Source organism: Pinus tabuliformis, chromosome 3_2 (assembly GCF_031772625.1).
Source record: "Pinus tabuliformis cultivar Carrire ecotype Pingquan chromosome 3_2, CPIR1, whole genome shotgun sequence".
In the NCBI taxonomy this organism is placed as follows: domain Eukaryota; kingdom Viridiplantae; phylum Streptophyta; class Pinopsida; order Pinales; family Pinaceae; genus Pinus; species Pinus tabuliformis.
This window is the reverse complement of record NC_142302.1, coordinates 1,177,034,602-1,177,106,690: the sequence shown is the minus strand read 5'-3', so window position 1 is coordinate 1,177,106,690 and position 72,089 is coordinate 1,177,034,602. Positions and strand designations below refer to the sequence as shown.

General features: G+C 39.4%; 2 protein-coding genes across 3 annotated transcripts; one reads left to right on the top strand and one right to left on the bottom strand.

Annotated features, from left to right (window-relative positions):
• Positions 1-20,172: 20,172 nt before the first annotated feature.
• LOC149184920 (putative methyltransferase At1g29790) lies at positions 20,173-27,878 on the bottom strand. Its single transcript, XM_089417746.1, has 3 exons — positions 26,647-27,878; positions 21,927-22,130; positions 20,173-21,032 (listed from the first exon to the last, which is right to left on the bottom strand). The coding sequence occupies exons 1-3, from the start codon at positions 27,306-27,308 to the stop codon at positions 20,477-20,479; spliced, it is 1,422 nt and encodes a 473-aa protein (XP_089273872.1). The 5' UTR covers positions 27,309-27,878; the 3' UTR covers positions 20,173-20,476.
• A 2,004-nt stretch (positions 27,879-29,882) lies between these two features.
• LOC149184919 (uncharacterized) lies at positions 29,883-30,679 on the top strand. Of its 2 annotated transcripts, none has more exons than XM_089419011.1 (3): positions 29,883-30,266; positions 30,376-30,448; positions 30,546-30,679. In XM_089419011.1, the coding sequence occupies exons 1-3, from the start codon at positions 30,006-30,008 to the stop codon at positions 30,569-30,571; spliced, it is 360 nt and encodes a 119-aa protein (XP_089275137.1). In that variant the 5' UTR covers positions 29,883-30,005; the 3' UTR covers positions 30,572-30,679. The 2 variants fall into 2 exon arrangements, with proteins under 2 accessions (XP_089275137.1, XP_089275138.1); XM_089419012.1 differs by having other exon boundaries at positions 29,886-30,266; positions 30,388-30,448.
• The last annotated feature ends 41,410 nt before the right edge of the window (positions 30,680-72,089 follow it).

Below are 72,089 nucleotides of genomic sequence, written 5' to 3'. Positions count from 1 at the left end.
GGAGCCAACAGGTTTGCCTCCTAAGAGGGAGATTCAGCATGAAATCCATTTGCATCCAGATTGTCCTCTTCCAAACATAGGCATGTACCGCATGTCTATTATGGAGAATGCTGAAATAAAGAAGCAAATCAAGGACTTGTTGGACAAAGGTTTCATAAGGCCAAGTACTTCGCCATGTGGGTCACCGATTGTATTGATTCCAAAGAAAGATGGCACTTGGCGTATGTGTGTTGATTTCAGGGCCTTGAACAAGATAACGGTAAAGAATCGTTACCCACTCCCAAGGATAGATGATTTGCTAGATCAGCTGAAAGATGCTCGATATTTCACTAAGCTAGACTTGCGCAGTGGATATCATCAAGTAAGAATTGAAGAAAGTGACATTTGGAAGACAACCTTTAAAACCAAACAAGGACTCTTTGAGTGGCTTGTGATGCCGTTTGGTTTGTGCAATGCACCTACAACTTTCATGCGGGTAATGGATGATGTCTTGCGTCCTTTTCTTGATGATTTCGTTATTGTCTACTTAGATGACATCTTAATTTTCAGCAAGTCTAGAGAAGATCATGTCATGCATGTTAAGAAAGTACTTGATGTTTTGAAGAAGAATCAGTTATTTCTTAAAATGTCAAAGTGTGAATTTGGAAAGACTTCTTTGGTTTATTTGGGACACATAGTAGGAGGAGGTGCTCTGAGAATTGATCCTGCTAAGATTGAGGCTATTGTGAAGTGGCCTACTCCCAAATCCATAACAGAGGTAAGAAGTTTTTTGGGTGCAGCTCAATATTGGAGGAAGTTTATCTCTAACTTCTCTTCTATAGCAGCTCCTATGCATGCAGTGACAAGTGTGAAGCATGCTTTCCAATGGGGAGGCAAGCAGCAAAAAGCTTTCGAATCTTTGAAAGAGAAGATTAGTTCAGCTCCAGTCCTTGCATTACCGGATTTGAGACAGCCATTTGAGATACAAACTGATGCTAGTGATTATGCTATGGGTGCAGTTCTTCTACAGCATGGTAAGCCTATTGCTTTTCATTCTGAAACTTTTAATGGTGTTGTTGTAAATTATCCTACATATGATAAGGAGTTGTATGCGTTGGTACAAAGCGTCAAAAAGTGGAAACACTACTTGATGGGCAAAGAAACTGTTATACATACCGACCATCAGCCCTTACAATACTTGCAATCACAAAGTAAGTTACAACAGTCACGACACTTCAGATGGATGGGCTTCTTGCAACAGTTCCATTTGGTAATAAGGTATAAGAAAGGTACTTTGAATAAGGTTGCTGATATGATTTCAAGGCCTATTATTGGTGCTGTTACTTTACTTAAGAATGCTTCCATTGTACATGATAGTTACATAGAACAATATGCATCTGATGATGACTTTAAAGATGTGTATGCTAACTTGAGTAAAGGGAATCATATAGAGGAAAATGATTATCACATGCATAACAATTTGCTGTTTCATTTGGGCAAGTTGTGTATACCACAGGGGGAGAGGATAAATGTCATAAGAGAAGCTCATTCTTCTCTTATTGCTGGCCATTTTGGTGTGAGCAAAACAGTTGTACATATACAGAGGTATTGCTATTGGCCTCGCATGGTAGATTCTGTTGCAAGGTTCATAAGAGGTTGTTCATTATGTGCTACAAGCAAGCCTAGCAATAGGAAGCTTGGTTTGTATACTCCTTTGCCGGTACCTTCTAGACCATGGGAGAGCATCTCTATGGATTTTGTAGGAGGTTTGCCAAAATCTAGAAAGCAGCATGATTATTTATATGTAGTAGTTGATCGTTTCAGCAAAATGTGTATACTTATGCCTTGTAAGAAAACTATAACTGCTGAACAAACTGCTGAATTATTTTTTCATCATGTATGGATTCACTTTGGTTTGCCTACTTCCATTATTAGTGACAGGGATTCCAGATTTGTGGGGAATTTTTGGTCCAACCTATGGGAGATGATGGACACAAAGTTGAAGAAAAGTACTGCTTTCCATCCGCAAACAGATGGACAAACCGAAGTTGTGAACAGAACCATTGTGCACCTCTTGAGAGGTTATTGCAGCAAGCATCCCAAGCTTTGGGATGAACATTTGCACTACATACAGCATGCTTACAACCGTGCCAAGCACTCTTCCACAAACACCTCACCGTTTGAAGCTTGTTTTGGTTACTTGCCAAAATCACCTCTTGATTTCATTCTTGAGAAAGATGTTGCCATTGAGGGACATAGTGATATTGACAAAGCTCGGTCATTCATTGAAAAAATTCAGCAAATACATCAGCAAATTCAAGAACAGCTTGAGAAGAGTCAAGGCAAGTACAAGGAAAGACACGACAAGCATAGAGTCGATCACAAGTTTCAAGAAGGGGATGAGGTATGGCTGTACATTAGTAAGGAAAGGATGCAAGGAGAAGGTAAAAAGTTGAAGCCTATTCATTATGGTCCATTCAAAATCCTCAAGAAGGTTGGAAATAATGCTTTTCAATTAGATTTGCCTTCCTACATGCAAATGTATTCTGTTGTCAATGTGGAGAACTTACGTTTGTATGAACCTCCTTTGATTGCTGATCATGAAAGTGCTGTTCAGCTTCCATCTATAGAAGATTTCTCGCCAGAATTCTTAGATGAGCTGAAAGAAGATACAATCCTTGACAGAAGGACACGCACTTCAAGGAGGGGCAGTGTAGATTATGTTCGGGTTGGTTTCAAAGGCAACAAACCGAACAAGGCAAAGTGGATGGAGGTGGACAGAGTGAGGGAGCTGTACCCTCACCTCTTTAACAGATAGCTGAAGGCTTTTGGGGTCCAAAAGCTTCCCAATGGGGAGGCGTGATCAGGTGCTCATGTCCTAAGTGTCGTAAAAATGCTCAAAATTTAAAGTGCTCAAAACTGGTTCAAAGCTAAACGACTGGAAAGTGCTCGTCCTCCCGATTTCGGCGCTGCAAACGGTTCGAAAAACGGTCGCCGTATGAGGAAGATATGGCAAAAAGAATAATTGGCTCAATAACATTAGAAATTTGAATTTAAAAAAAAAAAATTAAAAAAAGAATATTCCGTAGAATATTCATTGGAATATTCCCTTTTCAACAACCAATCAGAAGCTTCCACGTGGCAGGCCTGGAGGCCGCCACGTGGCCCCCAGATGACGTCAGCAGTATATGGGATTGCGTTTCAAAATTTTTGGGTCAGATTGTGAATCGAACCCGCGACCCCTGCTGTACCAGTTCAAAGGTTTACCAACGCGCCACCAAGGGCTGATCTGATCCATGGGCGGAGAAAATCCTTTTAAATTTTTAAATTGCAGTGGCGGGAAAGCAAAGGGGGCCAGCCCCGCCCTCCATATGACCAGCACCGGGGAACCAGGAGCTTAAGCACTAACCGCCAGCCCAAACGGTCAGCACGCAATCCGAGGCAAGCATTTAATTTGACTGCAGTTCAGTTGGCGGCGGAATTGGCGGAGCGCCAAATTTGGCGGTCCCGCCATATTTGGCGGGCCTAACTGGCCGTAACTAAAGTTAACTGGGGTTTTGTTAGGCCAAACTGGCAGTTAGGAGTAAATGGTCATAACTTTGGCTAGGAAAGTCGGTTTTGGACGAATTTTTTTTTGATTTTGGGTATTTTCGACCTTCTGAAGCCATTGGTGCAGGTCTTACAGCCATCAGAGGTCATTTGCATACGTTTTGGAGCCGTGAAAGTTCTAGGAGCCACTAGGGGCCAGTATTGGGAAGACTGTACAGGGTTGCAGGAATCCATTGGAGGTGATCCAATAGTCAATCCTGAAGGATTCAAGTGTTCTGAATCCATTTCTACCATCTATTTCTCCTGTAGATGCTTCTATTCAGCTGTATTTTCAATTTGAGCATTTAATAAAAACAAGGACAAGCCCGGTTGGGAGCTTTGGACCCAGCAGACGTAGCCCTGGAGGGGGTGAACTGCTTTATCAACTTCTTTTGCATATGTGGTTGATTTATTTTGCAGAACAAATTCATTTTAATGTGTTAAACAGTGAAAGGAAATAACTCTGCTATGCTTAAATGGGTCATGAACCGCTGAAAATTTCATGTGTTTTCTTTCTGCAAGACATGGAAATCTTTTAAACATGTTTAATTCTGAATTGAATACCTTGCAAACAAATTTCAAGTAGTTTCAAATTCAGATCATGAGATGGCTCCTGTCCTCCTCAAGCGTTGGAACCCCCTATTCGACCCGTAGCGAGAGCAGATTAGGGCGGGGCCTCTGTGGGTTCGTTTGCCTGGGCTTCCTCTGCAGTACTGGTGTGAGGAGGTTTTCATCAGGATTGGAAATGCCCTTGGTACTTACCTGGATCACGATAGAACTTTTGTTCAATCAAAAAATCGAACCCTAGCCCGCATCCTAGTTCACCTGGATACGCGAGAAGGTTTGGAAGAAAAGATCACTCTGCAATGGGGGAAATACACCCGAGTACAGATTCTGGATTATGAAGGCGTTCCTTTTAGGTGTAGAAGATGCCACAAAGTCGGGCACATCTATAAGGAATGTCCACTTATTAAAAAACTAGAAGATCCACCAAGAGCACCTCCTACATCTACGGGGCTTGTTGCCTCTACACATAATCACACACCAATTTCGGCTCCACAGGCATCGGTCAGCAAAAGCCCTCCAAGGACGGACGAAGAAAAGTATCGAACGCTATCACCTCCAATTACGAGAGCTCATGCAGCAGCAGAGGCCGCAAAAATCTCGGGTATTTCTCTGACCTCTTGCCCTTCCTATTTTGCTTTTTGCACATCTCATATTTCATCTACCATACATGCTTCGATGGCTCACTGCACCATGACTTCGCCTCTCCCCACTATTGCTACCATTGCCCCATCCTTACCCACATCATCATCTACCTCCACCTCCCCTACCTCTAGCGGGAGGATAACATCCCACAACTACAACCTTCGCTCCTGCTCACACTCTGATGGCCTCCCGACTCTCCCCATAGGTTTGGGCCTCGCTCAACTTGGATCGATCATCTTAACAACTCGTGGGAGGAAATCAAACCTCTCAAAATCCATTCAGAGGGTTGGGGCAGAGGTTGCCTCTGGAAGACAATCCACTATGGAAGGGGTTCTTAGAGCACTGTATACCCCGGGCCGGGTTCCCCCATGAAATGCCTATCATTCAATTGTAGAGGCATGGCTAGTGCCTCCAAGAAACTAGCCTTGCGCCGTCTGTTTGAGGTTGAGCCTACTGATATCATCATGTTGCAAGAGACCCTAGGAGAGGCCGACATTATTACCAGCACTTTAGCCTCTCTACTTCCTGGATGGCAATTTTCTGCCATTGATGTTTCAGGCCGTTCGGGGGGCTTAGCCATTGGGCACAATCCTCGCTCCATCAAGGTTATAACATCCTGGGGAGGACCCAGTTTCATTGGGATGGATTTTTTCTCGGCGGAGCTCAGCCTTAACCTGAGGGTCATCAATATATACAGACCTTGCCATCAGAGAGAAACCTTCTGGCAACATCTGCTAAATCTCTCAATTGTATCCCCTGATCACATTATTATTGGGGGTGATCTCAATTTCTCCTTGGGATTCGGGGAATCATGGGGGTCACATGCACAAGTGGATCCTATTACTGGTTTCATGACGAATATCTTGGAATAGCACAGCCTGGTGGATATTCCCATGAACAAGCCACTACCTACCTGGCGAAATAGAAGGGTGGGGGAAGCTGCATTAGCCAGGAGGTTAGATCGATTCTTGATAAAGGTTCCACTATTGAATCGGTTGCACCACCTTAGACAATGGGTGGGTTCTGGGGGTATCTCGGACCACTCCCCCATTTACCTTGAAATAAAGGGTCCCCACCCCAAACCAAAAGCTCCTTTCAAATTTAATCATGTATGGCTACAAGATCCCAGATTCATTAATTTGATCACAAATTTTTGGAAAGCAAACCCTATTGATCGACATGGATCCTTTACTAAGGGTTTTTTCCACAACCTGACATAGCTCAAACACCTTTCCATCAATTGGGCCAAAGAGAAAAACTTGAGGGAGGATCACACCTTAGCATAAATTGAGTCTGAGCTAAACGCTATGCTTGATGATCACAATCTGGGATTTACTACTACTGTGGAAAAATCCCATCTGATTGAGCTAGAAAATCAAAAGGCTAGGATTATAAAGGAGAGAGAGGAATCTTGGCGTCTCAGAAGTAGGGCTATTTGGTTAAAAGCGGGAGACAACAATACTAGATTTTTTCAGAACTATGCAAAAGGCAGGAAAGTCACAAACACTATATGGAATTTGCCCCTTCCTGATGGAGGAGTAGCTGATACCTTCAACAAAATCTCCCATCTTGGATCCACTCACTTCAAGCATCTCTTTCAAAACCCACCGGGGTCAAATCTTGCTGATATTATCAATGTTGCTGGACATTTCCCTCGATTTGTAACCGAAGAAGAGGCAGAAGAGCTCAACTCACCTGTTACTTCTGGAGAACTGGAGGGGACTTTAAAATGGTTCAAAAAAGACAAAAGCCCTGGCCCGGATGGATGGTCAATTGAATTTTATCTTGCTTTCTACGAACTATTGGGGAATGACCTGTTAAAAGTTGTGGAAGAATGTAGAACATCTGGATCCATCTACAATGCTGTCAATACTACTTTCATTGCCCTAATTCCAAAATCTGATTCCCCCTCCTCTTTCAATGACTTTAGGCCTATCTCCTTATGCAACTGTTTGTACAAGATCATCTCTAAAATCATTGCGAACCGGATTCATCCCATCCTTTCTCGCCATATTGCTCTTGAACAATTTGCATTTCTTGAGCAGCGACAGATCCACGAAGCCATTGGCACGGCTCATGAGGCCATTCATTCGATATGGACCAAACACCTGAAAGGAATCATTCTTAAGATCGACCTGGAAAAAGCTTTTGATCGGGTCAGTTGGCTCTATATCAAGATGCTCCTTATCCACCTTGGGTTCCCTCATGCTTTCGTCACCTGGATTATGGCATGTATATCTACACCTACTTTTAGTGTTCTTATCAATGGATCCGCCTCCAATTTCTTCCATGCTGAACGAGGCCTCAGACAGGGCTGTCCACTCTCTCCCTTACTCTTTTTGATTGTCATGGATGGGCTGAGCAGATTACTGGCCAAAGCCAAAAGAGATGGCAATCTATGTGGTCTCAAGATAAATGATTTTTGTTATCTTACCCATCTCCTATTTGTGGACGATGTACTCATTTTCCTTGATGGCAGCATTCGTGACTCACTTACTTTCTCAAAGATCCTCTCTCTATTCTCAAAAGCTACAGGCATGTTGGCTAATCATGGGAAATCCACCATAACCTTAGCCCACACTTCCATTCAGGAGTCACGGTTGGCACAACAACACTTCCCTTACTGCACTATCCCTCTAGATCGTGGATTCAAATATCTGGGATTTTGGATAAAGCCCCTCAATCAAAAGATAGCAGACTGGGTCTGGCTAGTCATCAAGCTGGAAAAAAAGCTATCATTATGGAGCCACAGATACTTATCCAGAGCAGGCAGATTGGTGCTCATCAAATCTGTTCTTGAGGCTACTCCTGTTTTCTGGATGGCTTTAGCTTGGATCCCCAGGAATATACTGACTCGTCTTCAACAACTTTGTAGCAGATACCTATGGAATGGCCAACAAGATAAAAAGATTTTTGCATGGGTCAGCTGGAACAAGATTGCTTTGCCAAAAAAATGGGGTGGATGGGGACTCAAAGACCTAGCTCTATTTGCACAAGCCCTGGCTGCAAAAATGGGCTGGATCCTATTGACTGGGCAGAATTTATGGACTAATGTCACATACTACAAGTACATTTGGCCACACCAAATTATGGATTGGATCTGTTTGCCTAGCTGGCCAAGAACTGGTATATCATCTGTCTGGAAGGCTTTACTTCACTCTTTGCCCAGCATCAGGAACAACCTTGTGTGGAGAGTTAATGACAGTTCAAAAGCTCGTATAGGACTGGACCCCTGGACTGGAGGTGGTGGAAGACACAGGCTACCAAGAGATCTCATCCAACACCTAAACTCTCATGAGATAAAGGTCTTGGCTCACATTGCGGATCAGACAAATACTACTATATTCTCACAAGGATGGAAATCTGCCCTACAACTTGATATTCCCCCTCATTGGCACCAGGAATGGCTAGAGTACATAAATGCTCTGAGTGAATCTCACATCAGGATAAAGGAAGGACCCGATGAACTCGTTTGGGGCTTAGCAGAAAATGGCATTTATACGCCTAAGGCCGGCTATCTTCACCTCATATCACACAAACAGCTGGAGCAGACAGTACTGTGGTGGAAAAATATTTGGTAGCTCGTTTCGCCTCCGAGAACTAGACTATTCTTTTGGTGTGTTCTCAGGAACAAAGTCCCCACGGGGGATACACTATCACACCACTCCTTCCATGGCCCACACTGGTGTGTACTCTGCAAAAACTCCACTGAATCAACCGAGCACTTATTCCTTCACTGCGAAACTCTGATCAATCTCTGGCTAAATGTCACCTCCTCGCTGCAATTAACAGGGAAATGGGAGGGTGAAAATTTATGTCGAGCCTGGGAAACCTGGTGTAATCAGCATCATGGCACAAAACTTATATGCCTTCCCTTATTTACTGGCATATTTGGCTGGCCCGGAACTGAATCATATTTGATAACAGGGTGGCTAGCTGGCCGCACATAACAGCTCAGATTATATCAGCATTCCACAAGCTGCCCAAGCCCAACAGACCTCGGCCTTGTAGGCCATCTGCACCTGCACCTATTGATAAAACCACTCCTTGGGCCTTTTTTGATGGTGCTGCACAGCACCATGGATGTGGCGGTGGCTTCATATTATATCTTACTGAACAACACTACTATAAAGTTAAAATGGGACTTGGAGATGGAACTAATAATTATGCAGAACTGATTACACTCCGTCATTTGCTACATTTTTCATTGAGGCATAACTGCATGGATCTAAACATATATGGCGACTCAAAAATTATCGTAAACTGGTTCAATAATATTACTGTCTGTCACTCACACACACTCAGTAATATTTTGGATGAAGTTACTCTGTTCAAAGCACAGTTTAATTCTATCTCATGCCAACATATTTACAGGGAACATAACTGCTGTGCTGACGGGCTTTCCAAGGAGGCCACGATACTTCCCCGAGGAGAGTGGATAATACAGGAGCTAAGAGGATCGGATGCATTCCAGTACTACCACAGGCCATACAATGATCAAAATTACCACAGGGCTGATAGCCCAAATGCTTGAGTTTTTATACTTTCTGAACTCATTTTTGATATTTTTTGTCTCAGAACTACCTATATGTATATATTTATATGACTGTTTATATCATCATGATAATATAAAGACATCACCCTGCGTGGTGTATGTAAATATCGATAGCTGATATGTTTATAGTTTATTCTACATAATATCTCTAGACAGTGACTGAGCACCCTGCGTGGTGATGGATGATATATGTACCTATTTTGAAAATCAATGAACCTTTTTGAACATGGCCACAGAGATGGCAAAGGGACAAACACAACATATGCTGAAAAGCATCTACAACAAGTAATTTTTCAATCATAAATGAAAGATTACGATTTTTCCAGTGGAAAAAAACTATTATTAGTGTAGATTTAATTTAAATAAATTCACACATAGATTGTCAATTGGGTTTATTTTAGTTGGTTGGCAGGAATGATTGTTATCCTCCTGATCCAGGATGTTTTCGCTTATAGATATATATAAAAGAATTGCATATAAAACTGCAACCTAACATATAAATGTGCACATTTGAAAAGAAGAAGAAAACACATAAAAAGGCACAAAAGAGAACACCAAGGCTTGATAATGGAGTTCGTCCAATTTGGACTATGTCTTCGGGCCTAGCTCAACAATGGGGAGGCCTTTCTTATTAAATGGCATGAATAAATAGAATTACATTCATCAATCTGTCCATAAAGAGGCTTATACCTCCAATCTGCTTGATGGCTATGAAATGAATGCCTGAGATGGAGTGGTGTGCAGCACCAAAGCTTCCCGCAGCAATAGAAGAGGGCTGGATTCGTGTAACTGTTCAAAATAGCTCAATAGATGCTCTCGGCCTCTGTGAAACAGCGTGCTGCCACCATAAAAATTCCCTCCTCACTACTCTTCCATCCACTGTGTTTTATAATGGGTTCTTTGGACATAACCCCATTCAACTCGGCGCTGTCTGGTTAATAATGGAGGTTGGTAGAGTGGCGGGTGCAACTGTCGCTCAAAATGGTATTTTTATTGTTGAACAAAAAAGCTTTAAAATCCTGAAAACACTGCAAATCCACCCAAAAACCATATGCCCGAACCTCAAATATTATTAAATCGGGCTTATAGTCTGTATCGGGTCTGCGCCGAAGTCGCAGATCGACATATCGCTATGTCCCTGTCCTGGTCCTCGAGAATGACTGACCGCTGATCGCCGATATTGGCGTCGGCTGATCGCGTCGGCACCTCGCACATATATCGCCCCGACAGTCTGTTGGAGGTTCCGCCGATCGGTGTATCGCCGATTCGACTGCCTGATCACCGATATAGCTTATACATATATATATGACCGCTGATAGTGATTGCCTCCGATCTACCTATCCTATCTAATCACAGATCGACGATTAGGGGTTCCATGGTCCAATGCTTAGGTCTTTCCTCATGCGACCTCCGATTGTGATTTGCCTTTAAGGCTTTAAGACCCATTTCTAAAGGAAATTCCTCTTTTCCTTAAGGATTGAAGAGCCCTTGTTTTTGCAATAACTTCATCATCCGAACTCGGATTGAAGTACTATTTGCGCTTTTGGAATTAGGAAGACGAGATCTAAATTATGATCTTGAGTTGACTTCATTCCGATCATTTTGATTTCTAAGTTTCCATGCCATTATATCTGAAGATCCACCTAGATCAATCCTCCCCATTGAGGAGCTTTTGGACCGCCAAAAGCTTTTCATTAGTCAATTGGCAAGTGAGGGTACTGTGCCCTCACTTTCTCTTTCTCCAGCCATCTGGCCTTGCTGGGATGCATTCCCTTGAATCCAACTCGAAGGTACTCTACATCTCCTCGTCGTGAAGTCTTGGTTCTTCTGTCGAGGATGATGTCTTCGAGAAACTCATCGAGATATTCAGGTGCAAAATCGTCGACGGTAGGAACTGTGCCCACCTCATCAGTGTCCATGATTAAAGGAGGTTCATACAGCTTTAGATTCTCCACATTCACTATTGAGTACATCTGCATATATACCGGCAAGTCAAGACGAAAGGCATTGTTCCCAATCTTCTCCAATATGGTGAATGGTCCATACCGGATTGGCCGCAACTTCTTTCCTTCTCCCTTCATCTTGTCTTTGCTGATGTGGAACCACACCTTGTCGCCCACTTGGAATTGATGGTCGACCCGGTGTTTATCATGTCGAGCCTTGTAATGGGCTTGACTCTTTTCCAACTATTCTTGCACTGCTTGGTGAATCATTTGGATTCACTAAATGAACTGTTGAGCTTTGCCTTTATCATTACGTCCACTGGAGCCATCCTCCCTTCCAAAGACCATGTCTTAAGGGTCCTTTGGCAGGTAACCAAAGCATGTCTCGAATGGTGAACACTGTGTCGATGAATGCACTGCTCGGTTATAGGAATGCTGTATATAGGGGAGATGTTCATCCCACAACTTGGGATGCTTCCCACAATAGCCTTGTAATAGATGTACCACGGTACGGTTAACAACCTCTGTCTGCCCGTCGGTTTGCGGGTGAAATTCCGTGCTCCTTTTCTGTTTGGTGTCCATCATCTTCCACAAACTGGTTCAGAACTCTCCAAGGAAGCGAGAGTCCCTATCTGACACAATTGATGTGGGTAATCCAAAGTGGACCCAAACATACTGAAAGAAAAGAGAAGCAGTCTGCTTTGCAGTAATCTGCTTTTTACAAGGCATAAAAATACACATTTTGCTAAACCGGTCAACGACGACATACAAATAGTCGTGACCCTTCCTAGACAAAGGTAGACCTCCTACAAAGTCCATTGACACACTTTCCCATGGACGACTCGGAATAGGGAGTGGTGTGTAGAGCCCAAGTTTTCTATTAGAGGGCTTTGAAACAGAACACATCACACAACCCTTTACATAGCGAGTCACAATGTTTTTCATATGAGGCCAAAAACAGAATCTTTGTACATGACTTAAAGTCTTCTTGACACCAAAGTGTCTGGACACAAGAGAGGTGTGGGCCTGTCGAATTACATGCACTCTTTCTCCTGTGGGAATACACAATTTACCAAGGTGATACAACAATTTCCCCTGCAAGTGATAGTTGTCCACCTGTGAACCATGGGTTAGTTTTGCATAAACCTCCTTAAATTTATCATTGTTAGCATATTGTTCAGCAAAACTTTCAAAAGACAATGAAGCATTATGCAAAATAACAGAAGCAGAAATAGGAGGGTGAGATAGCATATCGACCACTTTATTGCTAGTGCCCTTCTTATGTCAATGAGTACTTGGCACTGACTACTTGGCACCAAGCATAGTTTTATAGCTGCACAAACCATAGCTTCTAGCTACACTGACTATATCCAGCCCAGTCGAGATAGCAAACCAAGCCAAGTTGAATAGTAGTGCAGCAGCCGCAGTTGATTAGCTAATCTGATTTGTAAATAACCAAGCATTTGAGTATCCAAGTTGAGTATCTAAGTATCCAATCCCAACCAAGTAGCCCCCAGTCTGATCAGCCCAGTCTAATAAGCCCAACTGTGCAGTCCAGCCCCCCCCCCCCCCCAGGTAGGAGATTCAAATGTTCCGATAGCGTTAAGTGAGTTAGAGGTCGAGGTAGAATGTTGGAGGGTGGAGAACGGGTACGACAGATTATCCCTCACTGGATGGGTAATTAGATATATTCAAGTAGAAAATCAAGCTAAGCATCGAATCAACACTGAGATAAACACCTGAATCGAGTGGGTCAGAACCTGTCAATCACAGGGAAACTATTTGAAAGGGTATAGTGCAATTAAGAGAAAATAGATTTCGTGCTTCGAAATTCTTTGTCCTCGCAAAGCGAGCAATTTGATTAGGAAAGAATGTCAATTTGAAGAAAGCCCATCCACTTGAAATGACGAGTTTGTTGCAACTTGGTTTGTGACTAAAGGTACTGCAAGGGCGGATGATCTGTATGGATAATGGTCTCCTTTCCGATCAGGTAGTGTTTCTACCTTTTCACACTCTGCACCAAGGCATAAAGCTCCTTGTCATAGGTGGGATAGTTTATCACAGCTTGAGAAAACTTCTCAAAATGGTAACAAATTGGCTTCTTTTGCTGCATCAGTATAGCTCCCATGGCATAACCGCTGGCATCGGTTTCGATCTCAAATGGCTGTTGGAGATCGGGTAAGGCTAAGACTGGCGCGATGCTAATTTTTTCCTTCAATGTTTCGAAGGACTTCTGTTGTCTTCCTCCCCATTGGAAGACCTGTTTCACACTCGTCAATGTGTGCAAAGGTGTTGCAATAATAGATAAATTAGCAATAAATCTCCTCCAATACTGAACTGCACCTAGAAAGCTATGGACCTCAGTTACGCTAGTAGGCTTAGGCCAATTTATAATTGCTTCAACTTTAGCGGGATCAATTTTTAACTGACCATGACCAACAATATGACCTAGGTAACCCAAAGAGGTTTTCCCGAACACACACTTTGACAATTTTACAAAGAGGTTTTCTTTATTCAATACATCAAGCACTTTCTTTACATGACTCACATGTTCAAACCAACTCTTGCTAAAAACTAATATATCATCTAAATATACAAGAACAAACTCATCAATGAAAGGCTAAAATATATGATTCATAACCTGCATAAAGGTGGCTGGAGCGTTGCAAAGCCCGAATGGCATTACCATCCATTCGAACAACCCCTGCTTGGTTTTGAAAGCGATTTTCCACATGTCCTGCTCCGCAATTCGGACCTGGTGATAGCCACTGCGCAGATCCAATTTTGTGAAATATACAACACTTTTTAATTGATCCAATAAATCATCTATGCGTGGGAGGGGATAGCAATTTTTTACTGATATTTTGTTGAGTGCGCGGTAGTCCACACACATCCTCCAGTTGCCATCCTTCTTTGGCACTAGAACAATCGGCGACCCGCATGGAGAGGAGCTTGGCCTGATCATGCCTTGGTCCAACAATTCCTGCACTTGACGCTTGATCTCCTCCATTTCGATTGCTGACATTCTGTACATGCCAATATTCGGCAGAGGGGTGTCATGCAATAGGTGGATCTTGTGTTGGATCTCCCTCTGTGGAGGTAGTCCCCGCGGCTCTTGAAACAATGCATTATAATCAACAATTAACTCCATCAATTCTTGTTTATGCTTACCATCATAGCCTTGGAACGCGTTTGCGAATTCGGCCTCCTTTTCCCTGACGACCATAAGCATGCATGCCTTGCTAGAGTTCACCAGTCGTTTCATCTACCTAGCGCTTACGAGACTGGCGTTAATTTTGTTTTGATGAGCCCACACTATGTACTCTATCCCATCCTTAGTGATGTGTTATTTATTTTCATGGTGGAAAAATACAACTTTTCTGTCATACAGGTAGGGGCTCCCTAATACCATGCCACAGATGTCCAACGGTATAACATCCATCTCTACTTCATCTACCAGCTTAGAAGCAATCACAAATTTTACCTTGCACTACTGGGTTACATTCAATTTAGCTTTATCATGTATCCATTCTAGCAGGTAAGGCTTTAGGTGCGGTTTTGTTTCTAAGCCTAGCTTCTTTACCAGAGATTCTGCAATTAAATTTGCTTGGGACCCTGTATCAAACAGAGTTTCTACTTTGGTATGGTTTACTACTACTCTGATATGAAATAATTCAATCCTTTTTCTATCATTTGAAATGGACTCATCTATAGAACTGGTGCTTCCCTGTGATTTAGAATCAACAGGAGGTGTAAAGGTACCTTTTGTTCCCACTGCTATGACTAGCGCTTCATCTCCTGAATCTAATCCAAGGTCTTGCTGTGCTGCTGCCACTGTTTTCTACTTCCCTTTTCCTCCATACTTCTTTGGGCATTTCTCTGGGTGCTGCTTCCAATAGTGATCATCATCATGGCCTTCTTTCTTGCAATGATTGCAATAAGGCCGCTCTCCTTCTTTGGCTACTGCTATTTTCTTCTCCTTTCCTTTCCATTTCACTTTGGACTTGCCATTGGAGGTTTGAACGGTGGCTTTTTGGATTGGTCCTCTCTTTCATTCTTGCCCCTGTTTTCAATATAAATTGCTTTCACACTAGATGCGTCAATAGTGGTTGGTTCAAACAACAATAATGAATGCCGAATATAACTATGCAGTGAGCCAATATACTTAGTTACAACTTCAGGCATATCTAGTGCAATACCCAAATTCAGTGCTTGCTTCCTAAATTCTTCTGTAAAACTCTGAACATCCTACCCTTTACCTTGCCTTAAATATTGCCAATTCATTAAAACTTTCTGTTTGTATCCTAAGGGATAAAATTGTTCTCTTAACGCAGAACTAAAATCAGAGCATGAGGAAAAGAGCTTATCCACATTTTTACTGCTCTGCAATTTACTCTCCCACCAAACAAGAGTTCTTATGCCCAGTCGTAGAGAGGCCAACTGGATTTTCACTTCATCCTCTACGATTTGCTGAATCCTACAATAAACCTCAATCTGCCTGATCCAATTGTTAAGCTTTTCTGCGTTACTTTCACCATTAAACACATGAAGATAAAATTTAACATCTAATTTAAAAAAAGGTTTCTTCGATGCATCCTTTGGATTTCTTCGATTATGGTGGTGTGGGGAAGAAGAACCTTCACCAACAGAAGGAGAAGAAGGGGGTTCTTCTCCATCATTCCCATGTGTTGAACCTAATCATTTTGGATTCCTCTCTTCAGCTTTTTCTAGTCTATAACCAATTGACTGATATTCTCTGCCATTAAATAGAAAGTCTTTCTGAAATTGCGCTCCTCTTCAATACGAGCTTTCTCTTCAACCATGTCTCTTCTTCGAGGTGCACGCCTAGCCTCTGGATCGAAAGGTTCTAGATTCCCTTTGCCTCTTTGAAGCCTACCTCTTGTTAGCATACAAATATGCAATTCACATCTAAAAATCCCTACTCTGATACCACTTGATCTAGGATGTTTTCGCTTATAGATGTATAGAAAAGAATTGCATATAAAATTGTAGCGTAACATATAAATGTGCACATTTGAAAAGAAGAAGAAAAAACATAAAAAGGCACAAAAGAGAACACCAAGGCTTGATAACGGAGTTCGTCCAATTTGGACTACGTCTCCGGGCCCAACTTAACAATGGGGAGGCCTTTCTTATTAAATAGCATGAATAAACAATATTACATTCATCAATCTGTCCATAAAGAGGCTTATACCTCCAATCTGCCTGATGGCTATGAAATGAATGCTTGAGATGGAGTGGTGTGCAGCACCAAAGCTTCCCGCAACAATGGAAGAGGGCTGGAGTCATGTAACTGTTCAAAACAGCTCAAAAGATGCTCTTAGCCTCTGCGAAACAGTGTGCTGCCACCATAAAAACGCCCTCCTCACTGTTCTTCCATCAACTGTGTTTTATAATGGGTTCTTTGGACATAACCCCATTCAAATCGGGGTTGTCTAGTTAATAATGGAGGTTGGTAGAGTGGTGGGTGCAACCGCCGCTCAAAATGGTCTTTTTATTGTTGAATGACAAAGCTTCAAAATCCCAAAAACACTGCAAATCCGCCCAAAAACCATATGCCCGGACCTCAAATATTATTAAATCGGGCTTATAGTCTGTATCAGGTCCACGTCGAAGTCGCAGATCGGCATATCGTTATGTCCCTGTCCTGGTCCTTAGGAATGACCGGCTGCCGATTGCCGATCGCCGATATCAGCGTTGGCACCCTACACATATATCGCCTCGGCAGTCTGTTGGAGGTTTCGCCGATCGGTGTATTGCCGATCCGACTGCCCGATCGTCGATATAGCTTATACATATATATATAACCGCCGATGGCGATTGCCTCCGATCCGCTGATCCGATCTGATCAGAGATCGGCGATCGGGGGTTCCATGGTCCAATGCTTAAGTCCACCCTCATGCGACCTCTGATTGCGATTTTCCTTTAAGGCTTTAAGACCCATTTCTAAAGGAAATTCCTCTTTTCCTTAAGGATTGAAGAGCCCTTCTTTTTGCAATAACTTCATCATCCGAACTCGGATTGAAGTATCGCTTGTGCCGTTGGAATCAGGAAGACGAGATCTACATTCCAGTCTTGAGTTAACTTCATTCCAATCATTTTGATTTCTGAGTTTCCATGCCATTATCTCTGAAGATCCACCTGGATCACCTCCCCACTTATGTTCAATTTCAATTATACATGTATTGATCACATGGGGAAAATAACTCCAACAAAAATTGATTTAGGGGTTCAGTTATCTTATGTGGTTGGGAGGAATGGCTGTTATCCTCCCCACTTATGTTCAATTTCAGTTATACATGTATTGATTACATGGGGAAAAGAACTCCAACAAAAAATGATTTTAGGGGTTCAATTATACATGTATTTCGACCTATTACATTTTTGTCATCCTACCCTATGGTAAGGTTGATGATTATCATGATGTGAGTATGTGAAATATGCATCGAAAGAGTTAGGATTTTTGTGTAAACTAGATTCACCAACACTTGTTAAAATGACCAGAATTTATTAACACATTAGTAGTTTGTGAAAACTTATAGATCCACCCTCTCAAAAAATTATATATCTCAATTTTTTATATTTAATATATTTGGTAGGTATGTGAATTTACATATATAACATCAATTTTAAGAATTTCAAATAAAGTAGTCTAAATATGCAACAAATAGGTCTTTTTTTACGCACTCAAAATAGCAAGAGGGTAAACCAATACATTTAACTTTAGATCTTGTAAGAAGCATTTTGGTTTGATGGAATTATGGACATCGAATGTTTAGATCATAATTTGATCATAGTAGGGTATTTGTAATTTGATCATAGTAGGGTATTTGAGGGCGTTGAATCCATTTGTGCACTAAAAATAACAATTTTATTAATAAAAAATTTCAATTATGGTAAAGATGGGCTACTTCAATGATGACAAATTGGGAAAGGTAAAAAACATAAAACATTTTGCCTTCTTAATTTTCAAACTATATATCAAACCTGTTAATTTTGATAAGTATGACTTAATATCAATATTCAATGCACCCAATAAATCATCTAAATTTAATATATTGTTAAGCATATATATGCACGTGGTGTTAATATCTCAAGACCAAAAATAATATGGAGGGAGTGGAAGCCTAACCCATTATGGACCATCAACAGGTTATTCCAGATGGCTTGAATTTCCTTGAATAATGGGGATCAGTGAGTTTGCATTTGTAGATAGTGGCCATTGATAACTATTCCTATTGTTGATTTGACCACTAGGTTGTGATATACTTTCCCATTGTTTAAAAAATATATATGGTGTTAATAAATTTCCTTATCTCTATCCACATTTTAAAACGTTTGCCTCACATTATGTGAAAATCAAAATAAAATATGTGTCTCTCTTTATTAGTCCATGCATCGCCAGGGTCTATAACACTCACCTCATGGTCAAAGTCTATTGACTCTCCATAATTTTTCCGATTTTTTGCAATTGTAACCAAAGTTTCGGGAAAATGTTGAATATTCCTATTTTTTTTAAATTCAAAAATAATTTTCTTATTTCTAATTGTCCATTGGCTAAGAGAGCCTTGACGTGACATAATTCCTCTAGAGGAGGGCCTTTTATTTTCAGTATTTGTTAGTGTCTAACAAATCATTTAAAAAAAATAATTGTTGATTTTGTAAGTGGCCATTTCGTCATGAGAGCTCTGACACTATTATGCTTGATACTGCTACTACCTTTTCCAATGATGCCAAAACTAATGGGGTTTCAAGCCCCTTATGTTGGGGGAGGGGAGGGGGGTGGTGAGGAGGCTCCATAACATTGATACATTATGCAGTGTGAAGGTTGGGGGGCGGGGGGGGACTCCTCCACACCTCCTAATGCTGGGATAATACTAGTTGTGTCAATATGCCTACTCAATTTCCCCATAAGACCCAACTCAGGCCTAAAGGCGCTTCCTACAACCCCAACTTAGGGAAATTAATCCCCTTTTAATATCTATTTAAAATCAAGTGGGAGGAGTTGCAAGGGTATAGTCTAGGCCCTTTTTATAAACCACCAGATTTAATCTCTATTTATATATATAAGTGGGACCCCACTCTTATTAGCTCACGACTCTCTAAACTTTCCTCCCACTTCGCTTAATATGACTAACCTTGTGACCTGGTCTTGTATTTTAACTGTGGCACACAACTCTTAATCTGCCTGGAACACATCACTTCTTTTCTTGGCCTCATCGACCCTTGTATTGTTACAATATATCAATTTGCAAATCTCTTCACTAAACTTATAAGAAAAGTTGAGTTAAAAAAATAATATATTTAAAGTAATAAGTAATATGATTATTAGATAGCATGTTTGAGCAATAATTTTTATATTAATATTCTATGTACACATTACTTAAATCAATGTATAATATATGTTGGTGTGTTCACTATTAATATTTAATATTTTTTGTTATGATTAGTTTGATTCATTATAGATTTGAATACTGAATTTCAAGATTTATATCCTAATCAATTAAACTATCTTTTTATAATATATGTTGGTGTGTTCACCATTAATATTTAATATTTTTTGTTAGAATTAGTTTGATTCATTATAGATTTGAATACTGAATTTCATAATTTATATCCTAATCAATTAAACTATCTTTTAAAATAATCTTATTAATGTAATGGTATTTATTCTAAATTTATGCAATTTGTAATGTTTAGTATTTTTCAATACATAGATTATATTCTACAAAATTTTAATGAAAAAACTTAAAACATAAAATATTACTCTAGTGTAGCAAAATCCATTATCGTCTGAATATATATATATATATGAGCAAAGCTGCAACGGTAAATCATGAAAGTCATTCTATTTACTTTTTAAACCTGCAAACAACCTAGGCTTAAATATTACTTCATTACATTAGCGTTAGCAAAACGTAAAAAATAAATCTGATCCATGTTTCAGCCAGCACTTCCAACGACTGGAATCATTTCTAACTGAGGATTATTATGAATCTGTGATTCATGATTCATATGCTCTGCAGATCCCTTCCATTCTTTTACACCATTTTTCAGAATTTTTTCCCTGCTCTGTTCTCTTCTCCTCCTCCTATTCTGCAAACTAATAATCAGCCTTTATTACATCTGAAGTGTAATCAATTTAGGAAAGCTTGAAACATGGGCTTAATGAAAACAAAAATTAAAGACGTCTGCTCGTCCTGGGAGAGAGCGGTTTTTCCAATAGGGCCGAAATATACATTTCCTTGAATTGGATCCCTCTGTCCAACTTACGCCCAATAGACCACTTGAGCTTGTTAAATCCAATCCTTTCCAGCAAGGGCACATACAGTTCCCCGAGCTGAGGCTCCAGACAGAAGAAATGGTCGAGCCAGAACAGTCCACCAGGGCGGAGGACCCTGTAGATATCGAACAGTACAAATTCCAGCATCGTGATCGGTATCCAGTTGCTGAGGACGTGCATTGAATGAACGAGGTCGAGCGTGCTGTCAAAGAAGGGCAGGCGCTGAGAAATTGTGACGAACATGGGCACCACGCCCCTAGAGGCTATGAAATTGTTGAAGGGCCCGTCAAAATTCATGGAAGTGGTCACTATCGTCACATTTCTCTCGCGCATTCTCACCGCGAAGGTTGCTGTCCCTCCGCCGATGTCCAGGCCGATGCGAATAGTTCCTTTCTTCATCCCCAACACTTCGTCTATGGCGAAGTTCAAATCGTTGCTGGTAGCATTCAGCCATCTGAACAATCAAAAACTCACAGGTAAACATAGATATATTTAAATTGGAAACCCTAGAAAGCTTCCCATGGTTAAGCCCCTTCTCACAGGCAACCAAAACAGTGTAGAAAGGGTGATTTTTTTTTTTCTTCTTTTTCTGAAATTGAAATTATAATGATAATTAACATTAATCAACTGAGTTTGATCTAGAATATTTTTGAAATCTGTAACTATGATTATTGTTAAGTGGAACTTAATTTTATTGTAGATTTTAAAAATTGGAAACCCTAGAAAGTTTCGTATGGTTAAGCCACTTCTCACAGGCAACCTTTTTTAAAACAGTATAGAAAAGGTGATTTTTTTTCTTGTTTTCTTTTGAAATTGAAATTATAATGATAATTAATTTTAATCAACTGAGTTTGATCGGTTGTTTTTGTCTGGAATATTCTTGAAATCTGCAACTATGATTATTATTAAGTCGAATTTAATTTTATTATAGATTTTAAAAATATTGTATAATTTTAAAACTTTATTGTTGATTTCAAAAATATTGTATAATTCTAGAATAAGAATAAAATCATTTATTTAACTCTTATAGAAAGGGTGATTTTTTTCTTTTTTCTTTTTTCTTCTGAAATTGAAATTATAATGATAATTAACTTTAATCAACTGAGTTTCATCGGTTGTTTTTGTCTGAAATATTTTTGAAATCTGCAACTATGATTATTATTAAGTGGAACTTAATTCTATTGTAGATTTTAAAAATATTGTATAATTTTAAAACCTTAGTGTTGATTTCAAAAATATTGTATAATTCTGGAATAAGAATAAAATCATTTATTTAACCTAGCTCTTATTCATCAAATTCTGAAATCTATTTGATTAAATTCATAATTAATCATTAACTCAAACTTACCTGTACTTCTCACGGAACTGCAGATCGAAACAATCTTTACAGTCCACAATGAGATCCTTTCTATTCTTGCGATCTATGAGACAGCCATAACTCTTGCAGTTGTATGGAGTCCACAAAATGCTGGTGTCTGGAGGTGTAGTCCACATGCTCTCTGGGAATGGGTGTGGCTCCTGGTAGCCTTCAGGGATGGGTTTTCTACAACGCCTGCAATCAGAACTTTTCTCTGTTAATATTCTTTTAACCAAAAAATGTTCCAAAGTTTGTTGTAAATGAACATATTTGGCTTTGCAGAGACCCAACTCAACCAGGATCAGATCTGGATTTGTTCTGTTAATTTCAAGCTGTCTCTTTAACTATAATTATAAACTTAATTAGGTTGAAAGAAGTGAAAGTACTTTATAAGAGGGTTAGGGAGATCTTTCAATTACATCTATTCAATAAAAGTTAAAAAACATTAAAATTTTAATTTAAAAAACATCATTAAGATTTGTATTTGTTTTTAACCACTTTGAACATTTAATGACATCTATTCAATCTGCGAGTTAAAAAACATTAAAATTCTAATTAAAAAAACATCATTAAGATTCGTATTTGTTTTTAATCACTTTGAACATTTAATGACACTAAAAGGAAAATGTAATAATATAATCTTCTTAGTTTGAATCTCCACTTTATATATGAAAAGAAAAATGTAATAATATAATCTTCTAGTTTGAATCTCCACTTTATATATGAAAAGAAAATGTAAAGGTTTGGATGATTAGAGTATACGATCATTCTGGTTATTAATGATTACTTCATCTGATATTGATAGCTTGCAAACCACCCTAAGCAAGATTAGTCAAGATTATAAGCAAAGTAGATGGGATTATCACCATGAATCCCAACTTCGGACTACCATGGATAAGCTCTACATCATTGTTAAACATATGCATATCTCTTCAATTTCAATACTTCAACCAAACCAGATTAAAAAATGGGGAATTGAATGAATTAATTGGAGATAAGAATGATTTTCCAGTCTTGCAGCTGGATTGCTGCAGGGGACAGTAAATTTTTAATTTTACTGCAGTATGCAAATTTTGTTGCAGGAAATTCTTTTTATAGGGAGACAATCAGGAAAAAAGGAATCGGAAGGAAATTTTAAAAAGGTCTTAGAGAGCTATAGGCCTAAAGAAATAAGGCATTGACATTTCAAATCACTCTTGGTCTTTTTGATGGGTAAGGTTGAATTTTATCCTGTCAGGGGATACCACAGAGTTTCAATAAATTTTTGGTGGCCCTTTTATGAAGCAGTTTGTAAGAATGTATATATCCTGTCTATATCAGAGAAAAAAAAAGTCAGTGAGTAAGAAAACACTGTAAAAGGTCTGCTCCCACCTCAAACTGTTTGGCAGTCTAAGGACAGAGGTCTGTTTGAAGTTACTCTGGCTGTGATGAGGAAGCAGTTTAACGACAAAAATCCGGTTGAAGTCTTCTATTAATCGAAATCCTTGTTTCTGTTGAAAAATATGTTTGGCCATTCTAGACTTCATAACAATAACGAAAGCAGAGGTTAGTTGAATTTAGTTTGACAGTCGCATTATTTGTGTTTTTCTCCTTGAGAATCTCTAAACAACATGCTCCAAGAGCTTGATGTGTGATCACATTCAGAGAAACAAAATGAGAGTCACAGTTAAAATAAAATAAAATTAAGGTTAGATAGCTGCTTCAGGCAGAATAAAAAATTCTTGGTATGACATTGAAGCGCAAACAAAGAAGTGTCATCAATTTGTGACTTGACAATAACTGAACACATTATCTAACAGTCTCTACTGGAAAATGCAAAATATAAACTGTATATCACACCCTTGTGTTATGAAAGTGATTATGCGAAGGGATCAAGTGAGCCCAATTACGATAACTGGAGTCATTCTAGAAGCAAGGCGGGTAAGGGACCCAGGTAGGTACTAATGGAAGTGAGTAAGCCACTGTACCCAATTGAGCAAAGCAGGCCAGCCAAGCGATCCACTATGAATGGATCCACCCAGATAGAGAAATCACCAGAAATGTTTATAATAAAGGCTATTTCAAGCTTTTGCTGAAGTTTCGCAGTAATAAAAGTGCCCAATCCTTAAATCTCACTAATATGGCCTATCATCCCCTTAGATGTGACCATTCCAGCCTAACAAAGGCCCTTTAGTTCCTTGCACTAGGAAGCGCAAGCCCCTCCGGACCTTCTTTTCACCCTTTTATTGGGTAATAAGTAACCCCTGTGATGGCAGGAATACTATCTCAGATGGAGGATTCACTTTATATATATATGTAATAACGCTTGAAAGGCTCTTCTTATTAGGCTGGTGAAACCTTATTTTAAAGAAACAAGGCGCTATAAGGCTCTTTTTTTGAGGCAACAACCTAGCCCCTTCAATTTAGGCAGGCTAACTGGACTACTGCATAAAGGTAATGAGGCCTTTTACAAAGCTACCTCTTAAGGGAAAACCACCACCCTCACCATTCAAAGGAAACGAGGCGCTTTAAGAACCTTTCCGCCTAGATTTAGGCAAACTAAGGCTGATTTAGTAACTGACTTACTCGCTTTTATGTGCCCTGTTCAAGCAAATAAAGATTAAAACACAAAATTAAACGAAGGGACTTGAGAAATTTATCTACCACTACTGAACTTTGAGATTACAGTAAATCATAAGAGCAAATAAGATCGAAACACTCATTTAAACGAAAAGCTTTGAGAAATTTATCGACTACTACTGAGAATTTGACATTACTGTAAAACTTATCTACTACTGAGAATTTGACATTACTGTAAAACTTATCTACAACTGAGCTTCTGAGATTACTGTTAATCACACCTGTGTATGTTTTGCGATATAAAATGACAAGCACATATTAAGACTTTCACGTCTTCTGTTCAAGCATATACGATGGAAACATTCACCTTAGCCAAAGGATTATAAAAATCTTCATAATATTCTATGGGTGAACATTGAAATAAAGGATTGCTATATCCTCTGTTCAAGCCAATAAAATTGAAACACTGAATTAAACCACCGGACTTGAAAAATCTTCCTAATCCACTCCTAACCAGCTTTGAGATGAGAGTCCAAATAAAAAAAGACTGGGATATTTGGTTATCATATCCATTTTTTTCCCATTACCATCCAAATTTCAAATAGTTTGGAATTTTGAATGTGTTACAAACTTGTACTTTTTTTCCTTTCAATTTCTATAAATAAGTTTTTTCCCCTTTCAATTTCTATAAATAAGTAGGATTAGCATTTTGGTCATATTAATTCATATTTATTTATAGTTTTTTTTTATAAATAATGTTTTCACTTCACTATAAAATATTTTAACAAAATATTTTGTCATCAATTACTTTAAATTTTATTTCTATTAACCAATATTTTAACAAAATACCTTCAATTGTACTAAAATTGATTGATTATTGATTTTGAAACTCAAAATCTTTTCACCACATTATTTCAACAAAATACCCATACCTATTATTTACTTAGGACTTCATTTTCCCCAACAAAAAACTTTATCACTATCACTAGTTATTATAATTCGAGAAGATTTGAATACCCTTATTAAACATCCAATAAAAATCTCAAAAAACCTTAAAAAAACCTCGATTCAATGTAAGAAGTACACATCATCAATGATCATGGTTCTGTAATCCATTGTAATGTCATATCAATGCTTACGTAAGTACATTATTATTGTTATTATGGAAAAAATTAATAAAAAGGATTTTTTTTTTTTATGAGAAAAATAAAACAGAAAATAAAATAAAATCATATATCTTTATAATTGAGAAAGGAAAGCACAAGCATAATTATCATGAAAATTAAAAAAGTGAAGGTAAAAATTATGATAGGAAAAGGATAAGTATCATGAAAATAAAAAATGAAGGTACAAATTAAGATAGAAATTGAGAAAGGAGATTCTAAGTTTGGGTGGGAAATTTTATAAACTCAAAAATAATTTAAAAATTATACATATTTTTATAACTGTGGAAAGAAAAACACAAATATAATTATTATGAAAATAAAAAATTTAAAGTTATAAATTATGGTAGAAATTAAGAAAATAAAAATTTTGTAATGGTGAAGTTATATTATGGTTATGTTTAAAAATAATATTTGAATAAAGTGGGGAATTGAAATAATGATAATATTTAAAAGTGTTTTAATAGAGCACTCAATAACAATTTATCCAAAACCTCATAAACAATTGAGAAAAAAAAATTATATAAATTTGAAAAAAAATTATCCAGTAAAATAGAAATTGAGAAAAAAAGTACAAGAAAATTTTATAGTTTAGAAAAGTAAAAAAAAATCTCTTTATAAATTTTAGTAGTTAAATAGTTTTAACTTAATAATTTGATGGCTAATAACTAACTTCATTGTAACTTCTTGAATTATGATTAAAAATTTAGGATAAAAATGTTTAAATAAATTATACACTTCTATCATTATTTCTTCTTACACATCTCTATATAGAAAAAATTAAAAATAAGATAAAATAAAATATATTTACATGGTTGCTGTAAAGAAAGAAACCCATTCCTTGTAAGTACTCTGGCAAAAGATATTCACCAGAGAGAAAATATGCTTAAATTTTAGAATGGTAAGAAGTATTTCACCAGTATTACCAGTAAGAAAACATGTATAATTTTTTAATGCAAAGTGGCTAATTATGATGATTTATGATGTACCTGCGGGGAAGAGGTTCGCATCCCCGGAGCATGAGTTGCTGGGCGAGATTATCGTCGTCCGGGCAAGTACCCCCACGTTCGTAGCTCATGTATTTCGCCAGATCATCCTTCAAAAGCATACACGGATGCCCGATCGGAATATACACGGTGTCCGTGTGGAAGGCGCGGTTGAAGCCCAACGGGAGCTTCTGCCCCGCAACGATCTCAATCAGCTCCTGCGGCAGCTGCTCTCTGTTCTTCTCCGTCCACTGACCCCACGGGTCCCCGCCGTCCGTCTCCGCCTGCGCGTTGCCTTCGCCTCGGAACGACGCTTTGAGGAAATCCATGAGGTGGGCCAGCTCCGATATGAGATTTTCCGAGATCCGGTTGGAGGTCTGCAGGTCGGCCTTCACGGTGTGGAGCTCCGATTCGGTCGAGAGGAGATCGTGCTGTGTGGTGTTGAGCTTCCAGAGAAGTTCATTGAAGTTCAGCCTCAAGGAATCCGATTGGGCAAGGTCCAGGGGGCCAACCCCCCTGTGGGATCCGGACCAGTTGTTTGGGCCCGAGAAGACAAGGAGGGTTACCAAATTGGAGCAGACGAGCAACAGAAGCACCAGTAATTTCGAGCGGATGCTCCTGCGGCCCGTGGGTTCCATTTCTTTCTTAGCGTCGTAGGAGCCCATTGGGGTACAAGGGGACTTATGTTGTGGTACCTCGTATCATATTATAGGAGAGATTCGGAGAGTTCCTCCTCCCTTGGGTGCATGTGGGAAGAGATAAAGGACGGCCACCAGTGAAGGTGGGATTCAGGGTTGGAATTTCAAAACACATCCACCGTCAAAATTTTTCTAGTTCCTTACAGTTTAAGGAAAATCTTGATGGTTTTGCAATTTTTTTAAGGGCAAATCACACAAATCACCAGTGACCAGCAAATTTGGTCATTGGAATGTGAAGTGCCCGGACAGCCACGGTTTCTCTTGCGGGCTTTCTGCGAGGTAACAGCTCCTCCGCATGAACGTGGCGAGCTCGACGCCCGATGTCCCCTTCCTGCTCCAGCTCCTGCGCCGGTAACTTGCTCTTTCCCTGCGAAAAGGACACTGTGCAAACCAGCCGCAAGTCTCTCGAGCTTGTGGACTCTTTGTTTTTTGTGTTGGATTGAAAGCTTGATGGATGGTGAAGCAAAGGCATTGGCTACATGTGTCTCGATTGGAGAGACGAGTATTTTAGTTTAAGGCAGTATTCTGCATTAATTGTTTTTCCAAGTTGAGAGTTGCATGACTTCTGGGTGCGTACACTTCGTATGGTTGTTTGTGGGCAGCTGTTATCTTGAGCTGGTCAATTGTCCTTTGGCAATGAGAATAATAGTTGGGATCTGTTGCCCTTGGATTTTGGTGGATGCATCCCTATAAATATTATTACGGGGATCAGGGATATAAGTCGATGGAATTGATTCTTTTGGGGGTTAAGGACATAATTATGGAGTTGATATTTATAACGGGGATCAGGGATATAAGTAGATGGAATTGATTCTTTTGGGGGTTAAGGACATAATTATGGAGTTGATTATTTTGGGGGTAAGAGATACGAGTAAATGAAATTTATTATTTTGGTGTTAGGATATAAGTGTATGGAACTGATTAGTTATAATCTGATGGAAGTTATTTAGTTAAATATGATTAAAAAAAGTTATATTTATTTTAAACGGGCTCGTTTACTATGGTCCAGGAATTGCTAGAACCATTAAAAGTGGCGGATGGCCAAAAGTGGTCGTAATCTGGTTAAAAAAGTTATAAGAAATTTTGCAAGATGAGTGTTTGAATTATATTTTTGATGGTGGAAATGGATCCTTGAAGTTTGAGAGTTATAACTTGGATTTACAAAAATCTCTGCTGGATTTTATCAAAATATTGGTGTAATTTCCACGATTTTCAAAGCAAAAAAACACTCTGATTAGACTACCACATTTTAAACAACAAAAATAAAGATTAAACAACTCTAAAACATGTAATAATTAAACAACACTATTAAAAATTCTTTATGATATTATTATTCTTTAAATAAAAAAGTCAAAATAGAAAATGCACTTGAAATTTGATGGATTATTTCATTTTCAAATACCAACCTCATATTTTGTCATGGATTTTATACTCTTGTGGGGATTTTTAGGTGGATGTCTTTTTTAAGGCATTTTTTTTTGTGGATCTATAAGTTTAGAGGTTCCTTGGTGATTTTTAAGTAGAGGAAAGAAAGATTCTTGCTTTGGTGATTTATTAATATTGATAAAATTAAATTGTATAATAGTTAAATTTTTAAAAATATTATAATGTCGAGCATTGAAAATACAAATAAGAAAAATGTTTTAGTGTAAAATATTTAGAGATACTTTGGTGATTTGTAAGTAGAGGAAAGAGAGCTATCTTTTTTTTGGAGGTTCGTTAATATTGATAAAATTAAATCATATAATAGTTTTTTTTTTTTTTTTTTTTTTTTTTCTAGTTTAAGACTAACCTAAGTACCCATAGGGATTTGAACCGGTGACCTATCGCAAGGAGTGCCTTAACAGTGCACCCATTCACCGTCAATCCAAAACCCCGTGGGCTAAATCATATAATAGTTAAATGTTTAAAAATATTATAATATCGAGCATTGAAAATGCAAATAAGAAAAATATTCTAGTGTAAAACATTTTCAAATAGGTCTATAGATTCCTTGGTGACTTCTAAGTAGAGGAAAGAGAGGTATCTTGCTTTAGTGATTCATTAATAGTGATAAATTTAAATTATATTCTAGTTAAGTTAAAAATAAATAAATTATAATGTCGAATATTCTAATGTAAAACACTTTAAAATAAACAAGTAATTTTAGTTTTAAATATGGTGAATTCTTAATATTGATAAAATTAAATTATATGATAATTAAATCTAAGGAAAAAATTTATAATGTCGAGCATTGGAAATACAAACAAGAAAGCTACTCTACTGTAAAACATTTTCAAACAAGTCTAATTTTAAACATGGAAAACATAAAAAAATAATAATCAATGTTTTAAAATCAAACAATCAAACAATTATTGTCACGATCTTCCGTATTTAAATGCATAAATAAATTTTTTTTTAACAGGAGGGTCCATCTTTCAACCCCTTTAAATCTATTTACATTTACTAGCACATATTTGTGCTCACACCGGTCCGCATGTTGATAAACTTATATAAATGTAAACCCCTTAATAAATCTCAGGCTTGTAACATGGGCTCCGTTTCTTAACGTTTGAACCAACACTTAATGCAAATGGTATATACGTTGGCATATTCGGTTGTCATTTACACGGTGTGCCAGGTGGTGCGTGAGTAGTAACCCAACTCACCCTCTACCGTGGCCAGATGGCACCAGTTCACGTGAAGGCAGGTGATCAGTGGATAGTTGACCCACACTGGGTTCCGCGCCAAGACCTCCCGCTCAATTCAACGATGGTGATCCATCCTCTTCATCGAACGGCTCCGGTTGATCTAGGGTTTGACACACAATACTTAATCACCGGGTTCCTCGGGCAGAGTCCATTTGCTACACTCCGCGGCAGCCGAGCTCCTATACTTCTCCCTCAGACTCTCTGCAACTACTCCGGTGTCTATGATACTCCTCAGGTAAGAATGGCCGGAAGTAATTACACGTTCTCAATACAGTCAATTTAATTACAGCTTTCCTTATTATTTGTAACCCTCAAATTAACTGTGGCTGCATAAACGTCTTGAGGGTTATGTACAGGTCCTTTGTAGCTTCTCCTACCGTGTGCAGAAGGGTTCGGGCTCCTTAACGAAATCTACAGGTATGGTCGAATAACCTTTTCCCCAGTTTAATGGTTATGATTTACTGTGCGAACGACTTCGAGCTGAAGCAGGGTTATGGTTTGTTACCTGTTTCAGGTTCGATGATTTGTCTCATACCCTGACTACGCCTATACGGCCAGTCTCCTCGAGCCGGTCTGTCTTGCGGCCTTTAGGGTTTAATAGGCTTTCATGCCATTTACTGTGTTTATTCATTTGTTTTGGGGCTTGGCCCTCAGGTGCTAAGATGTCACCGGATGTATATTTGAAAAGCTCTCAGAGTTTTACCGAGTCTATGAAGGTCTATATATATTGTTTTCATAATGCTGGGATTTACCACCGATCTCTAAGCCGGACTTCTCTCGGCCATGAACATGTTTTGCTGTTTTCTATTAACGATCATTTGTTTCGCTTCTCAGCTTATACCATATTTCCGAATGGTCATTTTGATATTACTAGTCAGTTCATGTGGAAACTTATATACCGGGTTTTTCTTCTGTATGTTCATTTACCGTCTATGCCACAGATTCGTGACCCTTAAGGTTTACTTCAGTGTGTATTAATACAGCATGTTTCTTGGGGTTTCCACATGTATTCAGTTCATTCTGCACGGTTTCCATTTATATTTTGGTATTCTTGTTGCGATGCTGAGATAGTTCACATATATTTGGCTCAGTCCAAACAGTTTCCATTTATATATGTATATAGTTCCTTTAATGCGTTACTGAGGTAGTCCTGCGCTCAGGTGTTGAGCGCAGCGTCTACCTCCTCCGCGACAGTCATTATAATGACCCTGAATGTCAGTTTACTATTTGTTAAATTTATAGATCATAAATCTGATATCATTAGCTTAACTGGTAACAATGCATGCGTTTGTCTGGTTCTGCTATGTTTACTTGTTAACAGGTCCGTCACATGGATTTGTAACCCTACCCGGGTCTGTTAATATGAGTAACCTATGGTAACCCTCATTAGGGTCTGCCCAAGCAATTTCGACATACATGCTGTACATTGCTAATGCTATTCCGTTTTCATGTTGACATATCACTATGCTGTATTATTTCCGTGCAAGTTACTGTATTATATAACCTGGTTTCCTACCAGGCATATCTAGACCTTTCCTAGGTTTTATTTGTTTTCTGTTCTCTAGTTTACCTCACGGTTATTGATACAGTCACATACCTCTGCCACAGCTCTAAGAACTAACTCTGTTCTGAGCGTATTATACTGACTATGCAACCGTAGGCTATTGATGCAGTATCTGTAGGTGACCATTGTCTTATATTAACATATATAACATTTCAAGAACTGTATGCATTAATCAGATTGACATACTACAGTAACTAATGACAGTAAGATAAGTTCCGTGACCGGTCTGTCCTCCTCTGTACCTGTTCTTTAATTGCTAGCTAGTTCAGAGAATGCGTACCTGGTTATTCCGTTATCGATGTCCTTACTTGCAGAAGTCACCTGCAATAGTTTTGCTCTTATCCTCCCAACCTTGAGATCCACTTCACACTGGATTCTCCCCCCCGAGCAGTCTTGCAGGCCTACAGCCCTCAACAAGACACATGCACTCCTGTGTTGGGTTATCTGGTCTCGACCAGACTTAACCTCTTTCTCAGGTTATCTGGTCTCTACCAGACTTAACCTCTTTCTCAGGTGATCTGGTCTCTACCAGACTTAACCTCTTTCTCTGTCTGCTCTCTCCTGGAATTCTTCTCTCTGCCTCCTTTTTCCCCTGTTAGGGTGCTTGCTGATCCATTTAACCAATGCCAAGAATTAGTTGTAACTGATATGTAATTTAAAAATTACTTTTACGCAGGTTTGATTAACTGATTGGTAATTTAAAATTACCTTACGTGGGGTTAATCATAATAGGTATATCACAATTATTCTAATGTCAATGTTTTTAATTGATTTTATAAAGTGAAATATTGAAAATGCAAATAAAAAACAATTCTAGTATCAAACATACAAATAATTCTAATCTAAAACATTTAGAACTCAAAAGCATGAAAACAATTATTATGTTAGATTTTCAAACAAGCAATCTATTTTAATGTGAAACATTGAAAACATAAAAACAAGTGTAATATGTAGCATTGCTACTTAGCACCTGTCTTTTATGACAAAAAATTTGATAGTAAAATAATTCTCTTGAGAATAATTATAAGGTACTATAATATAGAGTTACTATATTAAAAAAACTTGGAATATAAATTAGTACCTTCTTTTTATAAGGTTAAAATATTTTGATTTTGAAATGAGTTATGGTTTTTGGGCAAGTGGTATTTAAAAGGAAAAAGAAAATATTAAACTAAAAATGTGAATGGTTTGAATTGTAAAAAAAATATCTAATAGAAAAAAAATTAAAAAATTATGTATAAAAATGTTATTAGGAAAATTTTAAAATATGAATTAATTTTTATCTAGATAATATTAATAGATATAAAAAGATGAAAATATACATATATTTGAATTCTAATATCTTAAATTGAGAAAAATAAAAAATAACACAACTAAGAACCAATTCATATAAAAAATAAAAATATAAAATAAAAATATGCAAAATAAAGTATCATATTAAATATGTAGAAATATGGAAATAAATATTGAACAATAATTACCTTTATACTATACAAATATAACATATATAAACTTATATATGAAGAAAAATTAAATATACAAATAAAATTCTAAATCAATATTTAGAAGTTATATAAAATATGCACAATAAAATAAATTAAAAAATAAAACAAAACAAATTACAAGAATATTTTATTTAATACTACTTATCTAATAATAAAAAATTATAATATATAAAAATAAAAAAATCAAAGTCAATCAAAAACCACAAAATATAATTATCATAAAGTGGTCAATAATAAAAATATTTTTTATTTATTTAACGTGTCGAGGACCATCTGTATTAAATAAATAATGTACACCATTTGTTTTTAAATTTTCTTTTCAGAACAAGTTTAATGCGTTAAGTATTAAATAATGTACAATTTATGAATAGGTGGTATGTACTATTTGTATTAAATAATGTACAATATATGAATAGGTGGCATTCTTAAATTTTTTTGTTTTTAAATTATATATACTAACCATTCCATTTCATTTCATTGTACTTAACCAATAGAAAATTAGAAATAATGAATTTCATAAAATACAAAATATATTTTTATTTAAAAAAATTAGAATTAATATGATAATTTTTAAAAACTTTAGAAAAATTTATTACAAAAAAAAATATTAAAAGTCATATTAGTTTGACTAGCAACCAATTACAATATAACTATCTTCCGCAAGTATAATAAGATAATATAAGGTATTGGATTGCAGGTTTTTGTGGAGAGGTTTTTGAGAGATTGTATTCGGATAATCCACAGTATTCATCATTTTCTTTTTGTCGACGTTTCGAGCCTAGAGCAAGACTCATCATCAGGACTATAATATAAGGTAATTTTATTATTGCCCAACTAATGATAGCAAAAGCAAAAGTAAGTCAAATACAACTAATATGAATACACTGAGGAAATACAAGGACATCTCCTAATGTCAAACATTTACAAACAAAATAACAATTCTACTATCATACACTATTAAATTTATAAACTATTTAAATTACACAAATAAAACAAATGATTATAATGTCAAACATTGAAAAAATAAGTAAGTAATTCTAATGTTAAACATGGAAAACATAAACAATAAAATAACCTTAGTGTCACACATTTTCAAATAAGCAAGCAATCCTAATGTCAAATATTTTCAAACAACTAAACATTTCTAATCTCATGTAAAGGAAAATCAACTCTATTCCCAAAACATTTATGTATCACTTTTTATTGCCATCATCTCATTTGGCATTATAACATTATTGTTCTAAAAAAATGTAGTTCATCCTAACAAGAAAATAACAGAAGTTTTTTAAGTTTTATGAAAAATTTAATATATTTAAATTATATGTAGGTTTAAATTAATGATGTGTATTGGTTAATCCATGTTATGCATAGTAAAAAATTGAAGAAATTTGATAAAGTTGTTTGCAATTTGAGTGTAAAAGAATGTAAAAGATTTATGGAAATGTTACAAAGAGAGGAATTAAGTAGATCAAAAGATAATGAATATGAAGTTTTTTTAACTTTTTAAAGAAATAACTTTCTTAACATTAATTGTTATTATGTTTTAAATACTTGATTTCACAATTTTTTTAATGTTATATAGAGATATGACGGAATGAAATGCTATCCTAAGTGACAAAAATTACGAAGGATGTAAACAATGATGACTTTTTTTAATATTGTGTAGAGACTAATAGCGAAAGAATGGAATGCCATCCTTAGAAGACAAAAATTATGATGACTTGGTATTTAGTTCATGTGGGGTGGTGTTGGAAGTTAACAAGAGAGGGAAAGCATTTTACAAAAAGATGAAGTATATAATAGAAAGAACATATATAGACATATTTTCCACTTATAGTATAAAAAATAATCCAATGACTCCAAGAATTAGGTTATACATAAACTACAAGAATAATTTCCAAAGCAATGGCTATTAAGACCCATAAGACTTCTATAACAAAAACCTATAACAACAAAAAATCAATCCTTTGCTACGTATAATCACTGAATATTATTATTTTTTATAATATGTCCTAAAAATTAAAAAAATTAAGGTTTTTTTGCTATATTTACTTTTATGTCAATTTAAAAAAAATATTGTGCTTTTCATTTTTCAAGAAGATTATGCAAATTTCAAAGGAAAAATGAGGGGAAACCCAATACATACCGATAGGGATGTTAAAAAAAGTGCACAAGAAGATGGTAAGATAAATGAACATAACTGCATTGCATAAGGAGTCATTCCAACAAAAATGTGCATCATAGGTACGCCAACATTGATTTATTGATTTGTGTACATCAAATTTAATTATCACATAAAATACTAATTTTCAATTGTTTTGTTGCAGAAAAGAAATCAAAATGAAACCCATTCAACACATAAAATACGAAGACTATGAAGAAAAAGTTCGACCACAAAGTTTGACAATACTTACATTTTTTTTACCTTACTTAAAATTCCATATATGTTTTGATCTTTATATTCAAATAATTAATTTATAGCCATTCATAGATGTCTTGTAATAGGTGATAACAAACAAAGAAGAACCAAATGAAGAATTGATCAACAATGCATTAAGTATGGTTTCTAAGTATAAGTTGAAGTATCAAGGGTTAATTAGACAAATTGTAAGTAGTTATGTTGTTTAAATTCATTTGTTTTATAAATAATGAAAAAGAAGAAACATTCATATTAATTATATTCACTATGCTTTATCATGGGATAGTAAAATATTAGAAACAAAAAATGGTGTGGTACAAGTATAACATTTTTTGAGAGAAAGCATGTAAGATAGCTTCAAAAGAATGTGTATTGTTTAGGAAACACAACTCATATAATATGTTTATTTTTTTAATCTTTTTGTAATTTATGCAATCATCCATATCCTACTCGATAAATGTAAATATACTTATTACACTTTATTTTTATGGTTCTAGATAGAGCATAAAGAGACAGAATGTCTAAAATAAATTGATAAAAAAAACATCAGGTTAAATACAATATTGCATACAAGTAATGAAGAATTTAAATACAATGTTGCCTACAACTTCGTAATAATAATAATAATAATTTACGTATCATTTTGTACTTTTTTTTATATGATTGGTGGTTTATAGGCCCATAGTTTTGGTAAACCATTGGCCTATGGTATTTCCTACCATATAAAACAAAACAAAAGACTTTCTTAAAGTGGAGTGTATGTTAAGACAAACACTACAACATAATTGGAAATAAGCTAATTTAATTTGCAATGTACAAGATGGCGTCCAATATTAGAGTAGAAGATAGGTTAGATTGAGCATAAAATTTTAGATCATGGAAACATAGAATACTTCTCATCCTAGAAGAGAACGGGCTCTTGAATTATGTCAAGAAAGATCTCCCAGTGCCAGAAGAGTAAGAGGCCAAGGCAATGCTTAAGAAGAATGTGACCAAGGTCAAGAGGATATTGTTAGATTCAATCAAGTACCACTTAATTACTCATGTATTAGAATTGACAACACCAAAGGAAATGTTTGATACCTTATCAATATTATATGAAAGGAAGAATACAAGCATGAAGCTAACTCTAAGGCATCAACTCAAATATGTAATGATGAACAAACAAGATTCAATTTATACCTACTTCATGAAGATTTCTCACATCAAGGATCAAGTAGTAGCTATTAGAGATTAAATGGGTGATGCAGAGTTTGTGACTACAATTATAAATGGTTTTCCTTTTCCTTGGGATGCATTTTCTCAAGGAATTTGTGTAAGAAGGAAATTACCTAAATGTGATGAGATATGGACAAATTGTGCTCAAGAAGAATCAAGACTGATATCCAAGGCAGAGAAGACCAATGGTGAAGAAAATCAATCTCTTTTTTTTTTTTTTCTTTCTGAATTTAGACTAATTCTATTGAGTAAAATATAGTACAATCAAGAGAAACAAGAGACCGGCTAACTGGAAATGATGAAACCATCAACCTCGGTCCCGGAGAAATAGAGATTCAATCTCGGAGCTACATCAAATAACTTGAGAGCAAAGACTGACTAACTGACTTTTACCCCACAGGGGCAGAAACTTCAACACAATGTTTTTTCCCTTTCTTTTTATTGACTTTTGTCCAGCCATCATGGGGAGTATGAGCTAAAACAACTTGAAGACTGGAATTCTCTATCTTCGGGATCTCCTTTTCTGATTCAGAGGAGGAAGTCTCATGGGCGCGTTTCTGGGAGATTGCTGTGACAGAGGTGTGCCCCTGAGTGTCTGTGGACGGATCCATCGGCTGAGGCGCCTGGTCCGGTTCTGAATCGCTTTCCTCATCCTCCGAGCTTGGGGAGTCAGAGCTCCCTGCTGGCGGCGGAGAACAGGGGGTCCAACGCTTGGGTTTGGATTTTGCGAAGTTGCCTTTTTTCGTTCTTGCAGTCAGCGATGGGCAGGAGTTTTGCAGGTGCCCTGTTAGGTGACAGTGACGGCATCGGAAGGCAGTGTTTTCGTAATCTAGGATCTGGGTCCAAACAGTGTCATTGATCTTGAGATTGATTTGCTCTGGCAGTCCCTTGCTTAAATCTAGCTCCACACATATTCTAGCATATGTATAGAGACCTTGCTGTTCCCTCCCGTAATCTCCCATTAAAAAGCTGCCCAAGGTGTTGCCTATTTGCCTGTATACTGCTGTGTGCCACAGGTGTACTGGAAAATTTGGAAGTCTGATCCAGACAGGGGCTTTAGTGATGACTGCAGAAGCTGGGTCAAAATCTGGGAACCATGGAGTTAAGAAGAGTCCTGCTGAACCCATGAACCAAGGGCCTTCTTCTAAGGCCTTTTCGTAGTGCTTGGGATTGTCGAACAGAACTATAAAATATCCCTTTGCACAGAAATAAACCTTGCAGTGGTGAGTCCAGTTGTCATTGATCCAGTCATAAAGATCCTTTGAGCGAGGCCAGAGCCCATTGAATCTGCAGATGATGGCCCTTTCAGCGAATTTTTGAATGTCGTCTGCAAGGTCAGAGTGGGAGATCTCAACAGAGGGAACCTCCTCCAACTTGTCAACCAAAAAAGGCTTGGGTTTGGGAGGTTCAGGGGAAATGGGTATCTCAGAGCGAACTGCAGCTTTGTAGGAGTACGGAGGAGCAGAAGAGGATTGACCTGCAGCTCCACCTCTCAAGCGAAAGGAAAACACTAAAGAGCTATTGCTTTTTATGCTGTAAAAAGAGAGAGGAAGAGGATCATCGAGTCGTTTACCTTTGAAAATAAGTCTCTGTAGGGCTGAGGGGATCCCAAGTCGGTGTTCCAGATTTTCTTTGAGGTTCTGCACCAGATCTGATGGGTATACCCATTGCAGAATGGTCTTGCCAGAGATCTGTGCGATTTGAACCTGAAAGGGGGCAGAGGAATTTTCAAGAGATTTCTGGAGCAGCACAGGGCCTGAGTCTTTTGGGTCTCCCATCTCTTGACGCAAAGGAGGCAGAAGGGGAGAGAAAATCTTCTGCCTAAGGTAGCTTTCGCTCCAACTCAGATCCGCTGCAAAGGGAAGGGCAACAGATCTGTAGAGAGGCCATTGATCAGTGGAGGGGCCTGAGCTGCCATGGCTATGCGCGCCTGTGCACACCGCATGGAGGTTCGCAGCTTTCTTCGGCTCAACATCCGCATGGAGCTTCATCTCGGGTTCGCCCTTCTCCTCGTTGTTTTGCCCAGGAAAGCCGAGTCGATCTGCTGAGGAGAGTCGGAAAGGGAGCAGGGGAGCGAATGGAAAGACCCTAAATCGAGCTTCCCTTTCAGCGGCATGGCCGCGCAGAGGCCAAGCGGCGGCCGAGGACAAGGAGGCGACGGCGGCGGCAGCTTCGCAGCTAGGGTTCGGCTTCGGCTCCGATTCTCCGCTCAATGCCTGCTTATCAGGTATTAGGGAATGCTCCGGCCTTCTGTTCTGGATTCGAACTTCCCTTTCATCGGCAGAGAGCCGAGGCCAAGCGGCGGCCAAGGGCATTGAGGCGACGGCGGCTGTAGGGTTCATCTTCGGCGCCTGACCGATTCAAAATCATGCGAAGAAGAAAATCAATCTCTTACTGTTCATGTGAAGAAAGGAAAAGAAAGAAGAAACAACAATTAAAAGAAAAGTAGAATATCAGTTCCATATCACAAGAAGGATGTACCTAAGATTAGGTGTTACAACTTTTAGAAGTTGGGACACTTTTCTTACCAGTGTTCTCAAAGGAAAGGAAAAATAAAACATCATGCACATGCAACAAATATGGAGGAGTCTACATCTTAAAAAAATACAAGGGAGACAAAATATGAAGAGTATGTCTTTGTCTCAACTCTCATATGCACCATCACTCAAGGAAGTGATATTTGGCTAGTAGATAGTGGTGCTTCCAAGCACATGACTAGGTATGAAATTCTCTTACAAATTTGACAAAAAAGAGTTCATCCCTTCAGGTGGAACTTGGAGATGATTCAAAGCATGCAGTAAAAGGAGTAGGAGAAACATCCTACCAACTTAATTTAGGTAACTCCATTTCAATAAAATATGTATTGCTTATAGAAGATTTAAAAAAGAATATTCTCTCTATCTCCACTTTAGAAGATTGAGGCTTTATAGTAGCTTTTGTTAATGGCCAAGTCTTTCTATGGCCTTAGGGTTCAAGTATAGATTAAACTAACGTGTATGGTGTTTGAGAGGGAGGATTGTATAAATTAAAGGGACACCCAACACAAGCTCTTGTACACAATAGTTTTAGCTCTAGTGAGTTATGGCACTGAAGACTTTCTCACCTCAAATACAGATCCTTGCTAATTTTGATCAAAATGTTCATAGCTCCACTAGATATGTAGTTGGAGAATGATGGAGTATGCAAAACTTTTGCACTTGGCAAGAATGCCAAGGAAAATTTTCCAAGCAGTGATAATATATCCAAGGGGATATTGGAAATTATACATTCAGATGTATGCAGACAAATGATTGGACCATCTCTAAGTAATTTTTTATATTATGTCACTTTTATTGATGATTTTTCACGCAAAACATGGATCTATTTCTTGAAAGAAAAATATGAAGTTTTCAATAAGTTTCAAGAATTCAAGGCTTTAGTAGAAAATATCTCTAGAAGAAAGATTAAAGTTTTGAGGTCAGATAATGGAGGTGAATACACCTCAAATGAGTTCAAAGAATTTTGCAGAGAAGCAAGGATTAAGAGGGAGCTAACAAATCCCTACAATCCCCAACAAAATGGGGTTGCAGAGAGAAAGAACATATAAATTGTAGAAGAAACAAAAGAAATAATCCATGACCAGATGTTTCTGGGAAAACTAGTGTCTTGTCGAATGACTAGCCCTCTAGGTTTGGCAGCTACCCTAGAAACAACAGTTTAAAGCAATTCAACGATTTCCTCTACGTGTAATAGATAAGAGAAAGATAATGGAACCAACCTGGAACTTCCGCTTAATCCCTTACTTGATCTCTCTCCCCCTTGACAGAGCTTGCAACTCCTCCCCGTACTTAACTCGCTTGGAGAGTACCTGCACAAGTACAACAACAAAGAACCGTCAAAGCATCGTGATCTATTACAACATAAACATTATAGAATCAGATATATAATGAACAAATGATAGCATTCACAAATGATAACATTCACAATTGCACAATCATATGGAAGAAAACTTGAAGAACTTTATTAATAGAAGGGAGAATTACAACCCAGTTGTCTGATCCAACATCATCCTCCCAGCTTCAATCCCTCTTCACCTCATGAAATAGCAAGATCACACCAACAATACAATGCTCTTTCCTTAATTACAAACTATCAGCACTTCCTTGCAATTCACAATATTCCAGCCTCTAGATCTCTTAGATGAGGGATCCATTTATAGATGTGTGCAAGGGTGTGAGTCATCTCTGGGGTTTTGATTAGTGTCATTCCACTTGTTACAATTGGTTCCACTTGGAGATTTCTTCGATCTCTTACTCATCCCTGGGTGAATTCAGAGAGGCAAGTGGCATAGGAGAAGTTTCTAGAAGATTCCATGAGCAACCACCTAGCAAACTATCTCAGACATTTGTCCATCCTCACCAATCACACCCTAGCAGTGTACCACTCAGTATGCATTGCATTTTGCCAGTGGAGTAGTCAGTATGGTTCAGTTTAGGCCATTTCTGGATGGTTTCTCAGGTGGAACTTTTGGGGAATGATGTAATCAGATGACTAAGCTCTTTTAGGGTATGAAACAACTCTTTTAGGGGTTGATGAGCCCTAGTTTATCGACATATAAGTTTGGGGTTGATGTGCCCAAATATGTCTATAACAGTTGCCCCCTAAAACATGGAGTCGTAAATCTTGATGTCGGGTGAAATACTTTATCATGAGGATTCGAGGTTTCGAACTGGAACATGACCTGCATAAGTTACAATACAATTCATCATCATAATATAATTTTCATGATCTAGCTAAGGTAGGCATTCCCATGCTCAGCTTTATAAATTCATTTCATGTACATAGATCAGATAGTCGTCTGTAGATGCACACTGGTGATTCTTTAGATGTAGAGTCATCATCCATGGTTCGGATGACCATCTATGCAGAGCCTTTGTACATTTGATTTATATTCTTGAATATATCGCAGCCCAGATGGATGAAACTAGATCCAGGGTCTTCAAACTCGTTCAATCTTTGCTCGATGTACAAGTTGATCCATGTGAAAAGATGTTCCGAAGTCGAACATGGAAAGACATCGCCTAATTACTAGCCAATGATGTAAGCTGTTAACAGACACGAGAAGAATCACCGATAATGATAATGACCCTCAAGGTACTACAGTACAATTCACGTGGTGTGAATATATGATCCGATGTCAAACACCACGCAAAATCTTTCGGTTGAAGGCCATTGATGTCAACTTGTCGCCGGAAGTGAGAAACTTGCCATTGATGTATGCAAGCTTCAAAGCACTGAAAGGGTTGTTTCTAAGTCAACTTCTTGGATAATGAGCTGATGTCGATAAGAAGTGACTCGTCGTAGGAGGGCCTTGATGTATCCCACATCTACGACACGAAACGAAGCAAATGATTTTCTGGAGGTGAAAACGAATTGACGACACAAGGTTCAGGAATGGCGGTCATGACAAAATGAAGGTTGGAGGTATTGCAGTGGATGAGACATTAACTGGATGGTGGTTTCTCAACTGAATGACTTCTCTTGAACATGCCGGCGACACTGAGATGAATCGGTAGCGTTAACCCCAAAAGATGGATGGTATGAAAGACCAACAGTGAGATGATCGATGAACGAAATAACCCAACCCAACTCAATCACGGAGATGAAGTGAAAGTGTCATGTTCAAGAGCGACCTGCTACCATAAAGTTCTTCAAGTTTTTTCCTTTTTTCCCCAGTCATTACTGACCAGTACCTCTTTATTTTTGTCAAGCTTGAGGAGGATAACATATGCTTGTTCTATAATTCGCCCTTCGGGAAAACCTGTCGCTATTTGATGTTTTAACGAGTCTAGCGACAGTGAAACTCGGTCTCGTCTAGAATGGACAAGTTTGTCACTATTGTTTTAACGAGTTTAATGACAAGGATAACTTGGTCCTTTTCATGTTTAGAGAGTTTGAAAAGGGACGAAAAGGAAACTCCATAAGTTCTTTTTCGTAAAATAATCCCTTAGGTCCGAAAAAGGATAAAATAATACAAAAGGGATGACATTTCCAATCACTTTAACGAGCTGAAAAAGATAAGCGCTCAAATTTTTTCGTAAGATAATCCCTCGGGTCTGAAAAAGTGTAAAATCATATAGGAGGGATGACATTTCCAATCACTTTAATGAGCTGGAAAGGCTAGCGCTCAACAATCTTCTCATATTTAACGAGTCTGAAAAGGGTTTAAAGGAGACTCGGTTTTGAGGAACGAGTGGTGTCTAGGGTAGCAACTAGTTCCAGTGAATTTGGAACTTCTCAAAACATGGTGAATTCTGTGAAGAGGCTGGCTAATAATACCACTCATCGCAACTGTTCCTCAAAAGGGTAAAACAACCAAGTGAGAGCGTATGATCGACCAAAGGGACGGTGGTGATGAGAGGTACATAACCAAGGCTCAAAAGGTTGATAGAATGACAATCACAAAGGTTATTTAGTTGAAGGTGGGTTCATTTTTTTGACAAGATTGAACCGTGGGGGAACTATGCTTGGTGGGTTCATTTTTTGACAAGCTTGAACCATGGGGGAACTATGCTTGGATGGGTTCATTTTTTGACAAGCTTGAACCATGGGGGAACTATGCTTGGATGGGTTCATTTTTTGACAAGCTTGAACCATGGGGAAACTATGATTGGATGGGTTCATTTTTTGACAAGCTTGAACCATCAGAGAACTATGCTTGGATGCAGTTTCATTTTTACACAAGCTAGAAATGACAAAACTAAAAAGCTAGAAACGAAAAAACTAAAAATTAAAATGAAATTGAAAAATGGGAATAAAAATGGTTTGCATGCCCCCAACATGATGAAAAGGAGAGTCTCCTGTAACCATATGGAAATCACTGTGGTTAGGCAGGACGGTTTCATCCAAAATAGACAAAACACCTCCTTGGCTTCGTCCAGAATAGACAAAGGTGAATGGTGTGTCAGACCAATCACATAACCTACAGGGAAACTTAACTTTGCAACTAGGTGCATCCAGAATAGACAAGGGTGCATGCCCCCTAAGCTTTGTTACATTCACTAGACTACTCATGGTGATTGGGTGGATGGAATGAAGATTCAAGTGATATCGTTGATGTAAAAGGACCATTTAGGGATGATGATTGACTTGGAGCTATGCTTGGACCGGGAAATGAAAGCTGGTCAATGGTGACAATCTTGCCTTCATGTGGGAAATGCATCACTTGGAAGAGTGTTGAAACAATAGCTTCCATGTTATAAACATAGTCACACCCAAGAATTAAATTGTAATCTAACGGTCTTGGGACTATCATCACATTTAGATGAACGATTTTCCTTCTCAAAGTGATCGGTAACTTAGGAAGGATCCCTAACGGTCGACTGGTTCCTTTGTTAAAGCCTAACAAATTCTGTGTAATAGGCATAAGCGATGGCGAACCAAGCACTTTCCAAGCAGTTGAGGAAAGGATACTCACTGATGCCCCTTCATCTATAATAGTGCTAGACACGATCATTTTACGAATTTGTACTATGATCCAGAAAGGTACATAAGAAGGAAGGCGGTATCTTGCTAATCGATTCCAATCAAAGGAAGTGACTAGACTACTTGGAGGGAGTATCGAAAAAACAGGAGCTTGAGTTACGAGAGCTGGAGGGTTTTCCTCTTGTCTAGATGGAACAGGTGGATTGCTCCCAAGTTCATCGGAATCTGAAGTAACAAAAAGAATTTGAATGGTATCGTTCTCACTCTCTTCGGGAAGGGTATGATTATCTGAAGGTGAACTTGGGTCAACTGTCACCTCGACCTGTTGACTTTGGTCAGGTATAGACTCATAAGATTCACTTTCAGAGAGAGTGGTTTCGACTGATGGTTGATTTAAGTTAGTCGGTTTTTCAACTAGTAAAGGACTTGGGGAGAGTTTCCTGTAGCCAGATGGAAGTCGCTGCGGTGAAGCAAGATAGTTATCCAACACTCTTTTGGCTTCATCCAAAAAGGGACAAAGGTGAAGGGCATGGTTCTCTTCACATAACCTACATGGAAACCTAACATTTCTCCTCTGTCCATGAACTTTACTATCACTAATTGAAGGTGTGTTACCAACATGATCTCTAGAAGTTGATGACACAGGATGGTGTGAACGGGGAGACCATTCTTTCAAGATCCGAGGAAAGCAAGGACAGTCTCGAGAAAAATGGTCACCTGCACAAATTATGCATGGAAATTTGGCTTTGGAAAGTTTAATGTGTGGATTTTCACCAGATGATGCATTCAAAGCAATGGTTACTTGGTTGCCCCCCTGCTGAATTGGCTTCTTCTTCTTCTCCTTTCCTTTCTTCTTCTTCTCAGCCACCTGGTTATTAGCATCACTACTTTCACCAAGCGAAGAGGAAGAAGGGGAGGGAGAAACAAACGAAGAAGAAGGCGAATGGTCAACTTCAATATCAACAAGAGGTCATTTCGATTGCGGAGGAATCGCGGCATTTTGAACCATAAAGGTTGAGAACAGCCATACTAGCAGGCCAATTGTAATTCCCGGAAGGGACAATGTAGCCATATAAGGAGCACCAATATTTCCCCAAGAAGAAAAAGGACTAAGATTCCCCTCAAAAGGGATTACTTGATTGGTGGATTCCGGATTTGTCTCCATATATCTCAACCTAAGTTCAACTAAGGAACAGGGATGTTATTCCGAATTCAAGTAATATTAATGACACTTTGACACAACTTTGCTTTTTTAGTTTTTAAGAGTCGAGAAAAAGCTAAAGATGACTCTAGTCTCCTTTGATTTTTAATGAGCCTGAAGTGACAAGTGCTCAGATGGACCTTTTCTTTTAAAGAGTTGAAAAGGAACGAAAGTGACTACTCCAGAAAATCTAGACAGAGGGATTACCAAGCCAATCGCAAAACTACAAAATACACCTTGGTGATAAATTAAAGAGAAATTACCAAGGAATTATGTACGACAATCAATCTTCCCGAATGCTGTGTTCAGTGCATTGTGATCAATAAGGCGGCAGACTCAACTTCCTATGGATAAAGGATATAAGCCTATTATGGTCTCCCAATATATACGCGACGGTACAGGGAGAACAAGTCCGTGCTAGCACTTGTCGTATCAAGGAGGAGGAATCACCCAACCTTCAATGAAAACGATAGTTACCCCTAGGTCTATAAAAGACATTGAGGCCTTAGATTATGTGTTCCTAAAGCATTGGGGGGATAAGAAAGATCTGCTCTATTATCATACTGAGTTTGGCAACCTAGAAAGGGAAAATGGGGAGTCATTGTCTGATTTCAATAAAAGGTTCAATTGCATGTACAGTAAGTTACCAGCTGAAGTGAAACCTAATCCCACCTCTGCTAGACTCATCTATGCTAGTGCCTTTGATTCTAAATTATGTTTACTATTGAGGGAGAGGGGATGTGCTTCTTTGGCTGATATGCAAGATGGAGCCCTAGAAGTAGAATCCAACATCATGGTTGCGGAAAAGCTCAAAGGTAATATTGATAGATGGAGACAGAGGGGCGAGCCTTCATCATCTTAAGATCCCAAGATTGATAAAATGGCCAAGATGATAGAGTCATTAGCCTCTGAAGTTTCCAAATTAAAGGTTGAGCAACATACTGGGAAAGGAAGGGTTCCTAATACCTTTGCTCCTCTAAATTCGAATCCATATAGAAGAGAAAATGAGCAGTTGCAGATCATGCACAGGAGCAAAGATGCCAATGAAGACCAAAGAGTGAAAACCCCTTTCCAGAATGTAGTCATGGAAGAGGAGCAGTTTGAAGAAGATGATGAGATCCATTGCATGGAAGACAAAGGCAGCGCCACTTTTCTAACCAAAGCTGCCTATGAGAAGTCATTATTCAATGACCAGATCAGCCAAAAATGGGATGGTGAGGCTGTTCTACAAACTGTAGATCAGCACAAATATAATCTGAGGTAAAAAATGAATAATGTCAAGGAAACTCCTGTTCATAAAGATGTTGTCCCTGCAGAACAACAAGCTAATAAGCAGAAGCAACCTGCAGTTGCTCCTATCATCCTCAAAGCTCCAGTCATAGAGGTAAGAGGCCTTGACAAGTCCCCTTTTTCTTTCAGCTTTCAATCAAAAATCCAGAAGCCAAGAATACCTATGTCCCTGATTGAACCAGTGAAGAATGAGTCCTTCAAGAAATCTATCCTTGAGGATCTTGAGCCTAAAACCATCCAAGCTTGCAATGACTTTTTGAATTTGAAAAATGACAAACCAGCTGTTATTCTCAACACAATAATCGAAAATTGTGAAGACAATCTCCCATCATTCTATGTCTCCTTGACTAGCCATGACAAAATTCTTCACAATTGTCTATTGGACACAGGTACCAGCCATGCCTCAATGCCCAAGGTTATCATAGATAAGCTTGGTCCTGACATTACCCAGCTTTATCAGTTGGCTTCTATGCAGCTTAAAAAACCAGTGTGCCAGATCACAGAGGAAGAAGGCCCACAGTTTTGGGACATGTTCTTTGATGGGGCTTGCTCTGAGGAAGCTGGAGGAACAGGTGGAGTCCTTGTGTCCCCCACACAAGAATGCATTGATTCACCTTTTTTATTAACTTTTCAAGTCACAAATGACACAACAGAGTATAAAGCAGACCTTATTATTCAGCAGGTGTACAAAACCTTCCAAGCAAAACATCCAAGGCTGAATGTATATAGAGATGAGGTGAAATATAGACCATCCCTGCCTGATAATATCAAATGCTGTAAAGTTTTTGAAGTAGGTGATCAAATCAATAGGCTTCTGCAAGTCTTTGATGGATTGGTTGATATGCACATTGACCAAGAGAAAGAAACCTTTCATAGAAAGGCAAAAAGGGTCAATTTTCAGTATGGTGATTGTTTTCTCAGAAGGAATGCATCAATGGAAGGATATATTTTTGATGGCCCATTCAATGGGCTATTCTTCAAACTTTATTTCAGCTACGGCTTTCAAGCCTTGGTATTGTAAATATGTTGTTTTCAAAGTTTTTATTTCCATGCTAAATGGACTCCATGCCCAATGGAATACTAGGTGATATTTTTGATCTTGTTTCTCATGTAAAAGGCAGTGGTCTATGGTTCTTGAAACCTCACAAGGAGGATTTCATCCTCGGAAGGAGCCAGTGTTATCCCTGAGATGCAGTGTTGATTCTCTTTGAAAATGAAGGAAAGGCTCGGTTTGCTTCGCTGTTCTTAAAGGGGTCTCACATGGGCCATCATTCCCCTTCTTCTTTTACCCCACTCACACTTTACCATTTCCCTTTCCTAGCTTAACCTTTGCGCCCTGAAAAATTCCTCTTTGGCCTTAGCCCCAAGTGCAATAGCCAAAATCCCCATGAAACCTCACCCATATGCCTTACACGTTTATAACACATTCCCTGAAGACATCTTGTACCTTCACCACCTCCCTCACCGTTGATCTTTCCTTGCCGATCCAATGGTCCATGTCCCATCCAATACACCAACTTGCCCGACACTCCTCCACTGTTAGATCACCCCCATCGGATCTAACGATCAGCGCCCATATCGCATGGACAACAAGTGCGACAAGTACCCGCCCGATGAGGGTGGTTTTTCTTTTTCCCTGCCGCTATGTGTCATCCACTAAATGGCATCGGGCAAGTTCTGACACTTACTACTTACCGCCTGATGCCCGCCTAATAAAAACCATAACCACACAAGTCAAACCACCCTGCATGTTTTCACTCGCACATCTCCTTTGCCCGATAACCGTCCGATTCGCTCGCTTGAAGATCTAAAGGCCCAGACATGTTCCGCTCCTGCCATGACCGCTAGCCTCCAAAAAAGCAATCCTCACCACACATCTCCCTTGATCCGATGGCCACCATGCACGATCATTCACCATCATTCATCCGCCCATGCACTCCATACCCCACACCCTGTCTGCTACACAAAGAAGAAGATGGCTGACTTTGTCAGTTTGGCGACAGTCTGACCATGAAACCAAATTAAAAGAAGAGCATGGTCGGGGGAGAAAAGGACATAGCATGACTCAACAACCAAATTAAACAGTCATGGAACTCCACTGGAAAAATTAATCCAATCACCTGGAGGATAGCACAGTACCAGAACTGTTGAAAATGCAACAAGATGATGGAGCTTAGTGGAAAGGAGTCGCCTTCACTAAATGGGCCCGCAGGCTATTTTTGGCGCAAAGTCTATTTTTAGACATATGGATCATGGTCTATGACTTGCAGGATGCTATTTGTGGATGATTGGTCATGTTGGTAAAAATAGATGGACTTCTATTTTTAGACATATGGGCGGAGTCTATTTTTAGACTGCCAGGCTAAAAATAGAACAGTCGAATATTATTAGCTCTTAATAATATTTGGACTATAAACATTATCTTATCCTCTTGGAGCACTTCAGTTCGAGCTACGGATGTGGCACATGCAACTGCCAGAAGGAAATACGCTTTTCTTATGGGTCAATTGAGCTATTGCATGATGGACTTCAGTTAGAACTCAAGTGATTGAGTTTGGTGGAGTTGATTGAGGAGTTGATGGAGTTATGTTCAGTTTGACTTAGTTGAACTAGTTGTATTTAGTCTAACTGCAGAATACACTAGTGATGAGTGATGTGAATTAATTATTAATTAATTCACTAATTATTAACTCATAAATCAACTAAAGAATACATTAGTTAACTCAGTGCATGGACAGTTCAGTGGAGACAAGTGTTAGAGGTGAGTGAAAGGGCAAGACAGCTGTCAGTTGTGACTATAGTTGTGCATGAGATTTGCACAATCAATGGATTGAGTATTGCCAATGAGGATTGCGTGGTTCAGCCAAAAGGAAAATACGAGTTTGGATCAGCTCTTCTCATCTATTCTCATGCAGGATTGCGCAGTGGAGGCAGGTAAGCAGCGGAGGAGATTTGAACCTGTGATTGATTCAGATCTGAGCTATTTTGTGTGTAACAGGTGGAGATAGTACTGAGTACTTGCGAGGAGTATTGGACTATGTATTGTTACATGTTCTCAATCAATATAATATACAGATAGTTGGGGGTTTTCAGCTGTATGCTTTCCCCGGTTACATACTGTGTTGATATGTGTTATTGATGTGTTTCAATGTGCGCATGCGAATGTTTTGATTCTACAAATTGATGATCAACGTAGAGGAGGTTATGTATTATGCATGCATTCCGAAAATAGTGTATAATCAGGATAATCTCTATGAATAAGTGTCATATTATTCAAAATTTCTACATGGTATCAGAGGAGAGTTGATCATCAGATCTATTATTCAGAAAGTGATTACATTTTATTTCTTCAGGCAGAGTATGTAATTGGGCCAGGTAGCCTCTGGATTCATCCTTCTTTTGGAAGGTGAGATATCCGGTAAAAGCCCATATAGTCAATCTCTGTACGAGAAATACTTTGTTCTTGTTATCACTCAGGTTGTCCCTTAGCTCCTTGAGGGATACGGCCGAGGTAACCACAAACCAATCTTTGGACTGCAGGTGCTAGCCCACCAGCAGTCAGAGAGGGCTCTCTCTTTAAGATTTAGCTTTGTTGATGATGATTTTAGGCTAGTTATTGGGTACAAGGGGTTTTGTTTTAGTTTTGGTGGGATGGATGATGCTTTCAAGTAAAGAGGCAGGGATAGCATGAAAGTTTTAGAACCATTGGGCGTGGAGTCAAGGAGTAGGACTGCTAGTGCATTTTCTTGGTCACAAGAGGGAATATGGAGCAAGCTAGCTGCACATGAAACAATCTTTCAAGCTAAAGGATGGAGTGAAGGCTAGGAATGAGAGGCAGTTAAGAATCTCTCGTTCAACTTAGCAGAGGGAAGGTGAATGAGCTCTATCTAGGAGCAGTGAAGAATCCCTAGATAACTGTCAAACATGAGTGAATTAGGGGAAATATGAGCCATAGGGAATTCATATTCATTTCTAATTCAGATGAAAACATATAGAAACAACAGAAATTGAGCATAGAGGGCAATTAAACCAATTCTAAACTATTCATTCTTTCTACTATTTTGGATGGTACATCAATGGAAAACAAAGGTAAGAAACACTTATTGAGTCATGTTGCAGCACAAGAATTCCACATTCAATTCTTCAAAACATTCATACACATCACACAGTCATTCCTCCAAGCTTTTTAGCAGTCTTTGATTAAGTAAAACATCAGGTATACAGAGCGAGTCTCTCTTGAAGCTGTACAACCAACCAACCCTTTAAACAATGAATTAGGGTGGTTTTTATAAGTAAAACATCTATAAAGATCAGATCTCAGATAGATCTGCTGTAATAAGTGTCTTTAACCTAATACATGTCTGAAATAAATGCGGGAAAATATCCTCGAGCTGCGCTGGGGCAGCTGTACCAATGGAGTTTAATGTGTTGTCTTTATGGCTCTGTGCTGATCACTTAGCCATAACTGTGCTTTGGGTTTTGATCCATGCTCTTGAGTGGTTATGAGGAGCATTAACTGTGATGGGAGAGCCTTGATTGGCCTTTACTGCTTTCTTTGACTTTGTTGGAGGTCATTCAATGTCCACCTGCATCAGGAATAAAGGTTTTCATTTAAAACATTCGACTGATATTCTTTGCCGCTTCCTTGATAGGCTTTGGCACTGAATGTGCGCCTTTCTCACTTCTGATACTCTTTAAATTGTTGCATCGACCTTTCATGGCTACTGTTCAGCCCTCTGTTTGCCCCTTTCTGAATGCTGCGCAAAGAAATTCATGACATTCTGCGCCTTTTGGGCCTACTGAAGCCGAGCTACGAAAGGGATTTCCATTTTGGCCTATTTCCCGTAGCCATCTGCGATTAGCACGCTAATCGCGCATGAAAAACTGCCTCAGATTTTGATTCCGGGCTTCCTAGGCTGCGATTTGTGCCTTTCGCGCTTTTTTGACGGTGACGTCAGCATGACGTCAGTGGTGGGTCCCAGTACGGCGGTGACGTGGCAGGGTGACATCAGCAGTACGGCGGGTGAAATGGCAGTACAGTGGAGGAGGTGATGTGGCAGTACGGTGGAGGAGGTGACGTGGCAGGGTGACATCAGCATGACGTGGCGCTGACGCAGGAGGGGGGAAGGCGGTATCCGGTTTCGGGCGCACCGCTTTTGTGCGTAGGTGGTTTCGGAGGAGGGGGCTCTGCCACAGCCGAGAGGGTGACGCGTGGCGGGAGTACGATGGGAAAACCGCCCATCTCCCGGGCGTTAACCCTCGGCACATCGGCGTATGGGAAGACCCGCCCACCGTTGATCTGTGGCGCGCCAGATCTGACGGCCGACGGGAGAGACAAGGCGGCGGAGGGTTAAAAACGGGGCCCGTGCATATTTTATTATGTGTTTTATTCATACGGCGGGGGGGGAAACTTTAGGAGAGTGGGTTTTTGGGTTAATGCGGCATGGGTGTGATTTGAACCAACTTTATCACAAAATATGAACGTGGATGGGTTAAATATAGGTCCCAGATGGACTTAATATTTCCCCAGACTTGATAAATGTGGCTAAAAAATGCTAGGGGTGGGAATATGTACATAGGGGAGTTATTAACACATTTTTAGTAGGGGAAGGGGAGATAGATAGGGAGCTACATAGTAAAATTAGTAGTTAATATGACAAGTGATCAGAAAGCGCTAAGTATGTGAATATTAGGCTATTTATGTGGAAAATTGATTCATAGAGGAAGTATGAACATGCCTTGAGCAAAGCAGATCTTTACCAAGGAAATTGATATGGAAAATGATGAAAGTAAGAGGTATCAAGCAGATCTTGACCCGTTCAGGGAAGTTAGTGAGTGATTTGGGAAATGAGAAGAAGGGGGAGTTAGACATGCCTCACTTGAGCTCCTCCGAATGGAAAACTGCATCATAACTGTGATATGTGAAGATATAACACCTGAAAACATGAAATGGATTACAGAGCATGATTCTGCAACCACAAAACTACCTACCCAGCCTACTTACCTAGCATTTTTTCTTCTTTTTGCATAGGTGCACTTGGACTTGCAGACCCAGATAATCCTTTTCTCTTTTTGCTGTCCCTCTATCTAAGTCTACACTTATTTCTTCCAAGGGCCCAAATTAAGCAGTTGGGCTCCTTTGTTTCTCTACCTATATATAAATCTGCCAAGATTGAACTGTTTGGATAGATAATGACTCTCTATATTCTAAAACAAGAAATTGAAACCTAGGGAAGCCAAGATTAGGCTATTTGGACTTCCCTTAACAGAAACTTCTTCAAAAATGGATAACTCATCAAAATTGGGATACAGTAGTGGCATTTAGACGGGCACACTTTCTTGGCCTCTTCTTTGGCCTCTTTTCAGGAAATATGGAGCATTGCAGCATGCAAAGTATGATATATTTGGCATGTAAAAATGTTATTCATGAAAGATGAACACCTGTTGCAACAGGAGGCTAACAGTTCTCACGAATTTTAGATCAGAAGCGGTTGAGTTTTGAGCTGGTGGAATTCGAATTTGCAGCAGTGTTTTCTTGGTGTCAAAGTTGAAATGTCTTTCAACGGATTGCGATTGGAGTATGCCCTTGAAGGCAACTCAAATTATATTGCATGGAAAGACAGGATGGAGGTGGTGTTAGATGATAATGGGTTGAAGGATTTCATAGAGGCTGAAGTCCCAAAGCCTACTGATGCTACTCACATTGAGGCTTGGCAAAAGAAGACAGCAAAGTGTCGAAGGATTCTGTTGGAGGGCGTGAAGCATCACATTGTATCCAGCCTGCATGGAAAGGATTCTCCATACTTGATGTGGAAAGCGTTGACAGATCTATTCCAAAGTAAGAGCGACCAGAGGAAGTTGGCGCTCAAGGATAAACTCAGAAACATTAAGTGTGAGAATGGAGACAGTAGGCCCAGGCATCTAACGAAGTTCACCCAATGCCGGGATGAGCTGGGAAGTGTGGGGGTGACTGTCGATGATGAGGACTTGGTGAGCTTGGCTCTCCTTGGTCTTCCGAAGAGTTGGCATTCCTATCAGGACTCTGTCAATGGTTGGAAGAAATTGCCAGGATGGGAGAGACTTTGGTCTGATCTTGTGCAAGAGGAGATCAGGCGGAATACCAGGGACGAATCTTCATCAAAGGCATCTGATGAAGAAAATTGCGCTTTGGCTGCCAAAGCAAAGAAGGGGAAGGAGAAGGGTTCTCTTTCCGAATCCAGTTCTTCCAATGATGGGAAGAAGGTTGACAAATCGAAAGTGCGATGCTTTCGTTGTCATGAGGTGGGCCATTATGCTTCAAATTGTCCACGGAGGAAATCCAAGAAGGGATCCAGGGAAGGATCTGAAGGTGAGGCACTTGCTTCACAGTTTGAGTTGGATTTCACACTCTTTGCATGCATGGTTTCATCCATGGTGGGAAGTGGTTGGTTTCTTAACAGTGGAGCTTCTTTCCACATGACTGGTGACAAGAGTTTGTTCAATACTTTGGAGGAGAAAGATCTCCAGATGCACATAGCGATGGGTAATGATGAGAAGTATAGTGTCTCAGGTGTAGGCACGGTTATTTTTCAGAGGGAGCATGGAGCTCGCCTTACCTTGACCGATGTCAAGTATGTACCAGGACTGAAGAGAAACTTGGTGTCGATCGCGACGCTGGAGCACAGAGGTTGTGATGTAGTCTTTAGTAAGGGGAAGGTTTTCCTTAGACACATCATCACTAGACAGGTGAAGCAGATTGGTTCACAGGTCAAGAACCTGTATGCTCTTGAGGTTCAAGATGCATGCAAAGCCTTGAGTAGCGAGGCAACTGATGGAGACTTGGTGGTTGAGAGGGAGCGTATATTACGTCTCAACATGCAGAGCCAGAAGAAGTCTCAGACGATTGTGGAGGAGCCACGATTGGTGCAGCAACTTCAGGAGGTTGTGGAGCAGCCAAAACAGGAGAAGCTAAGAGGAGATCGAGTAGAGACATCTACTCATGCAGAGACCTCCAGTAGGGGAAAAATTTGAGCCAGGTGGGCTGAGGGATCACATGCAGCCATACATCTAGGTAGGAGGTAGGGCGATATAGAGTGATCATCCCAAGGAGGAGGGGCAGGATCCTTGAGGTACCCAACCTCTTGGATGAGACCTTGCTACGGGAACCCCGATGTGGAGTAGCAGGAACTGACTGATTGGGTAGAGACAGATGCGGATGGAGCGGCAGAGAGAGTGACAGTGTAGGGAATCCTAGGACAGCGCATAGCTAGCAGGCTGCAACAATGCGAGAGACACAAGTGTTTTGCACAGTGCTAGGTGGCACAGAGAGGTGTGCAATGGTGCGAGATGCATGGAGATGTTGCAGTAGCGCAAATGTCAGAGAGGGAGCACTTTTCAGGAGCAGGTAGAGCTTCACATCAGAGTATGTTCCTAGCCCAACAGAGTGGTCAGTTGGGAGTGTTTTTGTTCCAAGTGTTGTTGGAGCAAGTGGACCAGGTAAATGTGTTGCATGCAGAAAATTCCGGAGTTACAGGATAGGGGTTGCAGATAATCCATATCTTGTTGAGAGGAAGTGTTGAAAATGCAACAAGATTATGGAGCTTAGTGGAAAGGAGTCGCCTTCACTAAGTGGGACTGCAGGCTATTTTTGGCGCAAAGTCTATTTTTAGACTATGTCTATTTTTAGACATATGGATCATGGTCTACGAGTTGCAGGATGCTAATTGTGGATGATTGGTCATGTTGGTAAAAATATATGTACTTCTATTTTTAGACATGTGGGCGGAGTCTATTTTTAGACTGCCAGGCTAAAAATAGAACAGTAAAATATTATTAGCTCTTAATAATATTTGGACTATAAACATTATCTTATCCTCTTGGAGCACTTCAGTTCGAGCTACGGATGTGGCACATGAAACTGCCAGAAGGAAATATGCTTTTCTTATGGGTCAGTTGAGCTATTGCATGATGGACTTTAGTTAGAACTCAAGTGATTGAGTTTGGTGGAGTTGATTGAGGAGTTGATGGAGTTGTGTTCAGTTTGACTTAGTTGAACTAGTTGTATTTAGTCTAACTGCAGAATACACTAGTGATGAGTGATGTGTGGAGACAAGTGTTAGAGGTGAGTGAAAGGGCAAGACAGTTGTCAGTTGTGACTATAGTTGTGCACGAGATTTGCACAATAAATGGATTGAGTATTGCCAATGAGGATTGCATGGTTCAGCAAAAGGAAAATACGAGTTTGGATCAGCTATTCTCATCTATTCTCATGCAGGATTGCGCAGTGGAGGCAGGCAAGCAGCAGAGGAGATTTGAACCTGTGATTGATTCAGATCTAAGCTAGTTTGTGTGTAACAAGTGGAGATAGTACTGAGTACTTGCGAGGAGTATTGTACTATGTATTGTTACATGTTCTCAATCAATATAATATACAGATAGTTGGGGTTTTTCAGCTGTATGCTTTCCTCGGTTACATACTGTGTTGATATGTGTTATTGATGTGTTTCAATGTGCGCATGCGAATGTTTTGATTCTGCAAATTGATGATCAACGTAGAGGAGGTTATGTATTATGCATGCATTCTGCAAATAATGTATAATCGAGATAATATCTGTGAATAAGTGTCATATTATTCAAAATTTCTACAAGAACCGATCAGGTTTTCATATTGAAGAAAGCAACTACGTTCAAAGACGTTATCAGACAGTTAATGGTGGTTGGTGGTCAATTATGATCCCTCCATCCCTAAACGGCTAAGAGCCATTGTAATGATAGATTATAAATAGCGAGAAGAAATATGTAATTGAGGTTGGCAATTGTGTTTTGGTTCAACTTCTGGACACTGTAGATATTTTGTAACTTGCAGCGTCTCATCTTCATTTTCAGCAATGCAAGCTTATTTTGCTGTTAATTGCTCAATGCCCATTTCTCCTATATTCTAAGCTTGTGCTTGAAGTGTTGTATTCATGATTTCTTCTAAATCTAATGCTAGATAACTGTTATCTTATCTCTTGATTAGACAATTGAATGTATTAGTGAGTAGGTCACTCAGGTTTCTTCTATATCTAATGCAAGATAAATGTCATCTTATCTTTGCATTGATATATTAGATTTGCAAGTTTCTTTACTAGTTGCAGCTGGCCATCATACATTATGTATGCATTTGCTGGTGTGGTTAGTATTCTTCATCTATCACCTAATTCCCAAATTGTTGAGCATTGGTGATCTAAAGCCTTGTAGTCTGAGGGTGTTCATGCATATCTGGAGTGAAAACAAAGTAGAAGTGGTTATCTAGCTTGAACCAAACCATCACCCATCCCAATAAATTCCTAGAAACATATTGAAGATTATATGTTACCAAGCATCTCCGAGCTACAACCTAGGAGAGTTCCCTGGAGAGCTAATAGAAGAGTCTGATTGGGTGAGCCCCATGGTGGTCCAGGAGAAGAAACAAAAGGATGAAATAAGTATTTGCGTAGATCTGAGGAAGCTCAATGATGCCTATGTCCATGACCCATTCGCGACATCATTTACAAATGAATTATTAGACAATGTTGGAGGGTAGGAAGCCTACTCATTCACTAATGGATTTTTAGGGTACCATCAGACTAAGATTGCGCAAGAAGATAGGAGCAAAACAAACTTTGTGACAGAATGGGGTTGTTTCCAGTATATTGTAATGCTGTTTGGACTCAAGAATGTGCCTGCGATATTCTCTCGCGTAGTTATAGCAGCAATTAAGGAGTTCCTCCATAAGTTCTTGGAAGTTTACTTTGACGATTGGACGGTGTTTTGTTTAGTAAAGCTTGATGTTGGATACATGTCGCAGATACCAAATCGTGTTGAATCTAAAGAAGTGTTTATTCTCTGTCCTCTTTGGGATCTTGTTGGGTCATGTGGTGTGCAAGCAAGGGCTGATGGTGGACCCTGCCAAGATCGTGGTGATAGTGAATATGAAGGCCCCGAGGAGTTTCAAACAGCAGCGCGCGACACTGGGCCATACAGGATATTACAAGAAGTTTATCAAGGCTTATGCTTAGATTACCACACCCATGGAGAAACTGTTTAAGAAGAACGCTACATTCTGTTGGGATGAAGAATGTCAACGCAGTCTAGATGTATTGAAAGAGAAGATGGTCACCGCGCCAATCTTGGTCTTACCTGATTGGAAGAAGGAATTCCATGTACATGTCAATGCTTCTTGCATTGTTTTGGGTGCAGTGCTAAGATAGGCCGGTGAAGGAGAGTCGGACCATCCTATAGCCTTCGTGAGTAGGAAATTGTCAAAGGTCGCAAAGAATTACTCAACAATGGAGCGCGAAGGATTGGCTATGGTGTACGTTCTTCAAAAGTTGAGGTACTATCTGTTGGGCAAACATTTCAAGACATACACAGATCATTCTACCCTGAAATACCTAATCAATAAGCTTGTGTTGGGGTGGAAGATCTGTCTTTGGTTGCTACTTTTCTAGGAGTATGATTTTGAGGTGATTGTGAAACCGGGAAGGTTGAATGTAGGACCTGACCATCTGTCGTAGATTGAAACAAGAGAGGAACCTACTAATTTGGAGGAAGGGTTGCCCGATGTGCAGCTCTTTGCAGTGTGCATAGCGGATAATTATTTTGCAGACATCATTCATTTCTTGACTACGGGGATGGCTTCGGAAGGGTACACAAATCAACAAAAGAATGAATTGATAGTTCGTGCGGAATAATTTTCAGTAATTTCAAGACATTTCTATAAGATGGGCGTACACGAGATATTGCGAAGATATGTGCCAGATTTTAAGCGAAATAGCATTTTCACTGAAGCTCATGGAGGAGTTGTGGGAGGACACTGCAGGAAAAGTGACTGTGCAAAAGATTTTGCGTGCAGGTCTATGGTGGCCAACCCTGCATAAGGATTCCAAATCATATTGTAAGGCATGCGATGCATGTCAAAAAACCGAAAGACCATCGCGAAGGGACGAGTTGCCACTAAATCCTCAAGTATCTTTGAAGCCATTTGAAAAATAGGTGATTGATTTTGTTGGTCCAATTCAGCCCCCAAAGAAGAAGACTGGTGCGTTCTACATCATCACCACGATGGAGTACCTGACTAGATGAGAAGAGGCATAGCTGGTTAAGGATTGTGCAGGGCCATAACAACAATTTTTTTTTTGAATGTGTTTTAACTAGGTTTGGCTGCCCGAAAGTGTTAATGAGTGATCATGGTACACACTTTCTAAATGATACAAGCAACGCGTTGACTAAGGAATTCGAGGTCTATCATCAGAAAAGCACACTGTATCACCCGCAGGTGAATGGAACAGTTGAGGCCTTTCATAAGATTTTGGAGAATGCGTTGACAAATATTTGCAACGCGTAGCGAAATCACTGGGATGTGGTGGTCAATTATGATCCCTCCATCCCTAAACGGCTAAGAGCCATTGTAATGATAGATTACAAATAGCGAGAAGAAATATGTAATTGAGGTTGGCAATTGTGTTTTGGTTCAACTTCTGGACACTGTAGATATTTTGTAACTTGCAGCGTCTCATCTTCATTTTCAGCAATGCAAGCTTATTTTGCTGTTAATTGCTCAATGCCCATTTCTCCTATATTCTAAGCTTGTGCTTGAAGTGTTGTATTCATGATTTCTTCTAAATCTAATGCTAGATAACTGTTATCTTATCTCTTGATTAGACAATTGACTGTATCAGTGAGTAGGTCACTCAGGTTTCTTCTGTATCTAATGCAAGATAACTGTCATCTTATCTTTGCATTGATATATTAGATTTGCAAGTTTCTTTACTAGATGTAGCTGGCCATCATACATTATGTATGCATTTGCTGATGTGGTTAGTATTCTTCATCTATTCACCTAATTCCAAAATTGTTGAGCATTGTTGATCTAAAGCCTTGTAGTCTGAGGGTGTTCATGCATATCTGGAGTGAAAACAGAGTAGAAGTGGTTATCTAGCTTGAACCAAACCATCACCCATCCCAATAAATTCCTAGAAACATATTGAAGATTATATGTTACCAAGCATCTCCGAGCTACAAACTAGGAGAGTTCCTTGGAGAGCTAATAGAAGAGTCTGATTGGGTGAGCCCCATGGTGGTCCAGGAGAAGAAACAAAAGGATGAAATAAGTATTTGCGTAGATCTGAGGAAGCTCAATGATGCCTATGTCCATGACCCATTCGCGACATCATTTACAAATGAATTATTAGACAATGTTGGAGGGTAGGAAGCCTACTCATTCACTAATGGATTTTTAGGGTACCATCAGACTAAGATTGCGCCAGAAGATAGGAGGAAAACAAACTTTGTGATAGAATGGGGTTGTTTCCAGTATATTGTAATGTCGTTTGGACTCAAGAATGTGCCTGCGATATTCTCTCGCGTAGTTATAGCAGCATTTAAGGAGTTCTTCCATAAGTTCTTGGAAGTTTATTTTGACGATTGGACGATGTTTTGTTTAGTAAAGCTTGATGTTGGATACGTGTCGCAGATACCAAATCGTGTTGAATCTGAAGAAGTGTTTATTCTCTATCCTCTTTGGGATCTTGTTGGGTCATGTGGTGTGCAAGCAAGGGCTGATGGTGGAACCTGCCAAGATCGTGGTGATAGTGAATATGAAGGCCCCGAGGAGTTTCAAACAACAACGCATGACACTGGGCCATACAGGATATTACAAGAAGTTTATCAAGGCTTATGCTCAGATTACCACACCCATGGAGAAACTGTTTAAGAAGAACGCTACATTCTGTTTGGATGAAGAATGTCAACGCAGTCTGGATGTATTGAAAGAGAAGATGGTCACCGCGCCAATCTTGGTCTTACCTGATTGGAAGAAGGAATTCCATGTACATGTCAATGCTTCTTGCATTGTTTTGGGTGCAGTGCTAAGATAGGCCGGTGAAGGAGAGTCGGACCATCCTATAGCCTTCGTGAGTAGGAAATTGTCAAAGGTCGCAAAGAATTACTCAACAATGGAGCGCGAAGGATTGGCTATGGTGTACGTTCTTCAAAAGTTGAGGCACTATCTGTTGGGCAAACATTTCAAGACATACACAGATCATTCTACCCTGAAATACCTAATCAATAAGCTTGTGTTGGGGTGGAAGATCTGTCTTTGGTTGCTACTTTTCTAGGAGTATGATTTTGAGGTGATTGTGAAACCGGGAAGGTTGAATGTAGGACCTGACCATCTGTCGTAGATTGAAACAAGAGAGGAACCTACTAATTTGGAGGAAGGGTTGCCCGATGTGCAGCTCTTTGCAGTGTGCATAGCGGATAATTATTTTGCAGACATCATTCATTTCTTGACTACGGGGATGGCTTCGGAAGGGTACACAAATCAACAAAAGAATGAATTGATAGTTCGTGCGGAATAATTTTCAGTAATTTCAAGACATTTCTATAAGATGGGCGTACACGAGATATTGCGAAGATATGTGCCAGATTTTAAGCGAAATAGCATTTTCACTGAAGCTCATGGAGGAGTTGTGGGAGGACACTGCAGGAAAAGTGACTGTGCAAAAGATTTTGCGTGCAGGTCTATGGTGGCCAACCCTGCATAAGGATTCCAAATCATATTGTACGGCATGCGATGCATGTCAAAAAACCGAAAGACCATCGCGAAGGGACGAGTTGCCACTAAATCCTCAAGTATCTTTGAAGCCATTTGAAAAATAGGTGATTGATTTTGTTGGTTCAATTCAGCCCCCAAAGAAGAAGACTGGTGCGTTCTACATCATCACCACGATGGAGTACCTGACTAGATGAGAAGAGGCATAGCTGGTTAAGGATTGTGCAGGGGCCATAACAACAATTTTTTTTTTGAATGTGTTTTAACTAGGTTTGGCTGCCCGAAAGTGTTAATGAGTGATCATGGTACACACTTTCTAAATGATACAAGCAACGCGTTGACTAAGGAATTCGAGGTCTATCATCAGAAAAGCACACTGTATCACCCGCAGGTGAATGGAACAGTTGAGGCCTTTCATAAGATTTTGGAGAATGCGTTGACAAATATTTGCAACGCGTAGCGAAATCACTGGGATGTGCGTGTGCCTACAGTGCTATGGGCACACAAGACTACTTATAAAAGCTAACAGGGCAGACACCTTTTAGATTGGTCTATGGTGTAGAAGCTGTGATGCCTATGAAATATATCATGCCTAGTCTAGGAATAACAGCTTTCACAGGTATTACAGATCGTGAAGTCTTGGAAGAACAACTCGTGCAGCTGCTAGAACTTGAAGAAGATAGATTCTTGGTGGGATTCCATCAGCAAGTACAGAAGGACCGTGAAAAAGCATAGCACGATCACGGGCACAATCGACACATCAAGATATGCATGTTCAAGGTAAATGATAGGGTATTGTTATATGATAGTAAGTTCACTAAGTTTTTGGGAAATTTCAGATGCACTGGCTTGTGCCATATGTTATCGAAGAGATTACAAATGGAGGTGCGGTTCAGCTCACGAATCTTAATGGAGATCCTTTTTCGGGAAGAGTGAATGGAAGACAATTGAAGCTCTATACAGGGGATCTCGCGCAATGACTATATGACGGCAGGATAGTCTTAGTGCTCCAGGAAGTTGCAAGGGAGGGTGAGACTATAAACTACACTACCAGGGTTGGAGGACTACGCTGCAGAGGGGATGCGTGAAAGATGATGCATATACAACCTATGAAGATGCGCAAAGAATGTTGCACAATGAAGGGAGGTACCGCACAACTCAGTAGGAAAGTGACCGTTGGAGTCGTTGTTCATGATTTGACAGCCAGAAGATAGTTAAGAGGAGCAAGTTGGAAGCATTTAAGGTGAAAATATTTTAAGCTCTGCCGCCAAAACATCATTAATGGTCAAATTTTTGGGGGAACAGTCATATTTGAATTCAAAAATCCCTATAAATTACGCGTGCCAGTTCAACAGAGAACACTTTTCACCCTTAGAGTTTCTATTGAGTTGTGATATTTGTTGCCTATGAACCACTTGTATTGGGAGGATTTAATCACGAGCCCTGCATTTGCCAAGTTATCGAGCTAAATAAAAAATTCATCCTGGAAAAGATGCCAGGACCAAGCCCTGCAAAGATTGTGAGTACTGTTGGAGATGTCACTTCTGAAGGAGCTACTCTAGAGGTAGTAAGAATGGAAGCTCCAACTCTTGTGCCTACGGCGCTGAGGTCGCCTAGGCCAAAGCCTATTCCTACTCGAGAAACCTAGAAACCGAAGAAAGATAAACAAAATAAGCTGGTGCCAATACACGAATCACCCAAAAAACACTCTGCAACTCAAAAACAAAAGAAAGACAAGTTGTACAAGAAGGTCGTCGATTTGGAGGCCGAGGAAGGACAGGGAATTGAGAACATAGATGCAGAGGGAATGGATCCCATTATAAAGTTTCCTGATTCTATCCCTCCGCGCAAGGGGAAGGTGAAGGTCACTAAGGACCTAAGCTCCAACAAATTTGTCATTTCAACGCCCCTGTTGCCGGAGCAGGTTCCCTTCAAAGGTCCGAGCCTTGCGTGCATCCCCCCGCTGAAGATGGAAGATTAGGACCTTGCAAATCATGATAGGTTCCCTCACCTAGCGACAACCAACTATATGAAGCGCATATACTACGCGGACTCAGGTGTCACCGCACTAGAAATGGTGGAATAGATCTGCAGAGTGGAGAATTCTAGATTTTTGAATCTGTTGTCAGTGCCCCATTATCACCGCACCACTATCAACACAGCCTGTGTGTGTCAATTACTTACTTTGGTGCACGATGGGTTATTATGGCTAGGAGGGCCTATACCCATCACTGACATGCTCATCCATAGGAAACCGCACTTGCCATACATGGGTTTGAATCCAGCCAAGGAGTTTGGTGGAAAGATAGGAGAAAAGGATTTGGCAGGAATTTTCCCTTGTGAAAAAGGCATGCGGATACTCAATCACTTCCATAAACGACCCCATGGTGCAAATTGCCACACAAATCTTAGTAGGGAAGGTAATGAGGAAGTGCAGCGCGGATGAAGCTTCGACGCCCGTGGTCTCTCTAGCTGCACAATGCATGAAGGGTGTGTAGTTCAACTGTTCAAGGTACTTGTGCAGTGAATTCCTCGCGAATTTCTGTGAGGTCCAAGATGAGACCAAGCCATTCCATTATGCTTGGTTTCTTCTTTCCATTATGTTGGTCACATGGGAGCTGTTGGAGGACAACCAGTTTCCTCTGTTGAAAGAAGTATTAAAGAAGGTTGCGCAGTTCACCTCCCTATGGGCCACAAAGGACCCTGCACGGGTCACAGAAACAAAAATATTATGGGTTCTGATGGAATCAAGCCTCCGCATGGCCATCAACCAGTGCCCAAGGTTGTCCCTGACCTTGTACATGTAGTTGTTAGCTTATGCCATGTTCAAGGTTGACTTCCACCAAGTTTACATTCAGGCACGTAAGGACCCACAACAAAAATGGCATGACTTGCCATATTTGGTCATAGATACAAACATACAGGAGGTAATCAAGCGATGGCCAGCAGAGTAGCGTGCTCCCTTAGACTTGGATTTTGGAACCAGTAAGGGCGTGGGAAGCTTGGAAACATAGAAAAGAAAGGATGCAGCCAAGCAGGCTACACAAACCTTGGTCTCGTAAAGGAAGAAAGAATCCATATAGAAGTCTCGGATGGAGAAGGAGCGCGTTGCTAAGGAGCAGGCTAAGCAAGAACAACGCAGGTTAGAGAGAAGCGAAAAATCCCCTTCGCCCGAGAACGAGGAGGAAGAATAGTTCGAACAGGGTGGTGGAGGAGATGAGGGGCAGAGAACCCCATTTCAGCTAAAGAAGCATGCACATGAGTAGCAGGAAGGTCCCCAAGAAAATCAGAAATCAAACAAGTGACGGGGTGATCCCATGGTATTAACAGAGGGAAATCTCGATGAGATCGGCAACAATGTACACGACACTACAACTGAAGTGTTGCAACAGTTCGAGTAATAGTATATGCAGACGTTGGGGAGCATCCTGAAGGATTTGTGTGAGCTGCAGATCCATGCTAACAGGATATAGGTGGACGTGGGTCAAGCGAGTGCAGCACAAGTGAGCCTGGCACCGGGGACGAGTCAGGCTGCGGAATTGGTAAGGACCCTAGACCTTTGCACTGTTGCTTTACCAAAAGGGTCCTTATGCGTAGAGTCGACCGATGACCACATCATCTTAAGCACCCTTAAGAACATCGGTTTGAACATTGCAGCACTCCTAAATGAGCTTCTTCATGTGCTGCATGCAACAGTGATGAAGGAATTGAGAGTTCGGGAGCATCGCGCTCTCAATCTGATCACTGAATATATGGTGAACAATGAACATATGTTCGCCGGGAAAACGCAGGCCTTGAAAGAAAATGAAACGCTGGAGGCACAAAATTCCCAGTTGGAGTCTGCAGTTGTAGAAGCATGCAGAATAGTTCCCGAGCTTCACATTCCCGAAGATGCACAGTCGGAAGCTAAGATCAGGAAGTTAGCTGCTAGAGTGTGTGAGGCAAAGGTAGAGGTTGGATGAGTTTAATTCAAACTCAACATGAAAATTACTAATTTGCAGCTAAAATTGCAGCCTATGACCCCACCCGAGGTCAGGGAGCAACATGGATCCACCATAAAAGAAGGGATGGCCACTTTGGACACCGTAGTCGTTGACTACTTGGCTGTATTTGACTAGGCAATGGAATTGGTGATGACTCTGCAGGAAGACCCAAACTTGCAGATACTGAATACAGAGATTCGAGAGCTACATAAACAGTACGATGAAGTCCAGGCAATTGTGTGCTCCTCTTCCCCAACATAGCGCCTCGCCAAATTGTAGGAAGGGAAGCAGCTCTTCGTGCAGGTCAAAGCAGCACAGAAGAAGGAGGCCTTGCTTAAGGCCAGATTGGGGCCCTGGTTAGACGAATCTTACCAGGTCTCAACCAACATTTAGGAAAAGATCATTGGCTTGCAGTAGACACAACAAACGATGAAGTTTGCTGTCGAAGGACTAGCTACAGAGTAGCTAGTGGAAGAATTAAAGTAGGCAGCTACGAAGAGCACTGTTGAGGTTGCAGTAGTACAAGTAGAGATGAGGAATCTTCACAGAAAGATCGCAATGCTAGCCGAGTGACTCAAGGGCGAGTCATGTCCTTTGTGTTGGGGGCCTGTTGGGATGGGGTCCCCTAGGTCAGTTTTGGGGTTAAAAACCCAAGTTTTGATGTAAATTTTGGTAAAATATGTAAAGTCTCAGCAATTTGTGGATGTAGAGTGCATAGATGGTTAGGAGTCAAAGGGTTTTTAGCCCCTTGTTTATGTGAAAGTTGAGTCGGTTTTGAGATCCACCCTTGGTTTGTGGACCATGGGGTTATATGTAAAAAGCTATAAATAGGTGTGTCTTAGAGATACTAATGTATGTTTGTGTCTAAGAAAGGAAAAAGGGCAAGTAAGGAGCAAGTAGGTAGAAGGAGAAAGGCTCCACAACTGAGTGCACGGAGGCCTAAAGTAGAGTCCGCAGCTGAGTGCGCAGACCCCTACAGTTGAGTGCGCAAGGCAATTTTGAGTCTGTAATACCATATTGAAGATCAATAAAGAATATTGTTGAAGAAGTCATATGTTTATTTGTTTACTTCTATTATTTGTGTTTATGATATATGCTATGGATAAATAATGTATTTATGAAATATTGATCTAATGATGTGCGACTCCATGGAATAAGGCTTGATAACTGTATGCATTGCATGTTAAGTACTTTCACGAAGATTATGATACATTCCATTATGTTTATTAAATAATTACGTAGATATGCACAAGTTCAGATCTAGGGTTATTTCCTAATGCGCGTAAGTAGATAACTCAACTGATAAAGGTTCGCAAAAGCCAATAGTAGACCTTCATGAAGGTCTAGAGGCCGTCTAAAGGAAGTTGCAGTATTGAGCCCTAGGGGCTTATAGATCTACGCGAAGGAAAATCTAGGGCAATAAAAGACATCACATTGATCTCTCGATGCGGAAACTTGGTTCCAACATCCCCCCATACTACTTCGGGTGAGACTTCAGCCTGTGCTACGCGGGTTGATGGCGAAAGGGCTAGTAGTGTAGGGTTTTGTTTGGTGCAATTAACTCTGAACCTGGGTCAGGACCCCCTAAGCATACAACTCCATACATGTTTGAACACCGATGCGCGATATGCGATGAGCCTCCCAGGTCGCAATTGGGATTTTCTGCATACTTAGCCATTTTCCTTTTTTTTGATTCTTTCAATGGAATTCTTCAATAGGGTCTAACTTTTGATCTAGGAAACCTTTCTTGGACTTTTATATACCACTGGCAAGCTTATTCTGAGCACTATGCAATGGAGAGGGTACCCTCAAGCTTTGATAGCTTATGTGGCTCAGAATTTGACATCAAACATCACTGCTATTTGGCTCTTGAAGCATCTAGTGACTGAAAAAGCAGTGGGTGAAAAAAACTAAGATCTTCTTTGAGTGAGTATGGGTACACTTTGGGATCTGTCAATCCATTGTCTTAGATCAAGACAATAGATCCCTGATTGCACTTTGATCAAGTCTCTAGTCGATGCAGGATACAAAAATTACTATATCTGCAGCTTTCCATCCCCAAACTGATGGCCAAACAGAGGTTGTCAACAGGATGATCGTACACATTTCGTGCATGTACAAGTCGAAGAATACACACACGTGGGATGAAAGTCTCCCTTATGTCCAACACAGCTATAACAGAGCTAACAACTTCATTGAGCGCATTTAATACATTCGCCAGTATGTCCACGGTATATTGGATAAAGCCAATGCTAATTACAAGCAGCGGCATGATCAACATTGAGTGTCGCACAAGTTCCAGGTGGGTGAAAAAGTTTGGCTACATTTGCAGAAGGAGTGCCTTGTTGGACCCCACCGCAAGCTTCACCCACTCTGATATGGGCCATACACCATCACCAAGGCCATTGATGATAATGCCTTTGAGCTTAGCATCCCACCATTCCTTGGTCTTCACCCAGTGTTCAATGTAGATCATCTTCAACCATACTTTCCATCATTGTTGGACACATCTGACATTACAAAATATCTCACACCAACAGAGCTCAACCCAGACTACATGGAATAGGCCACAACTGATCAGATCATGGAAACATAGATCAATAACACTTACCAACAGAGGATACCACTATATCGGGTTGTCAAAGTAGGCCAACTCCATCACCAGGGCAAGTGGTTCACCAGGGACTAGGTTCAACGGTAATTTCCTCACCTCATGGAGGCTCTGCACACAATGGGGACCATTGCTTCCTAAGGGGGGAGGAATGATCTAGGTGGATATTGGTGGCCACCCACCTATTCCACCTAGATCCCCAGTCAATTTCATCTATTTCCTTGTTCATTTCAGAATTTACTATTTTAATAGTTTTTCGAGTCCTGAACTTCTCGAGCAATTTTGACCCCCTAAACAACGTTTTTTTGGGTTCTACAACAGGCTCGTAGCCATAGGCAGGGGCCTATGGTGAAACCTATAGTACTCAGAGATACCTTTCCAACAAGGTATCGTACGCACCAAACGAAGATAATATGACCAAGTTATGACCCCGGGAAGTTGGCTGCTGAACTAACCCCAACGGGGCCCACAAACTCTTAGTGTTACATCTCCTAGGGTTAGGGTTTTGGTTGTTTAGGGTTTTCTCATGTTTTCCAATAATAAATAGGTCCTTGAGCCTCATTGTAACATAGTTTAGAGGCATGTAGCCACCACATCTCTTCTCAGAGATAAGCCACCATTGCCCGAGCTATCTTATTTCCATTCTATTTGTAAGCATAGTTCAATATTTTTCTATTAATGAAATGAAGTGTTTTTCTTTTGCATCTTTGTGTTGATGATTAAATATGTAAGTTTTTGCGTTCCTGTTTAAGTTCAGATCATGAAGTTCGTGAGCTTTAGATTTTCAGAGTATAGTTTTTCAACTCTAGTGTTGCTTTGTTGCCAGCAGGCCTGGACAGTACCCCGATGAATTCACTTCAGGGACACAAACATTGCTCCGCTGCTAGCAAGCCTGGATAGTACCCCAATATATTTTCTTTCTTCACCTCTCTGCATAAGAAACCTTCCTCTTCTCTCGACTTTATTTATTTTATATAGGACTGTGCATTGAAACTTATTTATTTCATGGGCAGAAGAGGGATCCCGACTTATTGAGAGAAGAAGAGATTGTCCCTTTAGAGAAGCATATATAAGACCTCTGATATTGGTTTGTTCATTTATATTTTCCCCTTGTCCTTCTCTAATTGATTGGATCATCCTGAAAACACCGAAACACAAAGACCGAGTGTAGGCATGAGGTTTCTAGAATAGACATGGAGATCATGGTTCAAAATGACTTTCCTTACACAAGAATCATATTTTCTGTTGGAACATCGTCAACCAAAAGGTGTAAGGAAGAAGGACAAAGAGCTATCCAAATTTTGTAGTGTCACAAAGTCCTTTTCTATTTTGACACATTATCTTTCGAGCCCAAATAGGACACCTTTCATGCAAAGTCTCAAAACACAAAAGAAAAAACACAACAAGGAAACAAAACTAGGACGAAAAAATGAAAGGAGGCTAACCAAAAAGAGGATGCAAGACAAAAGTTAGAAAACACAAGAGAAACTACAAAAAACAAGTGCAGGATGAATGTGCAAAGGAAACCTACTCCTAACCAAAGAAGCTAGAAGGTCGAGGTCAAGTATAATGAAATTTCCAATGAAGTGGCCGAAGTTGTTTCCGGCCTACAATCACAAATATACAATCGATTAAAAATGATATAAATCTGTGTGAAACAAAAAATATAAGAGCTTGAATAATTTGCACAACAAAATGAAGATATTCCCTGTTAGAAAAAAGATGTGCCATAGTCACTACTACTACCCAACTTGCAATATTACCTTTTCGATGAAAATTATAAACATGCAAACCTTGAAATATCCTAATGAATGTGCCTTCATATGTTCCATCCTTCTTAGCAAGCATGAGAAAAGACCGAAACTTATTATTAGGAAAAGGGCTTGCTAAGTAAGATGCTTCTAGGCAATCATATATTGGATCGTGAAATTTTAAATAGTCCTCTTGAAAACCTTGAAATCCTTGAAGACATGAATTTTCAATTAAAGGCACAATATCAAGATGAGAATCTTGTGAGGGAAAATGAATTTGATCATATTCAGAGGGCTTGTCAAAATAGTGAGGACCTGACATAACCATCAGCGAAGGCTGAAGTGCCTCAACTGCTTGACAAGTACCTAAATAGTGAGATGTTAAACCATAAGGATCAAATAATGTAGGACAACTATCATCATATTTGTTGATGGGAAAATGGTAAATTGAATGATAGTCATCATGATCAAATGAGATGATTAAAGCATTAGATTCCTAGTTAGTAGTTAGAAGAGATAAATCAATTTGAACAACTCCATGAATGCTCTGAAAAATAGAACCAACTTCCTCGCGTGCTGAATGTGACAAACCATTTTCCTATAACTAGTGAAAACTTGTACAAGCATTATAATCATCAAAATAATTTAAAAGGAATTCTAGCACAACAAATACATGAGACCAGTTGGGACATAGTGAACGAAGAAGAATTTTATTCGCACAACAACTCATGCATTCACTAGCACTCAAGAGGATTTCAGGTGCGATGAAGAAATAGATTAACCATATAACATTCGCAAGAAAAACTAGGAGTTGACTATTCTCAAATGAATTTGATAAATATGGTTTCTTCGGCCAAAGATTACTTTTGAAATGATTAACTTCACAGTTCCATCATACTATGAGAAATACACATTCAAAACCCGAGTTTGATACAAGATATTTGCATGAAGATGAATCAACTAAAGAAGATTCATGAATCTGATGAGATATAAACTCTTGAAAGATCGAAAGACTATATTTGCAATACCAAACATCTTTCAAGAAGGAATTTACATCGAGTGAAACCATGAAAAGAGAAAGATTTCACCAGAGAAATAAGATCTGACTTAGGTTGGGGACCTTAACAGAGTCGTGAGATCCTGACATAACCATCAACGGAAGTTGAAGTGCCTCAACTCCCTGAAAAGTCCCAGAACTTTCAAGGATTGTAAAATTTCATTTTGAAGATTGAACTAGATCGTGCACGATGTGAGGATAGCTACTACTATTGATTTCAATAAGATCACTACTAACCAGATGGCATCCATCTCTGTCACTGATTCGATCATATTTTACAACTTCAACAACTATATTACTCAAGTCGAAAGATTCTTCTGATCGAAAATTTGAAGATGAATGATCTAGGGAAATTTTCTAAGCAAGTTGATTTGAATAATTGTCTTTATGTAAAACAAAAGATGATGAGGGACGGAAATGACACTCAATGATTTGATTGTTTTCTCTTTCATCGTGGATATCCTCACTTCCTTGTGCCAATTGAGAATTTAACTCATCATATGAATAATTTGAAGAGCGTGGAGTGTCTCCATCGGAAGTAGACGCATCATGAATAGTATGACACAAAGGATAGTGAGATGAAGAGGAGGTTTCGGTAAGAACATCTCCTTTGATTGTATTAGATTCTAAATCTAACTCTTCCAAATTAAAATCTTCTTTATAAACTGGAAGATTAGTTGGTGCACTTGGGAATTGATATTCATATATATCACTAGAGTCATCCTCATCAGAATGATTGTTTCCCAAGAATTGAGATTGACTATGAAAACTGCTCGCAGTTGATTGACTACCAAGATTACCGGATTCAATATCAGCCAAGAATGACGAAATGCCATCTTCAGACAGAGGATTTTTAAAAAGAGAAGAAAGGTTGAAAGAATCTTCACCTTCTTGCTCCTCTACCTGTGTAATGTGACTACCTTGAACCTGATCACAATTTGGACCAGCAACTTGAAAATCAAGAGAGTGTGAAAAACTAGTTGGTGGAGCAGATTGATCAAGCGGATCATGGTACAAAGAGTCATGGCATGTAGATGATAGAGGATAATATAAATCCAAATCAAATTCAAGACTAGAGTTATGAGTGTTAATACCATCTTGAGGAATGGAAAAATTTGTTTTCACCATAGGATTCATGAGCCATTCCAGGATTTCCTCTATTGAATTTGAATCATGAAAAGTGGAAGGAGGATGAGAAGATGGATTAGGAATTTGATGTGTAGATTTCCCAACTTTATTATCATCACACAAAGGCACCCTCATCGGAACTAGAAAAGGAGGAGGACAAGGAACAAAAGGAGTAGTAAATTCCTCCTCTGAAATTAGAGGTGTCTCATGATTTACAAGAGTAGAAACATCAGGGGGTTCAGGTTCATCATGCAAAGAGATATGAACCAAACGCTGAAAATTTTGTTTCAAGAAATCCCAATCCGTATCTTCT

Excerpts from the sequence above, each read along its gene's own strand:
- LOC149184920 (XM_089417746.1), bottom strand. The coding sequence starts at position 27,308 with ATGGGCTCCTACGACGCTAAGAAAGAAATGGAACCCACGGGCCGCAGG. Across the intron at positions 22,131-26,646 it reads TGCGAACCTCTTCCCCGCAG|GCGTTGTAGAAAACCCATCC; the intron begins GTACATCATAAA and ends TTCTGATTGCAG. Across the intron at positions 21,033-21,926 it reads CAGTTCCGTGAGAAGTACAG|ATGGCTGAATGCTACCAGCA; the intron begins GTAAGTTTGAGT and ends TTGATTGTTCAG.
- LOC149184919 (XM_089419011.1), top strand. The coding sequence starts at position 30,006 with ATGGCACCAGTTCACGTGAAGGCAGGTGATCAGTGGATAGTTGACCCA. Across the intron at positions 30,267-30,375 it reads GTGTCTATGATACTCCTCAG|GGTTATGTACAGGTCCTTTG; the intron begins GTAAGAATGGCC and ends AAACGTCTTGAG. Across the intron at positions 30,449-30,545 it reads CTCCTTAACGAAATCTACAG|GTTCGATGATTTGTCTCATA; the intron begins GTATGGTCGAAT and ends TACCTGTTTCAG.